The 72,089-nt window shown below is 40.2% G+C and overlaps 2 protein-coding genes across 11 annotated transcripts; both read left to right on the top strand.

Moving 5' to 3' along the window:
• Nucleotides 1-26,899: 26,899 nt before the first annotated feature.
• On the top strand, nt 26,900-52,587 carry BDKRB2 (bradykinin receptor B2). Of its 10 annotated transcripts, none has more exons than XM_065685467.1 (5): nt 26,900-27,230; nt 29,420-29,514; nt 31,171-31,276; nt 33,773-33,843; nt 49,762-52,587. In XM_065685467.1, exon 5 carries the CDS (start codon nt 49,764-49,766, stop codon nt 50,904-50,906), a length of 1,143 nt encoding a protein of 380 aa, XP_065541539.1. In that variant the 5' UTR covers nt 26,900-27,230; nt 29,420-29,514; nt 31,171-31,276; nt 33,773-33,843; nt 49,762-49,763; the 3' UTR covers nt 50,907-52,587. The 10 variants fall into 10 exon arrangements, 9 of the variants coding, with proteins under 9 accessions (XP_065541539.1, XP_065541535.1, XP_065541536.1 ...); XM_065685463.1 differs by lacking the exon at nt 33,773-33,843 and adding an exon at nt 31,485-31,727; XR_010613886.1 differs by lacking the exon at nt 49,762-52,587 and having other exon boundaries at nt 33,773-34,506.
• A 9,222-nt stretch (nt 52,588-61,809) lies between these two features.
• On the top strand, nt 61,810-62,972 carry BDKRB1 (bradykinin receptor B1). The gene is given in 6 exon segments (XM_065685789.1): nt 61,810-62,036; nt 62,039-62,162; nt 62,164-62,599; nt 62,601-62,739; nt 62,742-62,934; nt 62,936-62,972. Coding segments are annotated over 6 exon segments (1,131 nt in total). The 5' UTR covers nt 61,810-61,834.
• The last annotated feature ends 9,117 nt before the right edge of the window (nt 62,973-72,089 follow it).

Genomic DNA, 72,089 nt, shown 5'->3' with positions numbered 1-72,089 from the left:
GGTAACTCTCCAGATGCTTCCTGAAACAGTTGTATTTTTACTAGTCTTACTAATTTCCTAAGTTGTATTAAGTGACACTTAGAAAAATATCACAGACAGTTTAAATGTTATTCAACTGCTATTTATTTATGCATCTTCTTTGGACAGTACAAAAATAGCTGAGAAATTAAGTACACTAATTTAACATTTGTTCTGAAATCTCATTTCTTGTAGTCAGGGCATTTATCTATCTTGATCACTAAGCAACAAGAGTTTCTAGGTCTTGTGGTTGTCCAAATGTGTGGGGAGTGAAGGCAATAAGATTTGCATAGAAAAGAGTTTGGGAATGAGCTCTGAGGCCTTGCTGCTTGACAAGCCCTGGGATGATGAGTTGGAACATAGAAGGACAGGGAAGGTAAACAAAGCAAGCTTTGGGAGGATGGGCCAGGATGTAGTTGGTGGGAATCTCAGTTGGAGGTCAGAGTATGTGGGGGTTGTAAGAGGGTCTGCAACATTGTGATTGGACTATTTACCTGGAGAGTTTCACAGTGGCCAATGAGATTGAACGTTCTATGTATGTGTCGGTTGGAAAAGTACCGAACAAGGGGATAAAAAGGGCGTGGTTGTAATAAATGAGGATTTGAGTCCCTGCATCAACTTGAGTACTTGTTGTGAAATGCCACACAAATGGAAGTGTGAAGTTTGTAGGAACTTACAGAACTGGGAGGCAGAGATGCCTGTTAACCCACTCTTACAAAAATAAGATCAATCCTCTCAAAGCAGTGATTAAGAATCTGATAAAAATCATCATATCACATGAGTTGCTTTACCCCAAATAGGATGTACCATCTTGCATTCAGAGACAGCACATGGATACAGAAACCCTTGCTTAACCTTCTTGTTGAGAGTGACTGTAGGAATGTGTTTACAGCCATGGCTAGGGAAAGAAAACTTTTCTTTAGAGTTTTCACAGCGAGTGGAGAAATTGACTCACACTGACACTTCAAGTGCCAATTCGGGAGACAGGCTAAGAGTAATTTCGTGGTTGCTAGAAAACATGGGGACTTGAAACAATTGTTTCCATTTTGTTATGGTCCTCAAGACGGAAGACAACTTCTCAGCCAAATGCTTTCCATGGGTGAGTTTTGCAGCATTCAACTATTTTCCCAAGAATTTTTTATTTCCAGGCTTTTCTGAAGTTATGTCCATTCTGTACAGTCAACCTTTTCTAAACAGTACTTCCAACGAGGCCAATTTTTTTTTTCATAACCATTATGTTACCTGTTCAGGATTCAAATGTGAAGGTTCCACCTCATTCACTTCCTCCCTGCACATTAAAGACTATATTCCACCACGATCCCCATAGTTTCTTATTTGTTGTTCTGTGTGTCCTGGGTTCAGCAGTAGCAGTCAATTTTTTGCCTTCTTAGTAGCTGGTGCAATGCTGTGTTTTGACTTCAGCCTGGGAACAGAGGAAAGAAGGAGGGGGGTGGAGAGTAGAAACTGTGTGGCTGACTGGGCTGTAATGATGACACTGTGTAAGAATTCAAGGTGATGTGCCTTCTACCAGGCCAGGAGCTATTGCATTACACCTTAGGGATTCATTTGCCGTTACTCCTGCGGTACGCCTGAAGTACAATGCTCTCTGCTAATACAAACTACTGTAATGGAAATGTTATGTATAAATAAGACAAGTCATTAACTGGAAAAAACACATGGAGATCCATTAATACCAATCTCTTGTTTTGTGTTCTCCACAGCATTTTCAAACCAGTCTGTCTGTTTGCTGTATTCCCCCTTGGCCAAGGCCCATGTGCAAAAGCATTGGGACGATGTGTTGTCTTTCATATTGGCAAAGTGGAAAGCTTTTGATATTCTCTCATATTTACATGGCAAATGGATTTCCATTTTGCTTTCAGCAGACAAGTTGCTTCCCTAATAGTCACACTGTGTTTAGCTGTCAAAGGGAGAAACAGTCTATCATGACAACACACTGGTGTGTGAACAGTTTTGTCAACTAATGAACCTTCCTTTAAAGAGCCTGTAGGCTGATGGAATGCAAGTGTTGCAGGAGGAAGAAGAGGAATGAAAGATCAAGACTCTCAAATTCTTTAGTTTATTAATATTTATGATGCCTGCAAAGCCAGACTGGTGCTTTTCAGGTAAAGTACAGTCTTAACTCATTTCTTCACCTTCCTAATGAATTCAGCATCAGTAGATTAAGCCAACTGCATCTTTGCAGAAGGAAATGTTCCAATGTGTTTTGTGTCTGAACAGATTATTAACACCAGGCTCATGCTTTTTGACCAAGGACTTTAGAACACGCTTTGTTCGAAGTCTGAAACCAGTTTCCCTGAAGTGCCTCTTTCACTCTTCACGAGAGAGAGCAGAGAAATAACCTTGTAATAAATCTTAACACACACGCACAGTCTAGCTCTGTATGTAAATAAATGTGTTTTTCTAGTATATGACCATGTGATTTCAACTGTTATTTACCAGAACTTTAAACACAAGTCCAGAAAAGAGACAGACACACAAGAGCAGTCTTTAAGTTACTCACTGCAGGAAAAGCTTGAGTCAAGACAGCATATGTCTTTCTTAGTCAGAACTCCCAAATGCAGACTTTTAAACTATAGTTACAAATAGTAAGTAACAAGTATCATTGAGCAGTCCTGGGTACAAGGAAATTTTAGATTTATTTCTTAAGTCTGTTATGAAATGGTTCTACCTCATGCTTCAAACAAGTGATCTGGTATGTCAGATCCAAAAAAAAAAGAAAGAAAGGAAAAAATCTAGAACAAAACGAAAAGAAAACCAACCAACCAACCAAGGAGAAAACCCACCCATCCCTAACACACACACAATTCACAATCTTACAGTCTTTCCTCTCATGGCCTCTTGAAAGTAGCTTCAAGAAAAACAGTCTCTTACCTTCACTCCCTATCTTGCACTCATAATCCCCAAAATTAGTAAAGTGGGGTATAGCATAGATCCACTCCTCATCTCAGGAGTACACAGAACAAAAGTGGAATTTACTGCTACTTGAGCCTACAGGTCCTATCAGTGCTTGTACAATACTTCACTCATTGCAATTCCTTGAGCTGTGTAGGATGGGAATTGTGTCAGTCCCCATTCGATCACCCAGGCACCCTTCTTGTGACCCTGCCTTTGGCAGTTCTGTGATTAATGAGGTTGCTTTCCCACAAAGTAGTGTGCCACACATACTAGACTTACAATCCTTTCAGATTTAAGGACAAAGGATCCCCAGAGCTGCCTGTAACATCAAATCTGCTTAGTGCTGAAGGGATGATGTCTGAAGAAATAAAGGTAGAGGTCAACATAATTTGAACAGCTGTCTGATCTGACACTTGACAACAAATATGTACTTCATTCAGTCCAAGTTGCTTGGTTTTTCCTTCTGCAGTGCTATTCACAAATTGACCCTATCAGTTATTTGGAACCCACACCATCGCTGTAACTCATAATTTCCCAAAGAAAACTTCTCACCAGCTCTAACAGAGCACTTTGTTTCCTCAGACTCCTTCATCATTTGTACTATCTATGACACTCACTGCAGTTTTCATTTCAACTCTAACTGCTCTCGGAATTTTACCCGCTTCAAACTACCATGTCACCAACTACCTCTGATCAACATCATCAGCATTTTTTTGACAATCTACCAACTCTTTTTGTAATTCAAGGTTCCCCAAGTTGAGCAAAGTAACACATCAATAGCTGAGTTTTTAAGACCTGGAGCCCCAAAGGAATGCTGGCACAAGCATCACTCGGCTCGTTTCTTTCTTTAACCAGAAATCTGCCTCAAAGCAACAGCCATTTCTTCCAATCCCCTATCTTTCTCTGGACAAATACGTTTTGCAATATTACTTCCCCTTAAATGTAATGCTCTAAAAGCTGATGCCTACTGCATACTGCAGGCGGTAGCTGTTTTCCTGTGGATGAAAGATTGTGAACATTTCCCTTGACAGAAAAAAAATAAGTTAAGTAGCACTGGCGAAGGCTGCATGATCCACTCCTTTTATCCATTTGCCAGTTGACCCTGTCAGACTGTGGCATGATCGGAAAAGCAGTTTTGTGCTATGGATATTTGGGTATAGCTTGCTTCCTTCATTTATTTAAACTGTTGAAGTTTGTAAGCACCGAATAAAACAGTATGTTTCTCAGCAAATGCCAGTCAACGCTGTAGCTTAGAAACAGTGGCAATTTGCATGAAGTTGAAACACGTAGAGGGAACTGATGATACTCAGTGAGCGCCAAACAGAGACTTTCCCTCTTTATCTAACTCAGTTCATTCTACAATTAGATAAATGTTTGCAACTTACTGTCCATCCTGATCCTCCATACCATTACACTGGCTGTGGATGCAGCTCCACAGAATTAGGGAGTTTTAACACATCCTGTTTGAAAACACTGGAGAGAGTTAAGCAGCTTTAAAATAAATGCGTTTTGGAGGGTTTTTTTGACAGTCGTCACTTCAAGTTGCAGCTCAGAAAATGAGCAGGAAGGAGTAGGAGCCAAACGAGGGCCACAGATATGATCAGAGACCTGGAGCACCTCTCTTGTGAAGACAGACAGAGTTGGAGTTGTTCAGTCTGGAGAAGGGAAGGTTCTGGGGAGATCTTAGAGCAGCCTATAAGGGGTCCTATAAGAAATCTGGAGAGGGACTTTTTACAAGGCATGTAGTGACAGGACAAATGGGAATGGCTTCAAGATGACAGAGGAGAGATTTTTTAGATATAAAAAAGAAATTCTTCATTGTGAGGGGTGGTGAGGCACTGACACAGGTTGCCCACAGAAGCTGTGGATGTCCCATCTCTGGAGATGTTCAAGGCCAGGCTGGACAGGGCTTTGAGCAACCTGGCCTAGTGGAAGGTGTCCCTGCCCATGGCGGGGGGGCTGGAAGTAGGTGATCTTTAAGGTCCTTTCCAACCCAAACTATTCTATGATTCTAAGAACCTCAGCAATCCTAGCACAGCAGCACTCTCTCCAACATTCAGTACTGTTTCTTCTACTGACACACAAGGGACTATCATCGTAAATCAAGGCTTGGGAGGCCTTAAAGTTGTGATTCCACCAAGACATTAGATACTGGGTTCAGAAACTCTGATCTTTCAACAACCACACTGGGTTTGAAGCAGACACACATTCATAACTGTGAAAATATTCTTTTGCATCCCAATATATCCGTGAAGGAAAGTCAACAAAAGTATTCGCTGTAAAAGTGGCTTTCAAATCACTATAAGTCCAATGATAGCTATTAATTTATTTTACTTCCATGATGCTACTTTCTACACTTCTTGCTCTATAATTTAAAATATCTCACCTCCACCCCTTGATCAGACATCAGAACATTATCCTTTTACAAAAACTGAGTTTAGTCTCTAAGGATTTATTCACCTGCCTTCCTCCACTTAGTTATTCTCAATGACTGTTCATCTAATGATTATGCCTTTATGCTCTCAGAGAGGCATTCAATTTTTCCTCTTCCCCTTAAAAAAGTAGCAGCAAAAGTCAAGACACTATGTAAACTTTTAGTCTCTGAGTTTCCCATGCTAGGTCTTACGTTCAAATGAATGCCAAGGAAAACTGAATAGTTAGCTAGTCTAATTAAACTCACTTTGGTCTCATTAACTTCAATTATATTCCACAGTTGCTCTGTGCTCTCTGTTAACCTCCATTTTTAGTCCCGTATCTCTGCTCAGTGTGATGAGAATTTCACTCCACTGATTCCATTAGAAGCAGCTCTCTCTTACCCCCTAGGCTTAATACTATTCATTGCCCTTTCAAATTTGACTAGCTCAACTGCAATAATTTTTCTTCCTTTTCCCTAAGTAATACTAACCTCTTATCTTTTGCCCATTTCAGCATTTTCAACTGCAGCACTTGTAATGTGATCGGACATGTGAAGCTTGCCTTATTTAACAACTAGTTATCACACAAGGAGGAAAACAGGCAAATGAAGAGAGGCAAGAATGTACCTTCACACTTCAGCTGGCTCTCCCTGGGCACAGAAGCTGCCCAGTGACTTTTCTCTTCAGAGGGAATTGAGCTAAGGAAACAACACAGCACAGCTGACAGCCACATTTACAGCCTTTCTGGTTAAAATAATCTTACGACATTACCATTTGTGACTGCTAAGGGTTCATCTAGGAGCCCTGTTAAAGACTTCATGATTTTCACAGCTGGTATTAGCAATTAAGTAACTACTGTATCTTAATGCAGCAATGCAGTTATGTATTAATGAGTATTTAACAGATCTTGAAAGCTTAATATTGAGTTTTTGGCTTGACCTCTATTTTTAATCTTGGTCACCCTAGTCTTGATAAAATTCATAAGCTCACTCACAAAGCCACTGTCCTCAGCTGACACAAAACCAGGCTCCCATTTTTACCATCATAGAGACACTGTCAACAAATATAAATAACTCAGTCCCTTTATCCACTGGAAAATCAGCATACATATCTGAAAGTAATTCAATTACAGGCTGCAAGAGACTCTAGATTGGCTGTAGATGGTCAACACAAGTCCCATGGGCTACAGCTGGCACAAAAGACAGCTCAGCAGCCTTCAAGAGCAGAAAACAGGAGGCTTGCTGCTTAGTCTGGTATGCACAGATGGAAGAGGGGAACAGAGAAGTCATGCTAACTGCAGAAAATTAGCTTTACAAAGTCTCTTAACCATATTATGGAATCAAAGCAGCAAAATGGTCCTGCAGCATGGTTTTGCCATCTCTTTAATTTAGACAAATATGATCCCAAAGAACTTGGTAACAAATCTCAGATGTCTTCCAGATCCAGCATCATATCAACTGAGGGGTTTGTGATTAGATTTTTGCTTTTGGTGGGTAAATATAATTAATTAACATTGTGTTCAGTGCTTATAGCAGTAGCCTTCTTTAAAGCTCAAAGATCTATGGAGAAATCTGAAATTTCTGTGGCAGAAAGAAGATTTAACACAAGTTCTGCGTTCCATTCCTACTGGCGTTCTTTCTCATTTCTTACTTTCTTATTTAACTTTTCATCTGGCAAATAAGAAAAGATATTAACACTAACTGCTTAAACAGCCTCCCTTTTTACTACAGGGAATAAAAGATGTGTAAAACTACAGACAGAACATATATTATGATGACAAAATAAAGCAATTTATTTGGATATGTATATTTATTGCCTTAGCCAGCTCAGGGTAACTATCTTCCCATCAGATGTTCAAAGGAAAAAGGATGTATTCAAACTATTTTCCTGGCACTATAAGAGATCAGAGATAAGAGGCATTTGAGGCGTGAAAGACATTTACACAGCTGTCTATTTCAACACATGCACATATATTAGCCATTGTGCTTGATCTGAGCAGAGTTTTGAGAGCCAGAGTATTACATGTAGGTTCTGTCAGTGACTGCTGCTGTGATCTAATGTTAATCTGGACCTTAATTTCACAGATAATCTGCAAACACCAAAACAGTCTCTCTACACCCACTGGTGCTGACAGTATAGCTGAAGTTCCAGGTGAGCACCATTGATCCCTCAGCCATCAGCAGCCAGAGCTAAGAGAAAGCATCTATGTTTCTGAGAAACAAACTCATCTTTTCTTTTTACTGTTCTAGGGCGAAGATTTCCTGCTTGCAGCACTAGTACGTTTTCTGTTTTACATTGAATTTATGAGTAAGTTAAAAATTTAAAAACAGTAGCGATTCTGGAAATATTTTCCCTTTATCAAAGTGACTGCTGTAGACACCAACTACAATGCATGGTCGTGCTCTCACTTCTTGGTTTCATAAATCTGGTATTTAGGAAACTGTCTTTCAAAGTAAGGACTACAAGTGCCTGCAAATACTGATGTTTGGGAAAGGCTCACAGGAAGAGGAAGATAAGGCTTTTAATTTTTAAGTGGGAGAACAACATTTTGGAAGCCAGCTCATTTCCTAGGGAAGTACTTTAGAAGCAAGTCCTTTTTTAAAACTCCCTTTTATCCTTCTGGTAGCATTATTTTAAGAATAAAAGTGACTCAGTTGTATTTTGTCAGGAGTCTTTAGGCTGGGAGGATGTGAAAATACCCGAAGAAAGCCTACAAGGTCAGGCTCTGCAATGGCAACTCCTAGGCAGGATTTACCACTTCCATTGTTAAATTTCAGTTGGGTTCGACAGGAGAAAGGCATTCAGTTTTTCAGGCTGGGCCACATCTGCTTATGGAAAGGCTGATGGGTCAACTAATGACAACCTCTGCAAGCTCTCAGATGTCTCCTGTGAAAGGCAATGTCTAACAACAAGCAGAATACTTGCCTTCAATGTGCAAATTTTGCCTATGTCATGATCTCAGCCTCTATGCTGTTTCTTTCCCCACGTACTTTCCATAATGTTCACTTCTGCTGCTTCAGAGCAGTTCCAAATCAAGTACTTGTCAATTAAAACCACGTATGTGAATCTTCATTCTCCTGTCGTAGGAAGGCTGCTTACCAACACAATAAATCTCAGATTTGGTCCTTCTACAGTGTATATCTAAAATGCCCATGTGATTCTTCTACTTTACAATTGGTTTAGATGTTCCTCAATTGCTCTTTCTCACTGTTTATGTCTTTTGAATAAATTGTCTAGAACTGTGTTATATTTGGCTGCTGTATAGCTAAATTATCTACAGTCAGTTTTTCTTCCAGGCTAGTGAGTCCTTCCAGACCCCATGACTGCTTTTCCAGGACTCCTTGTAACTTTATTTGCAGTCTAGACTCACAATAACTTACAGTACAGAGACCTGTCGTTCATCATTGACCTGATATACTAACAGATGGCAGGGGCAAGAAAGCAAATGAAAACTGATATGAAGGAAATTCCTGGCAGAAGTTCTAGTCATATGTGAAGCCAATGAACAGATCATCAGCATTCCTCTTTCATTTCTGTTTTATTTCTAGTGGCTGTGACCAGCATGGACAATCTGAATTCTAACACTTGCATCTTTGCTCCACTCATCTCCTTCCACTGCCCTCATTCCTGAGCAGTCTCAAAAAACTAGGTCAGTAGTACAAAAACAGAGTATGAAACAAGTAAAGGTAATAATAATTGGAGTTCTACCTCCGCATCTGCTAGTGGGTAAATCTGTACGCTCATTTCATTCATTACCTTCCACATGTTTACAGGAGCTGAGATCCTACTTTTCCAATGCACAATCAGAGATGGCTTGGCTTGAACCCCAGCAAATTTCGTTGAAACAGTGTTTAAGAGAGGAAGGGAAACATCTAAATTATCTGATCATAATTGAAATGGAGGTAAAATATTACACTTTCCAGTTCTAATCTCAGAAGGCAGAGTGAATTCGGCTCCCATGTCCCCTGGCTTTTGCCAGGCTGAGCATAAGCCAGCTCAGACCATTTGGGTAAAATCATGTACCAGTGGAAGAGAATGGGGTCTCTCCTCTTGGTCTCCAGGAGTTCAAAATTTCATCCACTTCTTTTGCTAAGGTAAAGTGGATTAGTTCTGTGGGGAAAGTTCCTTGCTTAAAAAAAAAAAAAAAAAGACATTTCTTCAAGGCCTGAAACTATGGCACTAATAGTGGAAAACAGAGATTTCCCCTCCCTGCTTTTGCTAGTAAACTATGTATTTGAGATTCTTGTTAGAACTTAGGGTCCCCTCTTCCAAACTTGCATCTAGCTTGAAGCTTGTGCAGCCATTGTAGTGAGAAATAATGGGCTGCACTATTAAACAACTTTAGGCTGATGGAAGTAATTTTGACCTCTCTGAAAGAAATTTGCTCATTCCTTAGGTTTACTTTTCCCAAGTTCACCTAAACAATATTAAGATGGCATTAAGGATCTAGTTTATATGCTGTGTTTTAGTCATCCCATCACTACAATTGCACTAACTATGAAGCAATACACAGATTCAAGAAATCCAAGCCTGGCTCTTGCTCATTTTAACTAGCTTTTCTGTTAATGTCTTTTTGCTTTACGTTTTTTTTTATTTTTGGGGAAAAGTGTTGGGTTCTTCTTATATTTGTACAGACTGTTGTATCAACTACAATCTTAGGCTCATGGCAGCTTTAACAGACAGGAAAATAATGGAAAAGAGAAGCCTAAATAAGGAAGTGGATGTGGTTCACCAATATGACCACAGACAAATCCAACATGAGGGGAAAAAACAGTAAAAATTCAGCTGGGTTGTTTATGCATGATAAACTGAGCAGGGGATTCCATTTTCCCCCTCCCTAAGGGTCTGAGTGAGTCATTTCGAGCAACTTACCATGAAGCAGGATGACATTTTATATCATTCGAGATCTGGGGTTTTTTTTTTCCAGTTCAAAGCTTTCTGTTAGCTTGCATGAATATAAGGCTAACTTTGTGCTTCCGAGACATGCTGAGCAATTTCTGCCTTGATATCCCAATCCTCAGAGCAGCTGTGGTACTAACTCACTTTACCAAGACTTACTTGAAAGAGCTACTGCACTAAATCCACAGTACTGACGAACTAATTCGTTCCGAGTTCATTAGTTAGCAGGACATGCTTATGGCAGCATGTCCTGACTGCTACTTAAGGCTTTCCACTGGGACTGATGCCCAGCCTGACCAGAGCAGCAATCAGATTCTTCTGGGTAACTCCCCCAGCTTATATACTGGGCATGACATGCTGCAGTGTGGAATACCCCTTTGAGTAGTTTGGGTCAGGTGTCCCGTCTCTGCTCCCTCCTGGCCTCTTGTGCTCCTCCTCACTGGCAGAGCATGAGAGACTGAAAAGTCCTTGACTAACGTAAGCACTAGTTAGCAGCAACTAAAACCTTGGTGGGTTTTCAACGCTGTTCTCAGACTAAAGCCAAAACACAGCACTGCACCAGCTACTGGGAAGAAAATAAACTCTAACCCAGCTGAAAACAGGACACATAGCCTCATTTAAAAATGGTGTTATCAAATCCAAGTGTCATACATCTGTCTTGAAATAAATAGCTACATCTTTTCTGTTTGTCTCCAGGTTTGTCACCTTTGAAGTTAAAGTTGTAAAATATGGCCTAGATATAAACTGTCTCAATGAGAGCTAGATGTTTTCTTCCCTATAAAATTTGAGGTTTGCATGTTTTCCTCTTATTTCTGGGACCTGAGGCTTTCAGGAAAACAGTAGTAATCATGAAACTAGGGAAAGAGTTTTCAACACCACAACAGTTTTGTATTTCTCCATCTCTGTCAGGTTAATTCTATCCATATGCCACCTTGGACAACTACTTTGCATCCTTCCATCCTTTGAATTTGCAAAACAGAAAAAGCTAATTCAACCTTACATTGAACTGTTTTGTTATTTGTTGTACTTTATGTAGAAATCCACTTTTGTACACATGTGTTTGTACTAATTGCACAAGAAGTAGATGTTAAGTGAAAGAACAAAGAAATACCTTAGATTCTTTGGGATGGAGACATCAAATGTTCCAGGTGCTGTGGTACTTAAATGGCCCTCAAGAACAAGACATTACTACAGATACACTATGAGGATAACCAAGAAGTGACTGAAGTCTGTTGATCTCCATCCCAAGGAGGCCAGTGGAAAGAATTTGCCAGCAGGCGGACAGCACTAACCAGCTGCTAAAGAGGCCACAAATTCTGCTCTCAGTTGAAGAGAGACTTCAGGGTGCAGGTCTTATTTCTAAAGTAATGATGAATTTTGTCAAGAAAACCTTGATAACTGGGCAGGCAAAATGACCCAAGACAGAAAATAACAAAACCTCGCTTATACAACAACATTAGGAAAAATAAAGTAAATTTATAAATGGATTTTTATTTTTTTTTTCCTGGTGGAACATTTTTAGCTTGTGTAAAATACTTGCCTCCAGGTGGAACTGGAAAACAGAATTAGTCCAGAAATGTCACTAAAAATTTTGCTTTAGTCCCTTTACATTTATGGGGAAGTTTAATGCAAGTTGGTTTTCCTTTCCTCTGGCAGAAACAGAACTTGTGGAAGACAGCATATGTGTGCTATAAGAACAGATAATAAAATACAAATACATAGAATAGAATCATAGAATCATAGACTAGTTAGGGTTGGAAAGGACCTCAAGATCATCTACTTCCACCCCCCCTGCCGTGGGCAGGGACACCTCACACTAAACCATCCCACCCACATCCCACATATTTATACTAAGTAATTCTTGCTCCCCCATTTCACTATTACTATTTGATACAGATTCTCTTTAAGCTGTTTTCCCGTCACTTCCCTCAGCAAGTAAACCAGAAGGACCTCAGCACCTGGCTTGCATTTGCCAGCCATGCAATTCCACCTCCTCTAGTGAGAGCATCTACTGTTAAAATATACACATTGAAAATGGGAGCAATACCCAAGACAAGAATGGCAAGAGAGTACCCTATGGGGACAAGAAAAACATGCAAACAAACCCCAGTAGTTGTATTCATTTAAAAGGAAGTGGCAGTGAGACTCCTGTTTTCTCTGTAGAACCACATAGGAGAGAGTTAAAAATTGCCTGCCGTTTGAACTACTAAAATCTAACTGCAAACAGGGAGAAAACTGAAGCAGCTGAACCTGCAGCAACAGAGCACTCATTAGTTTAAATGCAGTTTCACCTCTCCCCTTTTCCTTGGCTTACTAAGCAGTTTCCTCAAGGACCTGCCTTGAGAGAGACATCTACCAGGTAGGAGACAGAGCTATAAGGGCAAGGCAGCCATTCACGGCCCTTGAGCTGTCATTGCCATTGCCTTTGCATTGCTTCAGCACAAGCACAACTGTCCCAAGGCAGCAATCACATCTAACTGTTGCTATGTTTATTTATTGAATGAGAAGGTATTACTGCTGCATTGCTTTAGCTTTAAATCTTCAGATACTTTTTATTTGTTAGATAATTTCTACTTTTACCTGTATCCATTCGCTGACATGTCAGATAATCACATTCAACTCTAAGCTGTGTCACAGATGGCTTTGATAGACTTGGGCAGATTTCCTAATTGAAGTTTCCCCCCCAGCCCCTTACCTGTAAAACCCAGACAATAGGAGTTTTCTACCAACTTTTGCCTGCCCTGTTTGTGTGGATTATAAACCCTCTGAACATGTATCATAAAAAAATGAACATACTTATGATAAAATTCTTCTAAATTCTACTGTCTCTAAATGCTACTAGAGTGAAATAAGAATATTACAAGTCTTATTCCTGATATGGGAACGTTAGCAAAATGACGTAGCGTCTTAAACTCATGTTTTTTCTATAGCAACCACTATTCTATGCATTAGAAATCCAAGGTAAGCTTTAGTGCCTACTTGTGGGCTCACACATTTCATTACTATACACTGCCAATATATCTCCAAAGACAGGAATTTATACATTAGTGTTTTTAACTGCCTACAGGTGCATGACCCAGTATGCACTTCTACTTGTGACACAGCTGTAAGTACACAAACTGTTTCAGTCATGAAGGAGCTAATTACATCCCCTTACAACCCATCTATCTTGTGTTTATCCTATAATACACAAATAATAATTTCTGAGATAAATGTTTTGGTACAACTGAGTGCCTCAGAGTTTTAGTCTGGGAAGCCACAGCTGTGGGACAGAGTTTACTGCTTTGGCTTGTTAGAGTTTGCAATTAGCATGGAGGTCAGATGGAAAAACCCAAATGATGAAAGCCATGTTTGAAGAGCACAGAACACAAGCAATTAACATGGGTACTATCGCAGATTTCATTTGCAATTTTAATTAAGAACACATCACTGGATTACATTCCAGCCTGTATTACATATGCTTGTGTTGAATATGTCTCATTCTACAGGGACAGGACCACCCTTTGTTTTCTCATGATCCCTTTCATTTTCTTCAGCGCAATATGTCCACATCAGTCCAGTTTTTCCCAAATGTAAAACTGGCAGGTATATTAGCTCCTTAGCTGAAGACGTATACAGTGCAAATTTTAAGTGAGACCATAAAAATGAGTATCTGAAAAAATTATTCACCAAAACAAAAGAAGATGCAATAATTTAATGGACTTCCAATAATCATGTTTTATACTTTGAGACCCTAAACTGCTTTTCATAAAGGTAAAGATGCAAGTGAATTGATAAAAAGCTCTTTTCCTACTATCATGGTTCAGGCCTTTGATGAGCATAACAATTACTGTAGCAGAGCACTCCCAGCAAGGCCGTCATTGGTTTACTAATATCCAGTTCCTCAATTGGAACTGAGAGAAGTCATGACACTTCTGCCAAGAACATACAAGAGAAACTGGGCTAAAATTGTCCAAAATATATATCATGTGGAGGCTGCTTATTCCATTCAAAACATGGATGATCTTATTAGTATTAATGTTGTTACAACTGTCACATCTGGTATTTGAGACTGCATCAACAGTAGAGCTGTGTAAGAAGTCATCACCTGTTTTCCTTTTGGTGTGCTCATCAGTGGGTGTCAGAATGCTGTTGTCTGCCTCTATCTTCCTAAAAATTGGAAAAGCTAAAGTTAAATATGCATCTGACCACAGTGAATTATCCAGTAGTCAATACATTATTAATATATTTTTTTTTTACTGACAGCTTTAAGAGGGTTACCAGTAACTAACAACTTCTCTCTTTCCAGCTATTGAAGCAAAAGATTTAAAGAGGGAGAGAACTACAGAAAATTGTATCATCTGGATATCAAAAGCAATGCACCCTTCAAATAATACGTGCAGAGACAACATGCAAGACTAGCACATAAACCCGTCTTGCAAGATTTCTAGCAGAAAGTCAGAGAGCAGCCACGAATAGCACCATCTGACTCACCCCATTTCTACAGCGTCCTCCGGCCCATAAATTTGTCTCTCTACATGGAAGATTGATGCATAACAAAGTAACTTCAATTAGCAAAAGAACTCTTAATGACATATTTAATTCCTTTCAATAATTGATTATACTTTATTGGTTTGGGTTTGGATTTTTTTTTTTTAAGTGGATTTTCATATCACTAAGCAGATTTCTGTCCTCCTTTCTGGGACACAGATCACAATAGCTCAGCCGTAAACTGCAATATCTTACAGATTTGATATTATAATTCTCTCAGCTGTAAGCACCCTTACTTACGAGTAATTAGTTGTTTGTCCTGTAATACACATGTAATAATTTCAGAACTCTTTTCTCTTGCAACTGTTGTGTTGTTTTTTTAATATGTATATTAAAAAAAAGGGGGGGGGGGGACACGGACGACAACCCATATAAATCCATTTCCATTCCTGTAAATCAGAACAGAAAAACCCAAGTTGCACTGCTGAAATAAAGATGACAAGACATTCTGAAATATTGACATGACATCACCTAGGCTTACAATGTCAAGAATACCAAAAGATTATTAACTTAGCATTTTGTTATCCTAAATTCAAAGGATCTATGATCTCTTATCCTGAAGCAGAACATGCCATTATTTTGCCAAGGAGAAATATATCTAAAACACTAAGTTAAAATTTAACTTAATAATAATAGCTGAGGTAAAATATTCTACACAATGTTTTCCACAGGAATTTTGATTCAAATCAAAATAGAGCTGTCTCAAGAATATGTTTAACAGACACATTCAAGTCACTTTGAAGATGCCCACCCTGAGACTTCTCTGATATTGGTGCTTTGTGAATTCATGCCCATTATTATCTTTTTCACCAAATATTTTGTAACAGCAATTCACATCACTGAACTGCTCCTTAGGTCAAATATGTGCATAACTTATCTGTATTAACAGGGAAGGAAACAATTTGGGAAAATTAACAAGGTTACTGCATTAGCTCTCTGCCTGTGCTGCACACCTATGAGCTGATCAGTTATCAGACACTCAGCCTTTATAGCCCCAGGTTGCCAGGCAAAGCCATCACTGATATTATTTTGCTTACCTCTGGAGCTGTAAGCTGCAGCAGTTCCAGCTTGGGTACCCATATCCAACTAATACAGCTGTTCTTATTTGGAAGAGGAACTGATGCCTATTACTTTCAAATTCACCATGGCCTTACCTAAGGCAAAGTCTACCAATTGTTGTGAAGACCTAGAACGAACAATTTTGTGCAAACTATCTGGGGGAAAGAGTAAACCAAGAAGATCAACTGGGTAAATTCATTCAATCCCACCTTTCTCTTGCTAAAGAAGAGGACACAACCATCTCTCTCACATGCACACACAGAATCATGAATTTCAAATGAAGTTCAGCTAAGTTGCTATTTCTCTAGACTTGTTTCCTTTCAAACAGCTTTTCAAAACAAATAATGAAATTATTTCACATATGTGTATGCATCAGCTATTGCACTGTTTTGCTGTTGAATTATTATATCCATCTTAAAATACATTTTTCTCTCAAGATTCAAAAGCATCTGTGCAACAGTGAGAAAGGCACACTTTTCAATCTCATGGGAAAGGTACAGCAGAGCAGAGGGTACAAGCACCTTGTGATGGACGGATAAATACAAGTCTGCTCAGCCCTGTATGTCTTCAGTTAAAAGTAAGTTATATAACAGTGCTTTCTTTCATGATGAGGTTGCTGGGGCAAGGCGGGAGGAAGGAGGCATCCTTATGAAGCACCCATGTAATGACCTGTATTTTATTTGTCACTAAGCAGAAGTTATTTGTCTCCCGCTAATTAACATTCAAAAGTAGGAGGGTAAGTTAACTGTGCCAGAAGTGATTGCTACAGATATTTTCATTTGAACTGCAGCCACCTTTTGAACATCTGAGTCATAGCAGATGTTAATCTGAAATGTGTTTCGGACCAGTTGGCTGTAGCCTACAGCTGATGTATACTTGTAAACTAGCTTTCTGTCCCTTATTAATCATTCCCCCAAAGATATCTGGGCACATAATTGACTATTTTTGCATATTCAGTAGAGTTTTCTTTGCCATTGCCAGTAGGCGTTTATGTTACCAGCAAAGCCAAGCCTACAGCTTCTGTCGCTCTTTATGCGTTTAAGGGACATCTCTAAACTAATTCACAACTTTTTACCTGTGTTAAATCCACAATCTTTTTAGAAACCGCAGCAACATTTAGAATGTTACAGCAGGGAGGGAAAAAAAAAAAAAAAACCAAGAAGAAACACCAAAATGTAAGAGATTTAATGAATGTCTTGTAAAACCTGTAGTAGATTCAGAGAAGGTCCCAGATTATCAGTGCAGTGCTTTAGCTACAAAAAAGCCTTCTTTCTGGGAGGTATTGTCCCTTTCTCTTGAATAATGGTGCTGTGGTTAGAAGAAATAAAAGAGGAGCAAGGGTGTTTCCCCTGCGCTTGTGAGGAGCCCATGCATTTGAGAACCTTCTGGGCAACCTCAGCACGATCATCAATGATGCAGCTCTTTCATGACTGACAGCAGCACGCATGGTCTCAGAGAAGACTTTTAAAGTTCTCCATGGTTGCCAAAGCAACCTGGGGATCCTAAGGTTCAAGTGAATGCAGAGGGAGAATCATAATATTGTTCAGACAAATATCTTCATCTAGAAAATGAACTACTGTACACTCTGTTTTCAGAACACTCTCCGTTGCTGTTCAGTTTCACCTGTCTTGCACAGCAGAAGACACAAAAGCTATCAGCAACATATGAAAACCTTTATTAAAAAATAGGTGTATGATGATAATCATTATGGCGGAAAAAAAAAACACCCAAGATCACAGATACCGAAGCAGTGGGTGCAACCTAAGAGAGCCCTACTAGTCCCTACAGGAAACAAGCTTCCTTTAACAATGCAGGATCAGGCTTGTGCAGCGCACTTGCAGCAGCAAGTCCACCTCCCAGAGCTGATTTTTGCTTGATTTTGCAGTTTATTTCTTTGCAGGGATTCTTACATCTTCTAAGAATATGAGTGATTCCTGGAAAGAAGTCAGATCTCCAATATTAGTAGGAAAGAGTCCTTATTTCTTAAATAAGTGGAAAAAAAAAATAGACATCCAGAGAAATGACATCAGTGTTCTAGGAAAGAATGGTGATACTTTAAAACATTACTTCTAAAGGCTTTTCTTATCTCTACTGAAATGCTGATAATCTGATTAACATCTACCACTCATATTCAGGTCCTTTTCATGGCTTCCAAAAAGGCTTCCAGATACCCCTCCTATACATTTTTGTCTAAATGCTTGTGTTTCCCTCAATACCTGGTACAAGTTATATTTTATTTTTGTCTTATAGAGAAATCGTTGTGCAAGATGACAAAATCTGAGTAGTTAGAGGAGATACTCATATTTTAATGATACCGAAAGATCCTTGAAAAAGAGAATATTGCAGCCTTAGCAATTGTCAGACTACATCTCTCAGTCATAGCTCCTAGCTTGCTAGAACAGACACGAGCTAAAGTGGGAAATGCAGTATCTCAGAATAAACTTATTTTCTACTTGAAAAAGAATGCTGAAAAATTCACTTATAATATTTTTTAGTCTTCATATTATAACAGAAATATGGATTTTTTTTTTTAATTATTATCATTTTTTGTTTGGTTGGTTTTTGTTTTAAACCAAGAGTGCAATTCAGCTAGTGAGCACTCCACACGTTCCTCCCGGCATCTCAAACAATTAAATACATGCTTTATTACCACTGCCCTTAATTCCAGCATCATAAGCTAATAGAGGCACACAACTCTAGGATCAGCTAAAAGTGTTTATAGGATGATTCCTGATTTTAGGTCAAATGGACCTACATCCTCTTCATTATTACAAAATTGAAAACATACCAAATGCCTTTGAAAGAGTCATGAATGCAGGATTACAGGGGACATCCAAAGACCATCTAGGTCATCTTCATTCCTCACAACCAACAACACATAGCTTTTCCTAAAAAGATGAAGACTTCCTATGAAAAATACATCAGTGTTTCACTCTCCTTAGTATTATGATTTTTATAGTATTCGGTCTGGATTTTCCTTGTCACAATCTCCATCCATGATTTACTGATAGCTTGAAACTGGGAGAATCTCCCATGCCTTTTTGTAACACCCTTTACATACCTAAGAGGCTTCTTTTCCTGGAACTGAAGAACTCAATTTCTTTCACTTCTCCTGTATAGGCCATTTCTTGTGGAACCCTCATCCCTATGCTTGCCAGTCATTCATTTGATCCACATTTTTCTGGAAATGGAGCACCCAAAGCTTAACGCTACTCTGGGTTAAGCATTACCACTCCATGAATGATGAATAATTCTTTGGTACTCGTCTTGCTAGATACTTTTTCCTTAACGAAAATATCCCAGGATATTCATGTGTTTTCATGCAATGTGGCTGTCATGTTTCTCTTGTAAACCACTATACTCTCTGCCTTCTATTTTTTCACATGGAGCTGGTTAGCTGGATGGGCATAGTTGGCTGACCAGCTGTAGCTCCCTATTCTTGTCCTTGCTGAAGTGAAAAGGTGTGCTGCAATTCAGTTTTCATAAGATGACTTTCTCCTTTCTTCCAACATACTGAGGGGCCCTTCCCTGTTCTGAAGCACTTTTTTTTTTTTGTTGTTTTGCTTGGATTTAGTTGGGTGGTTTTTTTTTTAAGGAAAATCCCATCCTCCACAGAGATGCCATATAGCATTGCACTCAGTGCTTTAGTAGCAGTTACATGTAGTAGTCCTGTATCCACTTACAATCTACTCCTTCAGAGCTGAAGTCCCTTTACTATCAGAGGAAAGAAAAAGGAATAAACGCATACCCTGCCCTCATACAGACATGAAGCAAAGCAGGGAAGGAGTATACATATTAGCATGCAGCAGGACCAACCTGAGAGAGACTCCAACTGGCATACTTATTCCTTCTAAGGGTACATTTCATACTACAGTCAAAAGGCCTCAAATTTTGAGCTCTATAAAAATCCTAGAAGAGATTACATCAAACAGCTTGGGCAGTTTTTGTTCCAATGAGATTTGTAAAGGAAAAGTACAAAAAGATAAACTCATCTTCCTATTCATAGCCTTCAAAATATCAGCAACATAGTTCTGCAGTCACCTGGTCTATACAGCTTGGTTGCAATTTTCCTGCACACATTTCTGTTTGCACGTATTTGTCTCTTTGTAACTGTACAAAGATAATATGTCTTATTTCTTAAATCAGGGAGGAGTGATCAGAAAGAAACTGGTGGAAGTAATGCGAAGTTGATAATCAATTTTTTAAAAGTGAAAAAAGTAAGCTTGATTTTTAAAAATACCAAATTTTTCACTTAGCTATTCTTGTGGATTAAATCCTGAGCAAAGGAGAGCTTTATTTTTAAAACACAAGTACATGTTTTCCAAGGATGTGTTTGTATTTCTTCTTCCAGCGCATTTCCACTTAAAAATCTAATTTGGCAGAAAGTATGTAACATTTCAGTTTACACAGAATGAATGCTGCTTAATACCGAATTTACTGCTGCATACTGCCTTGTGTAAATATCAGAATTCTTGCCATAGCTCTCAAAAAGTCACTGTTTGATTGTAAAGGATGCCGTAGAGCTAAGCTGGGAAAGAGGAGAAAATGCTAGGATAGGACAGAAAAAGAGGCTGTGGGTACTTTTCCCTCTGAACTTTAGAACATTCTATCTGTTTTGGCTTGTGTCAACATTCTCAAAGAAGTGTAGAGTGCTCTGTGTCCTCTGTTCAAGTCTGTCTTGGAAAGAAAATGGCAGCTTTTACCAACAGGATTTCCAGCTCATCAGCATGGAAGAGCCTGCCCAAAAATAATGAAAGACCTAATTTTCACTGATAATCTTTATCAGCACAGGTTTATGGAAAATGGATTTTTCTAAAAGAAGAGGCTTGGGAGGGATGGTGCAAGTTTAGTTTCTTGAAGGAACCCAAAAGCAAAGTTCTAGAAACTATTTAACCTGAGCAAGAACAGAGCAAGGATTAAGCATGACATGAAACAACAGACAGGACAAAATTAACAGTCATAAAACCAGTAAACACTGAAGAATGCATTGCTCATACCAAGATTATGGCAGAGATGACTCACTAGTTGAAGGTTTATGCTCTGGCAGCAAGGGGGGTCTCAACAAGTTTATAACCCAGTGCCTATCCTCTTCCTGCTGTTCAAATAAGAATACACTCTGTAGTCAGAAGCTGACCAAAACAAGAAAACAAAACAGGTGGACACTTCCACTGAGATTTATGAAGGGTAAAGCAACAGAACCCAAAGTAAAAGGTCATTCACCACAGCTGTTGACTGTTACAGGTATAAAAACACAAGTTCAAAAAAACCCAGATTATCACGGTCAGTTAGAAGGAACCTGGATGATGTAGCAGAGGCTTAGTATCCAGCATTCATCGTCCCGCATGTCACACACAAGTAACCCTAATCAGACTACCCTAGGAGCTCAAGAACATGAAAGTGTCACCTTACCCAGAAATAAAAATAACTTTCCCCTTCTCTGTTCTCACACAGTTTTGTTACAACCCAGCGGTCTTGTGTCCCTTTCCCGACCCTCAGCCAGAAGACAATAAATGCTTAGAATGAAATCAGCCACGCTATTACAGGGACTATTACTGCACACTGAGAAATCACTGGCATTCAGAAAAAGGAGAAATGACTCACATATATTTCCAGTTGTAGCAGGAATTAGTCTGTGCCAGTAACTTGTCTCTGTAAAAAGGTTAGAAAAAATTACAGAGTTCTCATATTTGAACTCTAGAGCTGGCTGGAGCTGCTATTGAATGGTTATTATGATCATCAAATCTTTGCTTTTCATGTCTTTAGAATGAGATTATTTGGATTTTGCTAAATTATGGTGGCCATATCTGTTTAATTTTCATTGCATTACTAACACATTGACCCAGAAAAGGTCTAAAGCATTTGTTCCTTTGTTCCCTGCCTACCACATCAGCTTGTGGTTCAAGCTCTTGAGCCACTTGTCACCACCTTGCTGCCAAAAGCAAACTCCCTTTTCACTTTTCTGGTTAAAAAAAAGTGCCCAGTCAAAGCTTCCATTTTCTACACTTGATTTCTGCACAAACCAGCAACATACTTGCAGGAGAGCACTTCTGAATCCATTTTTAAATCCTCTACTGAATTGAAAGTGTTATGAAAGTCAAACCCATCCCTCCCCCTATAATTTGTGGTTTGTATTAATACTTAGTGGGTGTGTGGATAAGCTCAACATAATCAGCATGCATCACCTTGTGGGAAGTTGCATGGGGGAGAACCCCTATAGCACATTTGGTTCGTACCAGTACAGGTTGGGGGTTGACCTGCTGGAAAGTAGCGAAGGAGAAAGGGACCTGGGGGTCCTGGTGGATAGGAGGATGACCATGAGCCAGCAATGTGCTCTTGTGGCCAAGAAGGCAAATGGCATCTTAGGGTGCATTAGAAAGGGAGTGGTTAGTAGGTCAAGAGAGGTTCTCCTCCCCCTCTACTCAGCCTTGGTGAGGCCGCATCTGGAATATTGCGTCCAGTTCTGGGCCCCTCTGTTCAAGAAGGACAGGGAATTGCTTGAAGGAGTCCAGCGCAGAGCCACAAAGATGATTAAGGGAGTGGAACATCTCCCTTATGAGGAGAGGCTGAGGGAGCTGGGTCTCTTTAGCTTGGAGAAGAGGAGACTGAGGGGTGACCTCATCAATGTTTACAAATATGTAAAGGGTGGGTGTCAGGATGATGGAGCTAGGCTTTTTTCAGTGATATCCAGTGATAGGACAAGGGGCAATGGGTGTAAACTGGAGCATAGGAAGTTCCACGTTAACATCAGGAAGAACTTCTTTACTGTAAGAGTGACAGAGCACTGGAACAGGTTGCCCAGGGGGGTTGTGGAGTCTCCTACACTGGAGATATTCAAGGCCCGCCTGGACAAGTTCCTGTGTGATGTACTGTAGGTTACCCTGCTCTTGCAGGGGGGTTGGACTAGATGATCTTTTGAGGTCCCTTCCAACCCTTGGGATTCTGTGATTCTGTGATTCTGTAAATTCTCTCCATAAGGAAAAGTGTCTCCTTTTATAAAAGGAAGTTGATAGGGTCATGAGTTATCATTTTCCCAATAAGAGACAACATGCTTTTTAAAGTAATATTAAAATAGAAAAGTAAGTAGTTCACGCTCAAAATCCCAAAGAAACTCAGAGGCTAACAATAATATTTCCTGTGTGTAGTCAGTTTGTCTGGAACTGTAGCATTACTTAACATTTCAGCTTTTGACTGTGTCATTTAGATGCAGCTCTTAAGAAAGAGACAGTAAGAAAGAGGAGCTGCGTCCTTTCATCTCCTGATAGATCAGTGCATGGCACTGCAGAGAAGTTCAGTAGATTGCACTGATCATGAGTCAAATAGCATTACATTGCCCACTTGTCAGCTTTCAGCATGACTTCTAAGCCTCAGGAAAGAAGAAATACTTTACTGCTAGGTAGCATTTCCTCTTCCTCCAGAGGAAACATTAAATAGTTAAAAGCATTAACTATTGCGTTTTGTAGCAATATAATGTAGTATTTAATTCTATGTAGTTGCAACAATTTCTGCTGATTGATAGAAAATATGCTACCAGGAAAGTGGCAGAAAAATGCTAGAAGGAGACAACAGTACATGCATACTGACCAGAGCAAAACAAAACCATCACAATAAAGACGTGGAAAGTTTTACAAAAGCAAGTTGCCAGCTATTTCACAGCGTATGCTACAAACCTATGGACAGCCATCAAAGTGCAGATAAACTTTTGCTGTCATATTTGTACCTAAACCTTAATTTCCCTTAAGTAAAGCATATATGGACCAGAATATCTATAAAGACTGTCTTGGGCATTCGCATAATCTTACTAAGCTATAGTTCACCATATCTAAGTGAGTAGGGTTTTTGTATAAATGATACAAGACCAAGACTTAAAGAGAATATATTGATCCCTGATGTATATGGCTGATTTTCACTGAAAATCCATTAGGTTTTTAAAATAAAAATAATCAAATGCGTAGAGTCCAATCACCACAGCATCCCAGCTGAAATCACAGCAGTCTGTTTTGGCAGATTTTCACAGAAAACAGAAGGGAGTTTGAGTTTGGGCAGGACTTGATCCACACTGACATTAAGGCATATGAAAAAAAGACTCATCCTGCTACCTGAAGGGAAGTCAGGCTACAAGACTCATAGGGGATGCAACTCTCTTCTCATGCTTCCCCTACAAAATAACCAAATTAATGATGCTCTCTCCTGTGCCATTTTACTTCACTGTCACCCCAGTAATAGCCCAGCAAAGAGCAGATCACACAGCTACCCTTTCTAGCTTTGTATAGCACATAATAATCAGTGCTATTGTCACAGCCATTCTCACAGGTACAACCTTCATCAGCTACATTAAATGGCTACTGTTGCACTTCATACTTGTGCATTGAACAGACCATAGTTCCTGCGTTTGTTTAATTATGTAATTAAGATGTAATGCATTTGCATTACATCTCTTTTAGTAGAAATTAATGAATTAGTAAAAAAAGAGCTGAAAAATTAACCAACTGGCAAAATTTCACCTGATAAACTCAGGAAGAGAACAGAATGCACTGGCAATTTTCAGCAAAACTCAGTGCAACTGAGGCACATGAAGATTAAAAATCTTAATCTCCAATTGAAAGTTATATAGTGTTGAACTACAACAGTTAATTTGGTGGTGTTCAAACCAAAGGATATTATAAAAAGGAAAAATGCTTAGCTGATACAACATACATCTTAAGTTGTACACTTGCAGAGTTGGATACAGACAGCAGCGCACATCCTTTGTGAAGTTCTCACAGCATACAGAGGAACTCATAAATCTTAGCACTTCCAATAAGAGCAAAAAAAAGAATCTGATTATTTCAATGAGGAGCAAAACCAAGTTTCCTTCCTGAATGGAGGAACTTAATTTGAGGCACATCTGTAGCACTATTTACAGGAAAAATTCAGTAACTGTGAAGATATGAGCACTATCCAGTGCAGTTTGGGGTTTTTTATTTGGATTTGGATTTTGTTTCATTTGGGGTTTTTTAATCTTTTCCCTGATGCCAGGTACTTACAATCTATTCCATCTAATGTCTACCAAGGGAAAAGGGAAAAAGTTTTATGCAAAACAGCAGAAAAGTAATAACCTAAACCATAACAGACTGCAGCACTGTATGTCAGAGCAGACAGTGGCACCCTCATCAGAGGCTTGGTCAGATAGAGCCGTTTGAGAAGGAGGAAAGGCATGCATTCCTAATACTGTTTGGAAATGCAGTGAAAAGCTGTAGAGTTGCCACTAAGTAGCAGAGATATGCCAAGCGTTACCATGTGGATAAATCTAAATAGGATTACACTGCCAGCTCCTTGTGGAGGTTATAATCCCCTTCTTGGAGGTGTGGCCATATTGTGATTAAAGCTAGAGAAAGAAGGACCAAGAGCTGCAGTCACAGTCCCTCCAGTACTTCTGGAAGCACAGATAAAAGTCACTACTTCTCCATTATACAGATTAACATTTTTTCATCCCAACAACATTGCCTGCTACAGCATGAGCTGACCTGTTAAAGGTACAGAAAAGCAGAGTCCCTTGCTTGCTTTGTTCATTCCTTGGTCAGTAATCAGTGTCATGTCATCCAGTGTCATTCCCTTAGTCTCATCCAGTACATACTCAACTTCCAGCTACTCAGTTGGTGATAGTTTTACTGTTAAAAGAGCATCACAGTATCCATTGCTCACTGTGGTTTTCTGTATGTGCTTGCAAAGAGATAGCTTGAGATTCACTCTGCTACTTCCAAAGATGAACCCTGCCTGTTTCACAAAACTGAAGGAGTTTGATTCTGACTGTGTACCCATATGATGCCATGCATAGAGGATCCAGTTTTCAAACAGAAGGGGTTTTCCTCTGCTAAGTAAGCTGCAAATATTTCCATCAGCACTGTCTTTGCTTCTGTGTTGTTGTTCTGTGCATCTGTAGTCAACATCTACTCCTTAAAAGCCCTTTCAGGACTAAACCCATTATACAGTCCTTCAGTAGCTCATACACATTCTAAATTCTGATTAATTCAATACCCCCTTGCAATAAGAAAAAGAAAATACTAACATTATTTAGTTGTAGGAAGGAAAACACGTCTTTATGAATTAGAGAAATAAGATTTTAAAATAAATGCAATGGATTTTGTTTTGAATGGCCAGAAACATGTGGAAGAAAAAAGGCTTTCTCATTCCAGAAAAATTCTGACCAAAATTGATAGTCGTTTAAACCAAAATACATACCAAGCAGCTGAAGCTCAGTGATGATACAAAAAGCTCACAGCTGATAGAGAATTGTCCACATACAATTTATTTAGGAGGATCAGACTCAGTAGAGAGCAAGGAAAAGGAAAATAATTAGCATCCTAGATAAAGTATCCCAATTTCTTCAGTCACTGAATGTAATCAGTGAACCTTAGGAAAACACTGAGTTTCCAGGGGGAGTAGACTTAGCTGCAAGAAAAGCTTTTTTTAGGAGCCTGACCAGCATGCACATACAAACAGACATACTTTTAACAGTTGCTCTTCATCTGAGTATAGCTGCTTTCAGTTGCATGACCAATAGTCTAATCCACCCATTCACACAGGGACTCCTACTCAAACACTAACACTCAAAATTCTAGACCACTGTCAAAAAGCCAAGAACTACTACCCTCTTCCAAACCTGGAAATACAAAGACAGCTTTAGCTTTGCCACTAGGGTGGGAAAGGGCAAGAAATTCTTGGAAAAGGTCAGCAATTTATCAGTAAAATCATGGGGTAAGATTTTTTTTCCCCCAGAAAGTGCTAGCAACAACCCTGAGCAACTACCAAGGCAATGAATTATCCCATTATATTTAATTTCTACTCACCATCTGTTGTCTTGAATTAATAGAGTCCAATATTTAGCTATATTCTCTTTATTTCCTAGAGCAGGAATGCTCTCATGTAACCCAGTTCAAAGTGATTAAAGCTTTCACAATTACAGGTAATGACTCTCAGCTGCAGGATCTTGCAGCCATCCAGACATGGTGAGATTATTGCCCTAAAACTATAAATGAAGAACCGACAGAGAGCAAGAGCCAAATGTTTTCCATGCTCATGAGCAATCCTGGAAGCTGTTGTGTAAACACATGTCTGTTTCATACACATAGTGTGGCACATCAATATTTTAACTGGGTTTGCGTTGTTTACCTCCCATATTCAAGTATCAGCAGTCTCAATACTGCATACGGTAGAAAAACGTTGCTTTTGAAATATAGTATGGGAGAAAATCCAGGAGCATGATGTCATCAACAGAGGGATGAGTCTGTTCTGTTCAGGGAGGGGCAGAAAACCAGAAGTTAGACTCATTCATACAACAGAAGGAGCTTGGCTGTTCCTGGAGACGTGTTGCACTGCACTTACTTGTATCTGCTCAGTGGTGAATTTGCATTCAAGGTATGTTTCTGCTTCTCTTTACTATGAAAAGATCTCATTATTTAAATTCAGTATGGTTTGTTGCTTCTTGGAAACCACTTCTTGAATTCTTAACATTTCTGGTTCAGTGACAAAAGAGCTGATGTTGTTAGTGTTCCAGGGACACAGAGGAGGAAAATAATTACTGCTAATGGGATTTTGTAACTTGCCAGGTTTTGCGGAGCAGTAGCATTTACAAAAGAGTGCTTTATTTCAAAGTTCCCAACATATCAAAGCCACAGATGCTATCTGGTGTAGGGACTACTGAAAGGTAATGATTCCTTCTGTTCAGAAGACATTTTGTGGGCACACATTCTATCAGCTCTTAAGAAAATACAGAAAGTGGAAGCCGCTAACTTTGTTTTCAGCTGAGAAATTACCTATGAAATGATGATAAGAAAACAGAGACAATACTTTTTTGTACATACTGATAAGTTTCTCTCTGTTTATTATTTTGATTATAAACTTTGTGGGGCAGGAAGTGTGTATGTATGTGTACCTTGCACTGCTTACCTGTTCGGTCTGAGCTGATTGAGTGACAAAGAATAAACATTTGAAGCTTTTTCTTATGTTACAAAAAAGAAAAGTTTTGGGTGACTTTTAAACAATATTATCAGTTCCTTTCTAACACTTGTATCCAAACAAAAAAATGCAGGAGGAGCATGATATATATAGAATGCTGATAAAAACAAAGAAAACCTTAGAACTGAGGTTGTAATTAGGATCATACAACAAAAAGAACAAAGGTTGAAATGTATGCTATAGTTTTATCTATTCCTATTCCATTACTCAAGATCCTAAGCAGCCATCTTAATGTAAAATAACAAAATAGCCGTAAAGCTGAAAAAGTTCAAATAGCTTTCCATTAGCATCTTAGTTTTAATACACTGTACAGACGCTTACTGATACTCTTAAGATACCTGTATGCTTTCATCTTGAACAGCTGTATATATTTTCTTAAGGAAGCTAGAAGACAGCTAGGAAAAAAATTTTTACAGCAAAGTCTTTAAGACTGAAGTATCAGGATATTGGGTAATATCAGTCATACATTTTTTATCTTGTCTGCTGTTCTTTGAGAATGTGCAATCATTAAGAAGATAATAAAGAGAAGCATCTTTGCACCTCAGAATCATTCACAGACTTCTTATTTTCCCTGTAAATAGTGAAAACACAAGGAGAAGGGGTAAATGTACCCAATTTAATAAGGATTTCAGAATAGTCAGAGCAGAGACACCTCCAGAAAATCTTTGTCAGGTTTTCCACTGGGTCCCATACATGCTAGAACAAGATTGAGTTACTCAGAGTTACCTGAACATTTTGTACTGACAATCCAACAAAAAAACTGCCTTTCCTGCTTATTAGAGCTTCCTGAAATAAGTATCTCATTACTGCACTGGAACACAGCTTGAAGAAATTCTCACATCTATGTCATATTTTATATCTTTTCTCAGACAGAAAACAAGAGGAATTTGGGGGAATTTTAGCACATTCATTATGAAGACCTTAAAATTCATTGCTTAAGAATAGCCAGTGTTGGATAGTCTGCTTTTTATGGAAAGAAGGGAGCTAAAGCTTTTGGAAACCTAAATCCCACTGTTTTGAAAGTCACAGTAGGAAAAAAATCATATTGCAAGTCCCAGATAACTCATCAGAGAACAGAGATTTGCTTTCAAATCAAATTCCTTCCCAGTAACTGTGTCAACAGCAAAGGCACACCTGCACTCATTAGCAATGCTAATCAATATGAAGTTAAAAACACCCCAACCCTGAGAATAAATGCCATTCAGCTAAAACCTCTGCTTTTCTTTAACAGTCACATAAGCCAGTCTTATTCTATTTTTACTCACGGTTTTTTTTAACTATCTCTCAGAACTCCATGTACTTGAGTTTCCCCTAGCTTATCTAAAGGTTTCTTTTCCTTCCTTCTTTCATTTAGCATACTTCATGCATCCAGATATCTTTGTGCCTCTGCCTGGCCGACATGCAGCTGTAAAAAAACATAGTACTTTAAAGTGGAGGCAAAAGCTCTCAGCCAGTCCTCTATAACTGGGGTAACTCTGGGTGAATAGGTAGCTACTAAAGAATAACACCCTTTGGGAGCACCCTCTGGGTGCTGACTCACAAGCCTAGCCACTGGCAGGCAGGTGGCTGAGCCAGCTTCTCCCCTCTAGGTGCCCCTGACCAGGGATGGAGGCAGGAGAGAACACCCCTGTACCATGACAGCCCTGAGGAAGGCAGGCTCAACTGCACTGGGAAAGAACAGAGGGTGAGAGCTCCACAGCAACATCAAATTTGGACTCTGCAGACTGCTGTCTTCATCTTCACACAAAGTTGCACATCCTAGTGATCGCCACAGTGGTGATAACTTAAAAGAGATGCTAGTGCCCTGCGACTGAGGAACCCTGGTCAAGGTCTAATAGCCCACTAAGTTAAATACTGGATAACAGGCACAAATTGGATACAGACCACTAAAAAACACAAGGACCAAAGTTGTCTGCTGAAAGCATGCTCACTTCAGTCTGATGATGATGAAGTCCAAAGCATTCAGACATTGTGGCAAAGCTTCTACATCAAACTTCAACAAAATGCCTCAGGACTCTTGATGCTCCCTGAAGGGGTGGATTTGGCTTACTTTTGCTGCTGTTTTATATTTACCTCCTCTACATGTTAACTCCTCAATTCAGCAAGGTTGGGCTGGTTTTTGTGATCACTGCAAACAAATCTGATCATCCAGGTATGCAGATCTGGCATACTGAGGTATGCCAGAGTGATGACTGTTACAAAAAAAGGCACACTTCAGACTATGGCCAATTTGCATAGAAAGGAGCTGTCAAAATGCAGAAATCTGCCTCTCCCACTCATTATCTGAGATTACAGGTAAACTCCACAGAAAAAGAAAGTGAGCTATGGTTAGAGGTCCAGGTCTTTTTAATATTAACAGGATTTATACGTGTGCCTAAAGGCAGAATTGGCCATAGAAGATATTTCCCCCTTCAGTGGTCCTTCTTTGGCAGAAGGGAGTATGCTGCAGGCATTCTCTTTGGGAGCTGCACCCCTGTGTCTCCAGAGGTGCTTAGCCCCTTTGCCATGGTTATATGATTTCCTATCAGCTGTCTGACTGAAAGACAGCTACTATGGAGTACGAAGCAAGGGCAGCAGGTTCCCCTCAAGAAGGGTGATGTGAGCCCTCTGCCCACACACACAGAGCAAAGCAGTAACCCAGGCCACTATTCTGATGAGAAGGGTAAATGACCTGCAGATAGTGGGCAGGCCAGTAGACTGGAAGTGCTCCATCAGGTCACTTGAGTGTTTTCACAAAAAGCAACTGTAAAATCTTCCTATTTCGATGGTGGGACCTGATCCTTGAACAAGTAAGTAAGAAGACAGAAATACTGCAGTATATGTCACTAGGTTTTATGTTCACTAGATTTTATGTCACTAGGTTTAGTGCATCTCTCATCTCCTTCTCCAGCAGTCTTTCCATATAACAAGCTATATTCTACATTCTCTGTATTATATTTGGCTTCTGCTTAGATTATAAGATCCTCAAGGCAAAGCTAGTCCCTGTGCTTGCACGGCTATTGCACACTGATTATCATCGAAGCCTCCAGTCATAAGTATTACACAGACAGCATGGCAATGTCAGCAAAGCCGTGCTCTGAGTCCTGCCTGCTAGACCAGGACAAACAGCACACGAAGTAAACAAGCAGATAAAGAGACATAAAAAGTGATACAATTAAGCACACAGACTAGATCCTCAGCTGTATTGAATGCTCACAGTGCCATCCCCATCAGCAGAGTAATGACAGTTTATAGCAAATGATGATAGATCTGTTAGCAGAGATGAGTGATTTCTGCACCGGTAACCTGCTTAATAAACATGATAGCATAGCCACATCCTTTTTCTGGCTTCTTTTCCCAGAAGGAAAGATTTGTGAAAGGCCTGTTTTACTAGCTGTGAAATCAGGAGACAAGAAGAGAAAAGAGAAGAAACGATGCAGTGGGTGTTCCCCTAACTACCACAACAGGTAAACTTTGCTATAGGACACAAAATATGTTCCAAGTCAAATTTCAGTCTTTGTAATTGTGCAGCTTGAGCTCAACGCTGAACTTCAGCCAGCGCATCTTACAACCAGTCTCGTGTCATCAGGTTATTTATTACAATGGTTTCATCTCAGCCTGTGGTATCTCAGCTTAAGGATAGATTTCTTATTTCTTTATTCTTTATTTCTTTAGACTGAGCCATCTAAACCAAACCTCCCAGACACTGTTTGCACTCTGCAGAGCCCACCCACATGCTCCTCGTGCAGGATCTCGCTTTACCTGCCCAAGACCAGCTCACAGATGGCTGTTCTCCTTGGCATCACCCAGAAAGGTTTGCTGTGCCTGGTCCTCCCAGCACTGGGGGCTGGAAACACGCAAACCACTTTCTCCAAGAGAAAAGAGCAAAACAGCAGGCAAATATTTGTGGCACTAAAGGTGACTAGGATATGTTTGCTTTGTGGAAATTCTGTCTCCTCTGTATACAACACGTAGACATATGTGTAGACGCACACCTATATACACCTACATATAGACAAACATAGAGATTCAGTATCACCTTGTCAGAGAAATAAATGTTCCTCTGCAAAATCATGTTATCCATGTCCTACCCTTTCCTAGGGAACAATCCTACAAGGAACCACTGCCACTTTCTTCCTCATTCACGGATTTTTACTTTGTACAAAATGATCAACAAATATTTTAATCAGACATTTCTGATGTGTCCATCTGTTAGGATCAAGACCGTTACGTTTATTTGTTTCATTTCCTTTGCTTGGACAAAGATCTTTTGGGTTTCTCTGGTTAATGCTAAAATTCCTAGGTCACAGTGATCTGGAACCATCCCTCATAGGCAGATTAAACAAGCAAAAGCAGTTACCTTCTCACAAGCTTTCATTCTGTGTAGACATTTACAGTAGGTAACAAAGTCAAATAATGAAGAAGATGGGCTACCTTTTTACAAGAACGAGGGCACTTAATTTGAAACTGAAGAGCTTTCTCAAGAGCTCTGCTGTTTTTTATTTACCTCTGTGAGCTGCAAGTTAATTTTCAAAGTGATACTATTCCAACCTGGTTAAAGCAGTCATAATGAGTCAGACATTAATGCAACTCATGAATGGCTGGGATATTGTTCACAGAAATTTCAATTTATGTCATACTTCTTTAAGAACACCATATACAGGCACGTCAGATAAGACAGGTGTGGGATCTCACCTTCTTGCTTACACCATTCCTCTAAGAAACATCATTATCTTTTTTTATTAAGAGTCACCTTAGCCAAGAAATTCTAGCCAGCTGGCTCAGCCAAAGAGGCATTTCCCAGAAGCAGGAAGTAGAAGTAATAAAGCAGAGTTGGTTCCGTGTAGGTGTTTCCAGCAACATTTTGGAAACGTTAGTCTTGTTTGGAAATATAAGAAGACAGCAATTTTTTTCCTTCCAGAATAGATGTAGTCTACAAATTGACATTTGAATCATGATTACAGCTCATAATTGTACAGCATGAGACATCTGGAATTTCATTCTGCTACACTCTGCATCATGCATCACTATAGACAGATTTACTGTGTAAATAGTTTCCACTGCACATTTGTATGGTGTTTTAAAAAGGGTTAAATGGAACATATTAATAAGGTTTGACTTAGATAAATGGACTCTGGTCAAACAACTTTAAAAAATCAAAGAAAAAATTGACTTTAAATACAAGAATCAAACAATTCCAAAATTTTGGACTATTTTACAGATAGGTAAAATCAGAATCCAGACTGTGTAAACTACCTAGGTTTTATTAGATTTTCAAATGAAAATCCCAGACAAAACTCCCTTAACTTTAGTATATAACTGACTCAGACTGCAATCTTTATTCGTTGTCTGGTTTGGAAACCTTTTCCCTCTTGGGAAATTAAATCTCAAGTTTTAAACAATCCCCAAGATTAAATCCTTTTCTCCTTCCCTCCGTCCCTCCCTCCCTTTGGTCCTCTGTCCTTCCTTCCTTCCTTCCTTCCCAGCAGCATCATTTCTCCTCTGCCTGTTTTCTATAACACCATTATGTGCTCTCCCAGAACTCATATCTGCTAATTTCCTCCTCACTTGTTCCTGCCCTGACATCCTGCCACGAGACTTGCTGCCTGCTGCAGAAAACTGTCGTGTGCAATTCTACACAATACTTCATGTTCTGCAGCGGTTGCAAAAGTGATGGTATACAAATTCAAATATGACATGATTAACTTAAATCAGAACATTTTTCAAAATTAACAAAGCTGGTCAGAATACAAAATTTATGTTTCACAGAAAAATTGTGAAGGACAGAAGGAAGAAGTGAAAATCCCATCTAGAATTAACGAATCTTGGCATTTTTATCAGAACCAAAGCACTGGGAATGGTTAGCATGGATTAGGGATTTTGAACAAGGCATGGACCTTCTTGAGCAAGTGCCTGGGGGATAAAATGAGTTAATTCACCTCTTTCACTGTCTCTTTTTCTAGAGCTGCTCCATTTTGTGAAGATAATAAAATCTAGTTGGCCAGACAGAGCAATGGTGAACCTCGGTCTCCTTGTAAGCTGTTAGCAGTCAGTATGTCTCCTACTTCGTTCAAGATGAGAAATGGCACCTTTAAAATATTTTATGTTAACTTCCCCAAATATGCTGTGAAAATTTTTTCTTTTAAAATCAGTTTCTCTAAAAACTGTCTGGTTTGACAGTCACTTTAATAGGAAAAGATAGTTCCCTTCCTCAAACATTTATTGCATAGCTATAGCAGTACATGAGTGTGAGGTGCCAGAAAGTGTGATCCATTAACTGTTGCCACTGCCCAGGCAGAAAAACTTCTCCAAATTTGTGTTGTGCAGAGCCACCCTGTGACAACCCAACACCATGTGACTGCTCAATCTGTGAAGGATATTGGGGCTTGTTAGGTTTAGGTACAATAGTTCTTTGAAGGAGCTGTGGAATCTGCTAAGATTCCATTAAGTGAATTTGTCTTTCTAATTAAATTCTCATCATCTATGTTTTTGTCAGCTCTGACATTCTGAAGAGAGCAGATAGACATATCTTCTTGGTAACCATGAGTGCCCAAACCCCATGTATACAGACTGAAAAACAAATTGTCTGCACCAGATTCCAGCGAGGCTCTGACATCTCCTGTTGCCATCAAAGGGATGACAATGAGTTGATACACAGTTTAATTCCAGAACACTGGCAAAGCACGAAAAAACCAAACCCAAACCCAAAAAACTGTAATCCAAACACTGACTGTTGTAAATCAGTGCTGCAAATCACAGAGCTTCTCAGCCTGTGGAATGTCCTGAACCTTATAGACCTCTTAGTGTTGAAAGCCACAGGCACGCTTGTACAGTTTAATCACCACGTTGCTATCAACATATCTTTTCAAGGCCAGGTTGGATGAAGCCTTGGGTGAGATGGTTTAGTGTGAGGTGTCCCTGCCCATGGCAGGGGGGCTGGAACTAGATGATCTTAAGATCCTTTCCAACCCTAGCTATTATGATTCTATGATTCTATGTATTTGAATACTTCTTTCTTGTAAGAGAAATGCAGTGTACTCCCACTTAAGAATTGTTATTAGAGTTTCCCTGGGTTTTCAGCAGAAAATCTGACATTTGGATGTATATCAAATTTTTATCTGCTGTGATGACTGAGGTAATTGCAATACAGTCCATAATTCACTATATTCTCTCACACACACCATTACCAATATGTACATGTGGTTTTGAGCTTTTCTCTGTAATATACAGGCTGTGACGATTTTTAATCATGATATCTGAAAACTGACCTCTTTTCAATTACAAATGCTTTGTGTAATGGCTGTGTCGGGAGTAGATGCATGAAAATAATATGAAATGATTGTCCCAGCTGCTCAAGCAGCAGCCTAGCAGGACATGTTTGACCTAGGAAGGACAAGGCAAAATGGTTTTCTGACGTTTATCATATAAGAAGTGAATCATGTTCCAGGCTAGACTTCTCCTTGAGAGGGGAACTCAGCAGTGCTTGCACTGCTGCACTCTGTTTTTAGGAGTTAAAAGAGTATGGGGAAAACAAAACAAAGTAAAACAAAACAAAATAAACAAATCAAAACAAAACACAAACCCTACCTATTCTTTTAGTAAATGCAACCTGCCATTTAGTCAGTGCATATCATGTCATGCTTGTATTGCCCTCCATGACAAAAATCAGTGATGCTGGGGATCCTTCACTGGGATGGTCCATAAGAAAAGTTTTTCAGAATGTTGAAATCTAAGTTTATGTTTTAATGTAGATTTTGGGGTATGTCTGCAGCTGTTATCAGAGGTTTTAAATTAAAGGGAGGCCTTAAGAAGGCCACATGATAGAGACGCTAACTTGAACAACCTGAAGAAATATCATACCCTCTGTGTTCTACCTGCTTGAAATTAAAGTTGTAATTTCATTTGAACATTATACAGTTAATCAAACTTTCTAGCCCATTATGTTTTCAGAGCCCAACATGCTGTTTACTTAGCGAAGCCACCTCTGGTGGCATTAAGGGAACACAAGGCACACTATATAAAGGACAGATTCTGCTTGCAATGTCCTCTGTGCTAAGGACTCCTCTGCTTGCACAGTTACCAGTGTATGGCTCAGCCACAGGAAAAGTAGTAGTGACTGAAACATTTCCAGCTGTTTGTGGGGATGATTTTGTAGTTGCAGATGTGTTTTGAAGACATAATATGACATTTTAGAGCATCTACATTTTTGCAAAATGCAACAGAATTCAATTAACTCCAGAGTAAAATATTCAGTTACCTGTATGATAAGAAATGAAGCAAGCAGCAGCTGTCAAAGAAATAGTTATTGCACTTTGGGACAGGAACCTTCTAATCTTTGCTATCAGAGACAGGCTTTTCTCAAAGGCTGTACTTGTGAAAAACTGACGAAATGTGCAAGAAATGCTGCATTATTGCAAATATCCTTCACAACACTGTAAGCACGATAGAGATTGGAGGCACTGGAGGCGGCAAATCTCTGTCTTTTTTTCAAACGGCTGTTGCAATGTTCTTAAGGTGCTAAAAGCAAAGTGCTTTCAGGGCACAGAGCCAGTTCATCTGAAAGGCAAATCTCTCTATTAAGTATTTAGCGCACAAAGGGAGCAATATCTACAAATATTTGGCCATTAGACCTTTGCATTTTGCCTGGTCATCAGAACTTAGAGGAGCTACGCAGGGAAAACATCATTTCTTTTTCAAAACAGCATTTTGGAAAAAAAGCTTTTTTTTTCAAAAGAGAGAAAATTTACCTATTTCTTTTCCAGCTTTGCTGTTTTTGGCATGGTACTTGCAGTAGTGTTGATCTCTCTGTGTTTGAGGACAGTTTGTTTTCTAAAGCAGGAAATTCTTACTTTAACAAAGAAATATAATCTAGCTGTTCAAACTGCTCTTGATGAACTCAGTAGCATTTTAGTTCATCATCACTGGATACAGGTTACCTTTGCTATTTACTGGGCTCAAGGTTCATCTGCAACTTCATAGATGCATTTTACTGTTAGATACCATCAGACCTGCCGTTTCACATGACATCCCACTCCTGCAATGGTTATTAAATTGGTTTCACAACATTAGTGCATTAAGGTCTTTGAATTTTGTAGTGGTGATGGGGTACAGCAATCTCCTACATAAAACAGAGAATTCCTGTGGTGCCTGCAGTGCTCAAAGGAGGGGATACAATCCCTTTGACCTTATTACAACCTGATAAATTTACATGTCGTATCATAAAACTCAGGAAGTTTATAGTCTCCTATTTGTCTTCATACTTCAGTGAAACTGCACAAGTTGAGATTATTCGGTTTTTTACACAAACACCATGCGTACAGGAGGGTTAAGGGCCATGCAAGTTTTCAGCCCTGGGACAAGGATTAGGCTTTCTCAAGCAGCCACTCTCACCTGACAGGGAACGCAGTGTGGTTCCTGGTGCCAAAGCGTGTTACTCACGTTTCAAACAGCACCTTTGCTGTTTCTCTCCCTGTACAAATGTGCAGTTCAGTTTGCTCCCATCCATTACTATTTACAACAGGGAAAATAATATCAAGTTAGACAGTGAGCCAGCTGGGAACAGGGGTAAATTATGCTAATAGACAGTCATTTTCCTGGCAACAGTTCCAGTGCTAAGTGCAAACTCTGCGAAGAAAAATGTGAGAAAAACATGATCTGATCATTGTCCCTGTTGGCAGGAGGCCCTCAGCTAGTGATAGAAACCAGTGAGTTTTGTGAGTCTAAGCAAATCAGACCAAGTTCTGGGTTTATTTCACCCATACTACAAACCAAGTGTATCGCCCTTCTTTACTTACTTCTACCTAGCAATAACCAGGGCTCCAGACAGCACTGTCTCCATCAGGCACATTTCCCTTCCCTTCCACCTGTGTGTCTTGCAAATTTGTAAGAGCCTCTGGCCTACATCTGCCACCTTCATCTCTCTATTTTCCTCAGCATCTCCTCTGCCTGTACCTTTGAGAAATGGAGCCACTCAGCCTGAAAGCTGAACTAAGTGAGAATCTTAAACCAGTGCATTTGGGGATGCGTTATTCAAAATGCCTGCCTAGTGAAGTAGCAGAATTCCTGCTGATGTTATTCCTGTAAGCTAGTGCTTGCCCTCAAAGGCACCAAAGAGCTTGAGAGAAGAAAGGGAAAATTTGATGCTACATGCAAAGTTTAAACCTGTACCCCTACCTTACTAAGAACGAAATGCAAAACATCATTTTGCACACTGAGGGAACCTAAACAGGGGAAGTTTCGATTGGATATAAGGAGGAAGTTCTTTACTGTAAGGGTGGTGAGGCACTGGAATGGGTTGCCCAGGAAAGTTGTGAATGCTCCATCCCTGGCAGTGTTCAAGGCCAGGTTGGACAGAGCCTTGGGTGAGATGGTTTAGTGTGAGGTGTCCCTGCCCTTGGCAGGGACGATGGAACTAGATGATCTTGAGGTCCTTTCTAACCCTAACTATTCTATGATTTTAGACCAATATGACGATCAAATAAACAAAACCCAAAAGAATGAAAGTCAGACATGGCAGCATATGGACCCTAAGCTCAATACACTCGTAGCTTTCTGAAAGAAAATGCTGTCAACAAAGCTTAAGACACCAATGTGCAAAACTAGGCTGACCCAGTATCTCATACATTGTAAAACAAAGAGCATGGTATGACAGTGTCAGATGTGTGAGAAATATGTGTATGGGCATGATAAGGCTTACCCTGTCTCTGAAAAAATAGGCTTAGTCTTTGAGCGTCTCAGCCCAAACCCTAGGCATGGGCTGTCTGGGACCATGGTAACCAGACATAATTCTCATTAAAATTGTCTCAAGGAAGAATTAATTTGGGTGACTGTTCTTCACTTCTGCAGTATTTTTGCAGTCCCACTCTTATTGAGGCTCCTACATTTTTCTCTCCTGACCTGAGCCTAAATGCTTCTTGGTGACTGAGCTTTTCAAATGAGCAGTCATGGTTAACCTTACCTGTTCTTATATGGAGAATGCCAAAAAAAAACCCAGAACAAAATACCCTGCCAGCCTTGCAGAGTGAGCTTGTGGTCACTTTTCTCCTGTTTAAATATTTTCTTCTCAGTTGTCAGAACATTTTGAGCAAACATGTTAAAATACACACGGAAAAAGTATAGATTCAGCTGTGACTTGAGTGCATTGTGTAATGGCAATGTGTCTTGCTGTAAGAGAATTAGAAAATTATCATTTTGGTTCAAAGAGACATAAAGCAGGACTCCCGACACCAGGCTCTGGAGCAGAGTCACATTAAGTCTAAGGGGCAGGAGTGGTGGGTGCATGATGATTAAGATCCTGGAGAGTTAAAGAAGATTGAAGAGACTTTAGAATGGCAGCAAGTAATTCAGTATTTACTAGGAGAGAGAAGAGTTGTGAAACTGATATTATAAACCTCAGATTTTGTGATATTTTCCTAAGGTGAAAGAATAAGATTCATGTCCCTGCTTCAACAGTTATTTAAGTATTTCGACTCATCTGAAATAGCTTCATAAAAAAAAAAAAGTGTTATTCATAGAATCATAGAATCATAGAATAGTTAGGGTTGGAAAGGACCTCAAGATCATCTAGTTCCAACCCCCATCCCATGGGCAGGGACACCTCATGCTAAACCATCTCACCCAAGGCTTCATCCAACCTGGCCTTGAACACCGCCAGGGGTGAAGCATTCGTAGCTTCCCTCAGCAACCCATTCCAGTGCCTCACCACCCTCACAGTAAAAAATTTCTTCCTTATATCCAGTCTAAACTTCCCCTGTTTAAGTTTTAACCCATTATCCTTTGTCCTGTCACTACAGTCATAGAATCATAGAATCATAGAATAGTTAGGGTTGGAAAGGACCTCAAGATCATCTAGTTCCAACCCCCTTGCCATGGGCAGGGACACCTCACACTAAACCATGCCATCCAAGGCTTCATCCAACCTGGCCTTGAACACCACCAGGAATGGAGCACTCACAACCTCCCTGGGCAACCCATTCCAGTGCCTCACCACCCTAACAGGAAAGAATTTCCTCCTTATATCCAATCTAAACTTCCCCTGTTTAAGTTTTAACCCGTTACCCCTTGTCCTGTCACTACAGTCCCTGAAAAAGAGACCCTCCCCAGCATCCCTATAGGCCCCCTTCAGATACTGGAAGGCTGCTATGAGGTCCCCACGCAGCCTTCTCTTCTCCAGGCTGAACAGCCCCAACTTCCTCAGCCTGTCTTCATACGGGAGGTGCTCCAGTCCCCTGATCATCCTCGTGGCCCTCCTCTGGACTTGTTCCAACAGTTCCATGTCCTTTTTATGTTGAGGACACCAGAACTGCACACAATACTCCAGGTGAGGTCTCACAAGAGCAGAGTAGAGGGGCAGGATCACCTCCTTCGACCTGCTGGTCACACTCCTTTTGATGCAGCCCAGGATATGGTTGGCTTTCTGGGCTGCGAACGCACACTGCCGGCTCATGTTCATTTTCTCATTGACCAGCACCCCCAAGTCCTTCTCCGCAGGGCCGCTCTGAATCTCTTCTTTGCCCAATCTGTAGCTGTGCCTGGGATTGCTCCGACCCAGGTGTAGGACCTTGCACTTGTCATGGTTGAACTTCATAAGGTTGGCATCAGCCCACCTCACAAGCATGTCAAGGTCCCTCTGGATGGCATCCCTTCCCTCCAGCATATCAACCGGACCACACAGCTTGGTGTCATCGGCAAACTTGCTGAGGGCGCACTCAATCCCACTGTCCATGTCAGTGACAAAGATGTTGAACGAGGCCGGCCCCAACACTGATCCCTGAGGGACACCACTTGTTACTGGTCTCCAGCTGGACATTGAGCCATCGATCACAGCTCTTTGCATGCAGCCATCCAGCCAGTTCTTTATCCACCAAGTGGTCCATCCATCAAATTGATGTCTCCCCAATTTAGAGACAAGGATGTTGTGTGGGACATGTGTCGAACGCTTTGCACAAGTCAATTCAATAAGCTTGTGGCCTCTTAGTATACAGACAAGTGTATCACATGAGTTCTAGCTTTTGTTCCAAGTTAAACAGAATGGAGACTTGAAAATAGGTTTCATCTGTCCAATGACTAGAGACAAACAAATTGAATTATGCTTGGTCAACACTTAGATTTTAAGAGCATCATATACTTCATTTCTTTGTAGACATGTTCTAAAAGCTGGGGATGAAGAAAAGAATAACTCAGTAAATCAGAACAATTTGAAATTTCTCAGAAGTGTTTAAACAGCAGAAGTTGAAGTGTGTACTGAGAAGGGGAGAAAGGCATTGTTAGTCTCCATTTTCAGAGTAGTTTGATAGTTTTTTAAATTCATCTCCTTTCTCCTCTTGTGAAATATAATGGTAAAAGTTGGTGAATAGGCACAGAAGTTTCTACTGTGTTTACCAATCCATTTTGTAGAAAAGGGAAGGGAAAAGCTGCAGAGCATTAACATAGTAAAAATCTCCAGGAAAACAAAAAGTTAAACCAGTCATTCAAGTTTGAATTTAACTTAGAGAATGATTGCTGTGAGCCATCGCTATGTACAGGTCTTGCATGCGTAAAATTTTCAGTTCTTGATGGCCACACAGTTGCAGACGTCATTTATTGCCAAACTCCTTCAAATATTGGCAGAAAGTTTATTGTGAAAAAAAAAAAAACCCAGCTGAGAAATTTACCCTCATATTTCATTCCTTTGTCTAAACTGCACATTGCTATGATATGTCACAAAACAACCCTAGAACGGTATTCATGGAATTTGGCATTTCCCATTACTTATTTGTTTATATCTTTCCCCTTTTAATTTATTGAAGCTGATGAAGCCTGTCTCTGCAAGAGGAATGTTGTCACCCAGTGTATCACCAATGTCAGTGCTTTTCTGGGACACATTCTGAAATCCAGTATCTATGAAAGGATTCTGTACAAAACAAATTACACAGGTTACATACCATGGTCTCTAGTCCAACCTCTTGTGCAAAGCTGGATCAGCAATGAAATCAAATCATGCAACTCTGGGCTATATCCAGCTGGGCCTTCAATATTTCTGAGGCTGGCAAAGTTGAAATTGAATAATTCACTGGGTGGAGAAACTTGAAGATCCTATTGTTTTGATCCTGAAACAGCCTTCAATGTTAAAACAATTATTTCTTGTTTCAGATTAAATAGAATTATTGTAATAAACCTGCTATTTCAGAATTGTTGCAACATCAAGATGTGGTGACGTACGCAACATTTTGAAAAGCACTGCTAGTAGAAAAGTTTCTAAAATATTGACAGCATGAAGTCAGAGGTCAAACATGGACAGTGACTCAAATACCATCACCAAATCTGGACTAAATCAAAACTGTGTTCATAATGAGATTGGACCTTTTCCATATACAAATGTCCTGTGTTCAGTACTTCTCTCTGAAGCAGTTCAAATTTTCCTCCTAATGACAGTTCTTACAGCATTCCAGCCATTCTGTTCTTCTCCAATTCAGTTATAATCATTATACACACGGATAATACATTTTGTCAGAATCGTCACAGTCACCAAATAGGGTACAGCACTGAAAAAATGACATTTCAAGTTATTTGCAGTTAAAAAGTGTGAGATTTTTCAGGAAAAGTATAGCACTGGAGAATCTAAAGTGAGTACATTCAGGATTTACCCCTGGAAAAAAACGTGTTACGAAAAGTGCTTCATTGCACTTGATTGGGCTTGTGCTCTTTCCACACCTTCCTTTAGTTGACTGTGATAGACAATATCGGAATTGAGTGGCTTCACCTCCCACTCTGGGGGGGGAGATTAATAGCCTCTTCTCACTTTAGACTCCTTGTTATTGAAATAATTATTTTAGCAGAACAAGGTTGAGTTTTTTATTTTCCATTTTTCTTAACATAATTGGTGTAAATATCTTTAACAACAACTGCAGAGCAATGGCTGTCCTGCTGTGTGCTTCAAGTTTACATGCCAAAGGGTCTCTAAAAATTCACTTTTTGGAGGGAGCTCCTCTGTATCTTTCCTTTATTGCCTTCAGTTTCTGAATTTTACTTCCGTCAAGTTCCTCAATCTGGCTTAACTCGAAGCCTCATGAACTGCAGGGGCAGCCGTACCATGGAAAGGGACAGTGAAGGGTGAATAAAGAACAGGAAATGTTTAAGCTAATATTGCCATGAAAAGCTTCCACTGATCTGCAGCCTCAAATGTTCTAAAGCCCATTACCATTTCATTATGCGAAGATTGAAAATTAAAAATTCAAGTCACAGGGTCAGTAAAAGCAGAATATTTTTGGAATGTTTCTGACACTTCCTCTATCTCTTCAAAACAGCAAATGCCTCCTCAGTAAAACAGAATTAAAGCATATGCTGTGTAACTTCCTGGTCACATTTCAGAGGTGCCACAAGAACTGCATAATGCTACCCTTTGATATTCAGTCAGTCAAAGATGCAAATCAAACCTTTTCTAAGGTCAAAGAAAGGGGTACAAGCAGTCAAAATGGACTTGGATTAGATGGAAACAAGAGACTCCATGAAGTCGGGATAGATGACAAAGATGGTTTTTTGCAGTAGTACAGGTTTAAAGAAATGCAGGTTGAGATAGAAGATTTGAAAATAAGCCTTATAGATGAGATACAGAATTTATAAGGAGGAGGTCTTGACTGCATTTATGTAGGTAAGAGTTCATCACAGAAGATGACTTCAATCTCCCAGCACACCTTTGGGCTATTGCTGAGCAATGCATCTGCTTATGCTACCCCATATGTGCTTCAGGCCTGGTAGACCTATAGATGTGGAGCTAAATGAGTAGAAATTTGAAAGCCTTTTAACAGCGTTTACACTCCAGGCTTCTGAGAAAGCCGTAGCAGTACTTACGTAGATTTAGCAGGACACAAGCTTCCTTGCATGCACCTCACGGTGGAGGACCGCCCTTTCCTGTGGCAGCTTTTAAACTCCTGATAATTCTCATTTCAGTCACAGCAGATCTGTCAGGCAGGTACCTTTTTACTTCTCACGGCTCTGACAGCTCCTCTGTTGCACTTGCTGTAACTCTTGCACTAGCATGAAGCAGTAAGGCTGCCAGACCAACAGGCACCAACAGGGGAGACTTGGCTGCCCAGATTGGACTCAGGAATGATCAGGAGGACAAACGAACACAAAAAATACATAGCATCAAAGCAGGCTTGGCTCTGACAGGAATAGCGGTTTGGAAGAGAGGATGTAGCAGACCTTGGGTGTTTTGCTGTTTCTTGCTGTGGCTGACCTGCCTTCTAAAAAAGGACCCTGTCAGAAGTGAGCCAGTGCCCTTCTCAGTTTGCAGCCACTCACTCAGAACTGTGTTTGTCCTCCCAGCTTTTCCACCCCTCTGTGCCATTGAGACCTGGGTGTATATGTATGACATGTTGTATGCTTGTATGCATGTATGTCTGTATGGTAAGCCAGCTATATGTATCTCACGAAACTTTTGGCCATTAGTAACACTTAAAACCAGGTATTTCTAAAATACTCTTAAGGATGCTATAGACTGGGTGTCATACCCATCCTTCACAAGGTGCATCCCTTGTTAAGAAATTCCTGAAATAAATAGAAAACTAAGCAGCTCTCTAGGCAGCCTTCATCATGAATGATCATAGGTCACAGAAACCCCTCCATTTGGAGTAGAAAACTAGGGAGGGCTCGGATCTGCTCTCCTTTATCCTTGCAGATTAGACTGTACAGGTTAACATCGTGACTGTGTACCTACATTTTTAAAAATTTCACTGCTTGCTCCACCAAACCACATTATAGGGGTTAACATTATAACAGCCTGAACACTTGTTTCTTATAGGCTCCACCTCTTGTACCTGAGGACTAAATAGCAAGGTTAACACTATGACAGCCTCAGTATATACTATTTACAGATTTCACACCTTGTTTCTGCATATAACCAAACATATAGCCAGAGTCACAACAGCTTAAGATATGGATTAAAAAGTCCCTCCGTTGCTCCCAGAGAGAAGACTGCGAGAGTTAACATTGCAATAATGTGAATACTTACTACACATTTCAGGCCTTGTCCTTGGAAAACACCTAACTGAGACCATCATAACAGTTTAAGTTATCCACTACATCTAAGCATACAAGCAAATGTTTAGCATAGTATGAGCCAAGATTAACACCACTAGTGATGATACTAATAGAGCCATGATTCCAGTAGCTGTAGGTGTTCATCCAGATTCAAAATGGGTTGTGAAAAAAGTTCACTTGATGCAGCATGGGCATTTCCCCATTTGGAAATTAAAGCAATGAATGCATCAAATGGTTTAGCTGTCCTGGAACTAGCTCACATCCATTAGCAGCATTAACTGAGCTGTGAGCTGGCTTTTTCCTCTGCTCTTCTATTCCTTAGCTCACAGCTCTGGATCCTTTAAGGGGTTTTTGCCCCACTTCATCGTATATAAGAAACAAGTTCTTTACTATGAGGGTGGTGAGGCACTGGAACAGGCTGCCCAAAAAAGTGGTGAATGCTCCATCCCTGGCTATATCCAAGGCCAGGTTGGATGGACTCTTAGGTGGCATGGTTTAGTGTGTGGGGTCCCTGCCCACGGCAGGGGTGTTGGAGCTAGGTGATCTTAAAGTCTTTTCCAACCCAAACCATTCTAAGATTCTACAATACCCTGCTTCATTTCTTCCAAGACAATTCATAGGCCACAGCAAGTATGGCTGTTGCACAGAGATTTTCCCTCCACACGACACTTATTCCAAGATTAACTACACCCCTGGACTCTAGGCATTATCTTCTGCTTGCTGATAATCTCACACCTATTTTAAGGCACCCTGTAGCCTCCCACTCTCTAAGCCTTGCCATTTGTGCCCAATGCTATTAGCAAAAAGTATTCTGGAACAACATGAGACAATGGCTGACAATGTTTTTAGTGACTGTCAAGGAGGAGGTAACTGACAGTAGGAGGCAAACTCCAGCAGGGACAAGTTCAGCCCCTACAGGAGTCCCTCATAATCAGTAATGATAGATAGCTTCAGCTGGACAGTGTTTCAATCAAAACTGTCAGAAAAAAGTTTTTTGAAAGTCGTAGTTGAGAGATTAGGCCTGTCTTGCATCGCACAGAAAGTATTTGTAGACAGTGTATGAAGATGTCACATTTATTTTCACTGAACTGTGATAAGCAAATGGCAAATCATACCCTTTTCAAAACTATGGCTGTGTCAATCATAATTTATTCAATAAGCACATACTTTTAATGAGTTTCCTGTGCTATAGAAAATAGTAGCAAGCACATCATTTTAATTGGGTTTGTAAATAGACCATTAGCACATTTCACCTTATCCACTCTCACATTTCTACTAATGCTTTATGGAAGGGCTTGGACCAAGAGATAAGGCCGAAGAAGGCAGGTCGGCAGAAGCCTCATGTCATGGACTTGGTCACATCCTTTGCACACTGTTCCTAGACAATAGTAATGTGATGTAACTTATTTATTTTGAAGTATTATAGAGTTTTCTATCAGAGAATAGCTGTAGGAGAAATACTATAAATCAGTAAGAAGGTTTTGAGCTATTTGCTATAAACTAATTCATGTTTATTGTTTTTCTATTAGACATATAATGAGGTAAAGGCACTGAAATTGCCAACATAGCCTTTATGACCACTTTCTGAATTACTCAGGAATATCTTTTTAAATATGTTCATACATGAAGCCTCAGAGCATAAAATAATACGCTTAGAATTCCTTTTGCTGGTTCACAGCCTGCTACCAGCAGAAGAAACAGCTTCCGCTAGTTGCGTCACGCAAAAGAGCTTCCCTGTTCTCAGATGACCTTTTGTTGATCATCATTAGTATTTCAGTTCCCATGTATTTTTATAGGGTAAAATGCCAGCATATGCAGAAAGGGAGACTTGAAACTGCTGTTTGCAATGTATTAGTGGCACCTTGCACAGCCACAAAAGTTGGGCTTTGGAGATATTTAAGTGTTCATGAATACCAGCCCCGTGATGACAGGCTTCACTATAGGAAGATTAATTACATAACAGTATGGCTATCTAAGGTATCATTCAAGAACTCAGAACATCAAAAATACCAAAAATATTAGGACAAAAATTATTTGCAGTTAATAGGGGACATAAGCAACACAAAATGTATCTATAAATACATCAAATGTAAAAGGATAATGGAGGAAAGTTTGTGCCTGTTACCAAAAGGAAAATGGAACCAGTAACTCAGAGAATGATGAAAAGTTCAATGAAGACTCTGTTTTAGTGCTCTCAGAAATAAAGATCATGAGCTGATATTTAAGATGATTGAAGAGAACAATTGGATTTCTGTGAATTAAGAAATAAAAAAATTAAAAAATATATACAAAGTGGCTGGATTGTATATAACCCACCCTGTCATGGTTCAGGAATTTGGGGAGGAAATCTATCAGTTTTTATGTCTGTGAAACCACGAATGGGGATATTTTAGAAGCCCAGAGAGGTAAAAATGCAATACCTATCTTTAAAAGGCACAACTAGCAGCAATTTATGAACCTGCCACTCTCATTTAAATACGTAGAAAGCATTACAGCAAAACAGTAAATAATCAATATATCCACATATGGAGAACAAAAAATAATAATGAAAAGGAATTGCCAGTGTAAACTTACCAAGAATAAAATTGTGTTGCATTAATCCAATCTGGCCTAATGGATAAAGCACAAGCCATAGATCAAGCACATCTTGATTTCAGTGAGGCTTTTGGTATTGTCCTATATTCCATTGTGCCGAAATATGAATAAAGTCACAGAAAAATGCACTATAGATGCAGGTGCTCTGCTATGTCAGGAAGGGCTCGAACAAAAATAAGATTTCTAACCAAAGCATTTGCAACCTACAGTAGTTGCTTGCAGCTGGAGGATTAAAAGAGGACATAATTGAATATTAGTAATGTTTCATAGCATGTGCTGCAGATGGTGTTTACTTTCAGTACAGAATAAATAAATCCATATCCACTACACATAAAAGCTCCAGATAGCCATTGTCATCAAAAGCATGGGTCACTGGATGGTTGTCTGCTACATGTAATGCTAAATAATAAAGAGGCTCCACCAACCCATTCTCCAAATGCTGGTTGAAAACAATCAGAAATCAGAAGGATACATGTGACTTAAGATCAAGGTGGTTCTAACAATGATGAGGCTAACAAAGAGTCAGGATAGAGGATGGAGATATGTTCCTGCAGTTAGATATGGGCTTGAAAAGTTGAGGGTTTGGAAGGATGAACTTGGAGGATGAGAATTTTTATGTTTTTACCCAGTTTCTGTAAATACTGTCCTTTGCTCAAGTTATGAAGGACTGGAGGATTAGAAATATGTGTTGCTGACATTTTGTTTGTTCCCATTAGTCCAGTTTAGGTTGCCTGTCTTCCAAGGTTCCCAGTGCCACTTGCCTGTTTTATTCAGTCAGCCTGTCCTGCATGATGCCCCTGTTACAAGTTTTACAGTACAGTGAGAGTCTCCTCTGTTACTGTCTCTATAAAAATATAGTCATCTCTTTGCTCTTGGTTCTTAAGTACTACAGTGCTTAATTAAAAGTACATATACAAAATATGACCACCATTTTTCCCATTTTTCAGTAACTTTGCATCCAACAGCCAAATGTCTATATGCATATTAAGCACTGACACTTAACAACAAACAAATCTACTAACCAGAGCACAGGTGAGAATCTCATCCTTTCAGGAATTACAATTGTGTCCCCTTTTTACTTCCAAGTTACCAGCTGAATCAGACAAATGTCTTAATGAAAAATACATCTGAAAATCTTCCAGTCAACCCAAATATAAACAGTGATATTTTAAAGACCTGGAAAAAGACAAACAGTATTTCTGTCACCCAGTCCAGAGAATTACATATACAGCTCTGGGAAGCCAGTCTTGCATTTGAATACCTCAGCATTCATTATCTGAGTACACAACAATAAAATCATAGTTAACATTTTAACAGTACTGAGCAGATGCTGCATGCTCAACTTCCATTTGGTTTCAGTAACATTTAAACACACATCTGATATTTATGCCCTTCCCTACAGGAAGCTATATTTAGTAGCTTCCTGTAATACCCCGAGCTTTTTGTCCTGTAGAATATTTACAGTACAGCATTTGGCTTTCAGACTGTTGTCTTGGACCCAGATTGGCTCAGTGCAGCCTGATGGCAGGCAGCTCCTGGCTTACATGATGACCACCATCTTTGCCAAACTGCAGACCTATTAAAATTAAGGTCTCTCACAAAAGTGGTGCCATTTTTCTCTTCTGTGACTTGCTTGCAGAAAGAATGTATCACAGAGACATGAGTACGTGGGTGAATCCAGTGCGAAGTTGCGAAAGGCACAGTGCTTGCAAACACTGATCTTGCTCCTCGAGCTTTCAAAGTGCAAACTAAAGCTGCAAACTAAATGTGTGCTGTGACAGTTGGGAAAAAACATTTGGGAAAAAAAATATGGTGTTGTCTGGGGAAGAAACACCATTGAATTCCACCTAATTCTTGCTTTACAGGAGAGGGTGTAAAATGTTGAGGGACATGCCACGGAACTAGCAGCTTAACAGTGAGCAATATGAGATTCACGAGGGACATCTGTCCTGTTGGAGACTATGGCTATCCATACCCAAAGATAAGAAGAGAAAGTAATGCTGAACCTACCCAAAGAGTTAAAAAAGACTTGCTACAGCTTGGTTCTAGTGAATAAAGGCTGGCAAATGTTCTTTTCAGTTAAAATGTTGGTTACAATGTATGCTGTTGGTTTATCAGCTCTGGTTCACTCAAAATTTGTCCACAGTCTATAGCAGTTTAGTCTGTGAGACCCTCTGCAAGCGTGTATGAGAAAGCTACCCAGGGAACTGCAAGCCTGTTCAAAGCCATGCTTTTTAGGACAGTAATGAAAGCAGCATCAGCTTTACTTACTGTGTCTTTTCCAGCAATGAGCTAGGTACAGCAATCTCATGTCACATTTTTCTCTTTCTCTGCACAGAAATGGTTTCCATCACAACTGAAAACACTACGGAACTTTACAACATCGTGGCCACTCAGGAGCTCACAGTCAGTCCAACAGATTGCAACAATAGTTCAGGAGCTCATCAGCTGAACGAATACAAATGTATTAATTCATATGTATGGCAATGGCTACAGGATTTTCAGCCTGGCTTCCTCTGGTTTATATTTATTTTTGGAGCATTGGAAAATTCCTTTGTCCTCATCGTCCTGTGTTTCCACAAGAGTCGCTGCACAGTGGCTGAAATTTACCTAGCAAACATGGCACTTGCTGACCTAATGTTGGTCTGTGCTTTACCTTTCTGGGCCATTAATATTTCTAATGGGTTTCAATGGCCTTTTGGCCTGTTCCTCTGTAAAGCTGTCAATGTAATGAGTAGCATGAACTTCTACTCTAGCATTTATTTCCTGACACTTGTGAGCATCGACCGCTACCTAGCCTTGGTGAAAACCATGTCTCTTGGACGGATGCGACGAACTGTCTGTGCCAAATGGAATAGCTTTGTCATCTGGACATGTGCATTGCTCATATGTTCACCTACAGTGGTGTTCCGAAATATGCACTATTATGTAGAATACAACATCACAGCCTGCACTCTTGTTTACCCAGCCAGCTACTGGGAGCCTGTAAACAACTGCTTGTTGAATACTGTGGGCTTTGTGATCCCACTCTGTGTAATTGCCTACTGTACAATGCAAATCATCAAAGCTTTACGAAGTAATGAGCTACAAAAAATTAAGTTAGTCCAGACAGAGAGGAGAGCCACCATACTGGTGCTTGCTGTGCTTTTGCTGTTCATCATTTGCTGGCTTCCATTCCAAGTCAGCACATTCATTGACACAATCCGTTACTTTGCACCCACTCTTAAATGCCTGGAAGAAATCAATGACATAGTGACCCAGATAGGTACATACTGTGCCTTTTGCAACAGCTGCCTGAACCCAATCTTGTACGTAATTGTAGGGAAACACTTCCAGAAGAAGGTTGTGGAATTCTACAAGGACTTGTTCCCAAAGAGGTGCAGAAAATCACAGTCTGTGAAGATGGAAAACTATATGGACACTTTAAGAACTTCCATTTCAAATGAATATCCAAGGAAAAAGTCTGTTTTCCCGTCACCGTGACAGCACAATTTGTCCATTACAGAAAAAAAAGCCTTCTAACTTATCAGTCTCCACTAATATCCATCTACTACTAGTCAACAAAATAAATGCAGTAGTGTTCATCATTGGTGAGAAAGCAAGGGTTTGATGTTGATGGAAACTCCATACAGAGACCTGCTTCTAATGCTATTGAATACTTTTCATTATCAAATCCTCCTTTGTAGCATACTCACGTATTCATGGCTGAATAATATTTGATGCATGTAATGTTTGCATTTCTAAGGTGTACATACATGTACAGACAGTACATACATGTACAGACAGTTGCATGAATAGAGGCCCCAGTTCTGCCAGGATTGTGCAACTCCTTATGGTACCTATACAGTTTGTTGAACTAGAGTTTTGATAGAAGGGGCCTGTAGTTGAGTAATTTCTGGTAAATGAATCCTGTAGGATTATTATTCAAATGGATTTTTAGGTGCAGCCGGGTTTTTTTTTCCATGTTCAGTCATCCAAAACTATTTTGATTATTTGATCGACAAGCTGTGCCTTTTTGCAACTGCTCTGCCCCTGCTAGTTACAGGTTTACATTAGCAAGTATGTATGGAAAGTAGGTCTAAAAAAAAGACAAAGCAGTACTGGAAGGAAGGCTGTAGCCAGCTGCATGAAGCTAGCTGAGTTTTCTTTGTAGCAGGAGATTTTTTTACCCCTTCTGCACTGGGTAAAGCCATTCACTTACGCCTTTTGAATGAGTGAATATTATTCATACCTACAGTTCAGCTCAGAGACTTAGTTTTCAATATTCACAAAGGATAATTAATATTGGTAACGTTATTTAATAGAAACATAAAAGTTCAGCAGCATAAATGATGAAGTGGAAGAAACTGGGAACATGAAGGAGAACATTGCCTAACAGCCTTAGAAATCTAACTAAAGCTAACAGGAGTCTAGAAAGTTCAGAATATTCAGGAATGGCCTTTTCAGAGTCTAACAGTACCTACATTTTATTTGTAGAGATAATCTGAGAGATATTAACATGAGGTATCTTTTCCCTAACTGGACTCAATTAACTAAAGGAGGGAGAAACCAGGCTGGGCATGAGGAAAAAGTTGTTTACAATGAGGGTGGTAAAATACCAGAACAGGTTGCTCAAAGAGGTGGTGGATGTGCCATCTCTGGAGGCATTATATTCTTTGGAGCTTGAATGGCACTATAAAATTTCATTTAAGATGAGAAATTTGTATTAAACCTTCAAATAATTAAACCCAAAAGTGCTCTAAAAGTGTGTGGATGTACTGTAAAAACTGTAGGATTTAGATCACCTTAGCTGATTTATAGACAATTTCCATAGGTTTTCCTTAACAATCCAATATAATCCTGTCACAAATATTTCTATTGTTCATTCTTTATACTGACCAAGACACCTATGAGGAAATACTTCAAGGCTTTCTCATATTTCCAATGTTGCCAATACTGTCTTATTCACGAGCATGCTGTTCACACAGTCATTAAACAAAAGGAAGACCATACTGAGATTATTCAGGCGATAGAGGAGATTTCTGAGTATTTGGTACTGAGAAGTAAAATATAAAAATGTTATTATATTAATAAGACATTAATTTAAATCATGTAAATATATAGATATTATTTTGCCATGCAGTAAGCATGTACAACAGAAAATAAACTACTTTAAGAAAGAAGATTTGTTGGTATTTTCTTCTCTAGCCCTTATCCTGTTAGTCAGGAATGACTTATCAGAAGTGCAACTGTTGTAGGTACTTTCTTTCACTTCCCATTTTACCAAAGGAAAATGAGCTAAAACTGCAAAATTATAGCTGCTTTCAAAACTTTGGGTTAGCTTTCTTTTCAGGGCTCATTGCTGAGTGGTGCTGACCACCCTTGGACCCTTTGGAAGCTAAAATATGAATTAAGGCAGCCAAGGATACTGAAATCTTTTCAGTACTTTTTCTCTGCCAAGGAAACTGCAGATACTACTTTCCTTTGTGAGGGCCTAGGGTATGCAAGAGCCTACAGGTGAGGTTTGCAGGATGGACCTTCGGCCTAAAGCTTTTACTCTTCTCTCAAAGTACACAAACACTAGCAGCAATGGAAAGCACCTGCAGAAGCCTCTGCAGATTGCACAATGTCAGCTCACAGACATTTGTGTTCTTGCCCACTTTCCAGCGCAGTCACACATTACGCAGTACTTGCATGTACCACTTGTTCCAATAACCAAACTCCTCAAAAGATAAAGTGCTGTGTCCAAGTCTTGCATACTAGCAGTTTACAGTAACAGTCAGGTGATTGGCTCTGACCTAACAGAAACAAGTCAAAGTTATAGACAGATAGGAACAGCCTCACGCTTGCAGGCCCTTGTTCTCATGGGGAACTTCAACCACCCTGATATCTGTTGGAGGGACGGTACAGCCTGGCACAAGCAATCCAGGAGGTTCCTCGATTGTGTGGAAGACAACTTCCTTCTGCAAGTAATAGAGGAGCCAACAAGGAGAGGTGCCATGCTTGACCTTGTGCTCACCAACAGGGAAGGGCTCGTTGGAAATGTGACACTCCAGGGCAGCCTTGGTTGCAGTGATCATGAGATGGTTGAATTCGAGATCCCCAGGACACTGAGAAGAGCGTGCAGCAAGCTCGCTGCCCTGGAATTCAAGAGAGCAGACTTTGGCCTCTTCAAGAACCTGCTTAGTAAGGTTCCATGGGATATAGCCCTGGAGGGCAGGGGGGCGCAAGACTGTTGGTTGTTATTCAAGGATCACCTGCTACAAGCTCAGGAGTGTTGCATCCCAACTAGAAGGAAGTGCAGCAGGAGGGCCAGGAGACCTCCTTGGATGGATAGGGAGCTGCTGAGGAAAATTCGAGGGGAAAAAAGAGTCTTATAAAAGGTGGTAGCAAGGACTGGTGGCCTGGGAAGAGTACAGGGATGTTGTCTGGGTAGCTAAGTACCATCTTAGGAAAGCTAAGGCCCAGTTAGAATTAAACTTGGTGAGGGATGTTAAGGATAACAGGAAAGGATTCTATAGGTACATTGCAAATAAAAGACAGACTAGGGACAACGTAGGACCCCTCTGGAAGCTATCAGGACAACTGGCTACCCTGGATTTGGAGAAGGCTGAGGTTCTGAATGACTTCTTTGCCTTGGTCTTCACTGGCAAAGGCTCTGACCGCACCACCCAAGCCTTAGAAAGCAGACACAGCAACTGTGAGAATGAAGACCTTGGGCCCACTGTAGGAAAGGATCTGGTTCGGGACCATCTTAAGAACGTGAACGTGCACAAAGTCCATGGGACCTGACGAAATCCGTCTGCGGGTCCTGAAGGAGCTGGCGAATGAAGTTGCTAAGCCACTGGCCATCATATTTGAAAAATCATGGCAGTCAGGTGAAGTTCCCGACAACTGGAAAAAGGGAAATATAACCCCCATTTTCAAGAAGGGGAAAATGGATGACCCCGGGAATTACAGACCAGTCAGTCTCACCTCTGTGCCTGGCAAAATCCGGGAGCAGATTCTCCTGGAAGGCATGCTAAGGCACATGAAAAACAACAAGGTGCTTGGTGACAGCCAGCATGGCTTCATTAAGGGAAAATCCTGCCTGACCAATTTGGTGGCCTTCTCTGATGGGGCTACGGAACTTATGGACAGGGGTAGAGCAGTTGATGTCATCTACCTGGACTTGTGCAAAGCGTTTGACACTGTCCCACACGACATCCTTGTCTCTAAATTGGAGAGACATCAATTTGATAGGTGGACCACTCAGTGGATAAAGAACTGGCTGGATGGCTGCAGGGAAGGAGTTGTGGTCAATGGATCAATGTCCAGCTGGAGACCAGTAACAAGTGGTGTCCCTCAGGGATTGGTGTTGGGACTGGTCTTGTTCAACATCTTTGTTGGTGACATGGACAGTGGGATTGAGTGTGCCCTCAGCAAGTTTGCCAATGACACCAAGCTGTGTGGTTCAGTTGATACGCATATAAAGGACATGGAACTGTTAGAACAAGTCCAGAGGAGGGCCACGAGGATGATCAGGGGACTGGAGCACCTCCCGTGTGAAGACAGGCTGAGAAAGTTGGGGCTGTTCAGCCTGCAGAAGAGAAAGCTGTGTGGAGACCTCATAAAAGCCTTCCAGTATCTGAAGGGGGCCTATAGGGATGCTGGGGAGGGACTATTTGTTAGGTGCTGTAGTGGTAAGACAAGGGGTAGCGGGTTAAAACTTAAACAGGGGATGTTTAGATTGGATATAAGGAGGAAATTCTTTCCTGTTAGGGTGGTGAGGCACTGGACTGGGCTGCCCAGGGAAGTTGTGAATGCTCCACCCATGGTGGTGTTCAAAGCCAGGTTGGACAGAGACTTGGGTGGCATGGTTTAGTGTGAGGTGCCCCTGCCTATGGCAGGGGGCTTAGAACTAGATGACCTTAAGGTCCTTTCCAACCCTAACTATTCCATGATTCTATGAGAAGGGTTCTTGGTAAAATGAAGGGAGACTTTATCCTGAGCATCACAGAGCTGCAGATGTCAAACTGTAATCACAACACCTTTTTCTTCCTCTTTACCCCTCCCTTTTTCCCTTTTACTGAAGGCTGACACTTCTTTCATAGAGGCTTCGGCCATGGAAATCTTGGACCTTGCATTCAGTCAGATGGGATGATCTGGTCCCATCTGACCATGGTCCATAGGGACCATCACCAAAGGAACCATCGTCAGAGGAATGGCGAAGATATCAACAGCCAGTTGATATTTCTGGCCTGCAAGTAGGTACCGTCAGGAATAATTCTCATCTTTTCACTGTCTGGGTTTTTTTTATGTTGATTATTGGCTTCACCTGAAGTACAAAACTAATGATCTTGATAGCTTTTAGCAAAAACAGCTGGCGTTTCTTGTGCAGTGGACAAAGTTGTTTTTTTGTAGGCAGGGTTTATGTGGAGAAGTCAGGATCTCAGTTCAGGTCTTCAAAACCCCCAAACAGTACTTTGGCCATTGAATCATCCTTTGACTCCACTCTTCCATGAGTGCTTTGTGGGGTTTCAGCCTATATTGGATTGTGCTGTTTCAGCCACTACAAACTGCAGTTAGTAGGGCTTGATTATTACTGCACTATGATGCTACCAGTATCACTTCTTAAGAACTGTAAAGCACTGAATGAGAGTTTAAGCTCTCCTTAGTAATCACTGTCTATAGTATAGGTGATTGAGTAAAGAAATCAAGCCAAGCTGAATGAGGAATTTTACATCACAAGGTGTCCTGGGTTCAGCAGTAACAGTCATTTTTTTCTCCTTCTTAGTAGCTGGCGCAGTGCTGTGTTTTTGACTTTTGGCCTGGGAGCAGCACTGATAACACCGATGATTTTAGTTACTGCTCAAATGTTTGGTCTGACCAAGGACTTTCTGAGTCTCATGCTCTGCCAGGGAGGAGGGGAAGCTGGGAGGAAGCAGAGACAGGACACCTGACCCAAACTGACCAAAGAAGTATTTCATACCACAGCATGTCATGCCCGGGATATAACGGAGAGTTACCTGGAAGGGCTAGTTGACTGCGGGTTGGACTAAGTATCGGTTGGTGCTCAGTTGGCCTGGGTATTATCGGTCAGCAGGTGGTATTGTATTCTCTTCCCTTGTTATTTCCTTTATCATTATTATTATTGGTAGTAGCAGTAGTGATTTGTGTTATACCTTAGTTACTAAACTGTTCTCGTCTCAACCTGTGGGAGTTACATTCTTTTGATTCTCCTTCCCATCCCTCCGGGAGCAGGGGGAAGAAAAGAGGGGGGAGTGAGAGAGAGACTGCGTGGCTGACTGGGTTTTAAACCACAACACAAGGTCACATCAAAAACATTTCTCCTGCTCCAGAATAGATGAACAGCGACAGCAGATAACTGTGTTGATTTGCAAACCATTTCAATAAAGAAAATCAAACTCATAAATCATACTGTTTCAAAAACTTAATTTGTTCAGATCATTAAATGCTCCAGCTACGTTAAAAGGAAGATTTTTAATGGCTGAACTCTGGCCATAACTCTGGAGACCTTTTGGATTTCTCCCATTTGTCTACCACATAATTTGTGCAATAATTGAGAGGTCTCACCCCTGCCTTCATCAAGATACCTGTTTAATCTTTCTGATCAGAGCGGCCCAGTTAGCATTCATAAATTCCTATGCAGTTCTAGAGAATGCGTACTTTTTGCAGGAAAGTCAACATAGAGTGGCTGAATATCATAACGTAAACTAATGTGCTGTGAGCATCCCAAGTGGAAGACACCAGCAGACAGTTATGTTTTAATTATGTATACACTGCAAAAACCTTTGAACTGTTGACTCCTATATAAGTTGGTTTTAACTGACCCTTCAAATTCCTTTGATTTGTGGTGCATTACATCTGTGCAAACTGTAAAATGTTATGCTTTCTACAGGTTGAAATGAAGACCCTAGTTGCAAAGAAATAATAAATTAAATCCCTTTTTGTATAAAGTTATAGCTTCTTATGTGGAGTTGTTCTAAGTGGTTTAGGGGCTGGAGCTACAGCAGTGCCTATTCTTTTCACTATTTGCACCAAATACATAGACTCCCAATTCTGAATCTCCCTCCACTGCTAAAAAAAGTTTTGAAGATGACAGTGAAAAACAACTGAAAATAAGAAACTAAGTTTACAAAGAGAAGCTGGATTTGCAAATCAATATTTTGATCCCATTTTGAAGTGATGAGTTTTGTAAGACTAAATTTGAGATGCAGCTGCAGTTTTCATTCAGAGATCTGAGTAAATGTGGATGTTGGCAGCTCCTAGAGACTGATGTCCAAGCAAGGATGATTTCCAGACTCCTTGTTATTGCTCAAATGTTCTTCTTTATGGAAAAAATAATTTAAACTCAGAAACGCACTGGCGTAAGCAAAGAGGAAGTTTTGGAAAGTGTTTGACGAAGATCTCCTGTTGCATTGCACTTACCTTAATGAGTCAGCATGGGATACGTTGTTTCAAGACTGATCTCCTATAGGTTATTAGGGTTCCCTAGGCAGCACGTAATTCAAAAGATGTTGTCTTTCAGGTCTTCACCAAAATAAAAGTTTGGATAAAGATGTTAAAAAATATCATTTTGTCAAAAGTGAAGCAGATAGCTTAATTTGAGAGGTGGTTTTTTATAATATTACAGCTCTTTAATAAAATATGTAAATGCTTAAGTAGGATGCTGTTCAACAAAAAGTTATTTACTCATTTCAAGTTTTAAAATTAAATGTTGGATTCTTTAGAATTTTCTCCAGTGTGCTGGTGTTAAACAGAACAGCTTTTTGAATTTGTCAGTTTTACCAGAGTTTGCATAGCTCTTTGTATCTCTTTAACAAATAAAAAGTTAGAATAAAAGCATTTATCATGATGATAGGGGAGTTCATATTAAGATATCACTGTCCAGCCTCATATGGTTTTTCATTTTAATTCACTTATCAAACAAGAAAAGACACAGTTGAATAAGGGTTCATAGAGATGGTGCATGTGTTCAGTTGGTAGCCAACAGGAAGAATGTTTTCATATAAGTAAATGGCATTCCATTCCCTAGCTAATTTGTCACTGTTATTTTAAAAGAAGTTGAAAACCCCACTGTTCACACAGATATACTGGAGAGATTTGTATTTAAAAAGAGATGCATCAGATGTGAATTTTTTCAAAAAATTGCTCTAATCAGAAGACAGTCAAAATGAAAAAGATAAAAATAATTTATAAACAGCCAGTCTTAGCCTACCAGGTCCCAGCAGGGACTCAGATAAAAAGATTATTTATGCGTGCAAGCCTGAGAAAATACAGCAGTTATCATGTGCTACTGAGAAGTGATGTTCACAGAGATTCATGCCCTAGACACCTACAGTGGGGTGCAAAAGACATTGCTTTTCAGAAACAATGGAAACAGGATGTAGTGGGTCCATGTTTCAGCAGCCCTTCCCATATACCTGTTGTGCTCTAACCCCAGCTCCTCGGCATGGTGCTCCTCGAGGCTGGCAGAGAAAGGAGCTCCACTGCAACAAAAACCTAGCTCAAAGTCTGTCTGTGTGTGCATTGGCGCTGAGAGAGCTGTTCATGAGATTGTTTTTATTACAGACATAGTTAATCATACAAAGGAACTTTTAACTGACAAGGACTTGTACTTGAGAACCCATTTAGTGGTCACAGGAGGACAAGCATCGCAGTATATGGCTTTTAAGATTTCACAATGAGAATAATATTTCATGTCTTGAAAATTACTACAGCCAACATTAGGAGAAGTGAAAAAGAAATATACCCTGGAGCTTTCTTCCAAAATGTAACATCACACTGTACATGGCCAACAAGCCACACAGGGTGCACTCGGTCGTGCCTCAGGATGGATCTTTGAATTCTCTCAGTAACCTCTGCACTGCTCTTTACTAACTGTTCCTCAATTTAAAACTTTACCTAAATCGCCAGGAAGCACAAGAATTAGGTGTGCCTATCTGGTTTTTATCTTACATTTATTACAATAATTTCATATGCTTTTTATATATATAAAAAAATCTTTCATGCTCTCAGTTCTGATCTGTGCAGTCTACTAAGAGTTTCCCTTCCTTTTTCACTGAAAAACTAACTCTGAGAGTCAGGACTAGTTCTCTTTAGACGTAAAAACACGATCCATTTTATAAAATTTCCAGCCAAACAGGCTTAGCTGTTTATGGGATTTTCACTTTCAGTGTAATCTACACTTAAGATTGTTCCCTAAGCTCAAGTTGTATTTATTTAGTGTTTCCAGAACACATGATTCTGACTGGTTAATATGCATTAGTAGTAATAATTGTCATAGATTCACTGTATATTGAAATTAATCAGAAATATGTTCAAAGCAGTAAAAATACATCATTATTTGAATAAAAGGTGACTGAAATGTGTTAAGTACATAAATTAGGAATTGTTCATGTGGTTAATTGCCCGTTAGCACTACATACTTAAAAATACCTACAGAAGAAAATTCCCTTTGAAGAGGAAATGAAATTATACAACTGAATATGAATTGCGTTTTCTTCTAAGAGGACATCTGGACCTCCAAGTTTATAGAAGGCTTGTGGTAGTGCTCAGACACTAGCTAGAAGGCTCTGGAGAAATTTTTCCAATGACTAACTCTACAGACAGTTCATATGCAATTGCTAGCTGACCAGGAGATCATAGTTAGCTGCAGCTAAAATCTAAGATGCACTGTAAAGTAAATGTTCCTGAGGTTTTTTAGTTTAGCTCATCATGAATGAATCCGTGGCTCCAGCCCAGAGATCATAAGCAAGGAAAATAAACCCTTCTTTTTCCTCTGTATTTAGTAAAAGTAATGATTCTGTTTACAAAAGGAAATATTTAACTGTTATATATCTTCTCCATTATTTTTTACATAGAATATTACAGATTTTCTTCCATTACTCTTGTATCTTAGCCAGACACCTGCTACAAAAGGGTTAGATTCCTGCTGTCTTTTTAGTTTTAGATCCTCTCAAGTTATCTTAGTTTGCATGAGACTGTCAGTGGAAGAGATAACGTTCAGACTGTTGTGAGGGAAGATTTTCAAAGCCAGAGAGCTGTGTTAACTTGAGTTGTAGCCCAGTTCCCTGACAAGACTGCCAGCTTGAGTGAGTTTATGAACTCAGATAAAACTTTGCTGCTCTCTTAATTCCACAATGATAGAAAATATTCTGTGCATTAAGTACCAAATTGTGTGATGTGGAATATTTGTACTTAACCGATAGCTAGAGGCATCACAGACAGAAATATTGCAAATGGCTGAGGTACAGACATCACTAAGATTGTACATATATGTAAGAGGTGAATGATGCATTCCTCAGAAACTCCATCCTTAGTTATCTTCTGGGTGTGAAAACACAGAAACTCAAAGAGCAGAGTGAAATAGCTGTAGCAGAAAATTAACATTCAGGATGACTGATTGAAAAATATTGATTTTTTTTAATACATTCTTCTTTATGACTGACATGCTCCACTTAAACATGAAATACTGAAATGTTTGATGTTATCATAGTCTCAGCAATGTCTTGTCTGCCATAATGACTCTAAGACTGAATGCCTGCAAAAAAACAAGATGCAGGCACTGTTATCAAGCACAATACCACCAGGAGAATAGTCACCAGAGGAGGCAGCTCTGGCAACCCAGCAGATTTTCAAGGGAAAACAATGTTTTACCTATGTTCTCATTCCTGCACTACCTCACACAGCATTATCAGAGAGAAATAAAGGCACTGCTAAAGCTACAAAAGCCTAAATGCTTTGGAGGCTGGGGCTGCCTACCACTGCACTCAAATGAAATTTTGAACTGGAGAGGAGTGTTGTGAATTTGGACCTGTAGAGACCCTCTCTCCAGCCAAGATCTTCATCATAAGATATTGGAGGAGTCAATGCTTTATTATTACAATTGCTGACATGAGGGCAGTAAGCTGTCTAATCTAACAGCAATGTTGTTAACCCAAAGCTCAGGATGGGAGGAACTGAGAGGGAGCAAAAGAATGAAAAGTTGAACAAAAGAGTGATGAACACACAGAGTAGGTAGCATTCCTGATGCTGGGGAAATGGGCATCATCCTGCTAAATTTATACATAATATGGAAAATAAGAGTGAGAAAAAGGTCAGGGAAGGGTGCACAGCTAGCTTTGTGTCACCAGCAGGATTCCTGCTACTCTCAGGGAGCTGGAATTTGACTATGTGTTTCTGCCATCAGTCTGGAGGAGACACAGAAATACTTCCACTAAATTGGCACTTTCCTTCCTTTGTGCCACTTTAAACAATGGCAGGAAAGAGAGGAAATTTCATAGGATACAGAGAAAGTTCAAAGCTTGCCAATATGCAAACATTTCTCACCATTGCACATACGAAGCATGGATTGATCTAACCTGTAAGTGCCAGTGGGCACTTCCAGAAGTTAAATGTTTGTTATACCACTGATGGATGACCTTTAAATGTTATGGTTCAATTTTGCAGTCCCTTCCTCTCATTTCAAAGACATCTCCTGTTCACTTCAGATTTTTTTTAAAATGTCTGAAACTCCTCTACTGAGTGTTCCCTCCTCAAACCAGAATGCAACCAAGAGCAACCCAACTATTTGCCTGGACTTGAATGACTTGTGGGAAATAGTGTACTATATAGTACCCAAATATATCCACACTGTGTTATTGGAATGCTTGGAAATGCATTTGTTCTATTCGCTTATTCACTGCACAAGGGTCCCCTGAAAATAGCTGAAATCTACCTTATGAACCTAGCTGCTGCTGATCTTATCTTCCTCACGTCTCCCTTTCTGGGCAGAGAACATCAGGAATGAATTTAACTGGCCATTTGGCAGTTTCCTTTGCTGCAGCACCAGCACATCCATCAGCCTGAACATGTACACCAGCATCTACTTGCTGGTGGCAGTCAGCGTGGATTGCTATTAGACTTCTGTTCACACCTTGGGCAACAGAGTGATAGTGAGCAAAACTACAGCCAAAGGGATCTGCTTGCTTGCCTGGTTCTATGGCAGCCTTCTCAGCATCCCAACCTTTATGTTTCAGAGTGTGAAACACTTTCCCCTGTGGAATATTTCAGCATGCACTTTAGACTTCCCCACCTCATTGTGGGTAACAGCTGAAAGGCTGGTATTCAACACAGTGGGGTTTGTGCTGCCATCTACATCCGTTATCTTCCTTAATTTTTCTACCATACGCTTCCTGAAAAAAAAAAGCAACAGAATGCAGAGCACTCAGAACAAAGAGTTGCAAGGAACACTAAGGCACAAATGCTACCAGGCTGATCTTCACAGTGGTACTGATGTTTCTTCTGTGCTGGACTCCTTACCATATTTTTGTATTCCTTGATATATTATACAGACAGAAGTGATAAAAGGGTGCTTCTGGGGGAAACTGCTCAACTTTGGTGAGCAGTTTGGTTACACTCTGGCTATCACCAACAGTTGCATTAACCCTGTGATTTATGTCTTTGCTGGGAAATACTTCAGGCAAAAAGCTTCAGAAGTTTTTTCACAGTTTATTCCTTGCAGATTTCCTTTGAGCTGGGTATCATTCAAAGTCTTCATATTTCAACGTTTCCAATCAGGTGTAATTTAACCTAATGGTTGTCAGTTTCATTTTCATTTTGCTATTGCAACTTATTTCAAGTGGTATTAAAAATTATTATGAATTGCACTGATCTGGCATTTACAGAGTAAGCAAATTTTTTATTAAAGTAAATCACTTGGCTGCTTATTTGTCCTCAGTTTGCTTTTCTTTTTCTATGGTATCCATCCAAATGTATAACATTGTACAACTGGAATTTTATACCAAATGATCTGTCATCAGTTTTCAGTGACCTGAAAAAAACCTCTTTGACAGATATTAGAACTCTCATTTCTTTACAGAAAGCCACAAGCTAGCTAAATATTTTACTTCATTGATCTGTGATGACAAATACAATCCCACCACTAATACTATACATAAAATTATAATGTGCATTAAATAGAAAATATGAGTTTAACCTTCAGCTGATAGCTGCATTTGAGCAATTATAGAATAACTCCAATTATTTTTAACTATTTTTAAGAGGTTTACACTTTCAAAGTAGCATATGGAAAATTGTAACAATTTTGTGCTTTTCAAATATATTCAGTACATAAATATTGTACAAGACAATGTACCACAAAGAAAATTTACATAAGCGGAAAAAAAAGGAAAGCAACCCGGCATCCCCTTTAAAATCTGACTTTTTCTTGATCCAGAAAATGTTACATAATTACTCATGAAATACCTAAAGATTCTTTTTATCTTTTATATGTGTAAATACCAGTGGTGGCCATTAATACTGTATTATTTTGGAATATCTCTCATCTGAGACAAATCCTTGGCTATATATTTATATTTTTATGAAATGAAATGAATAAACTGCATAACATCTGATTTTACACCACCCTCTTGTTCTTTCCTATATTTATTTTGTCTCTTTCCATGTTCCTTTGCGGAAGAGAAGAACTGTAATTAAAAATCAGAATATAAACTCTGGTGGCAGCAGGAGTAATAATAATAGTGACATGAAAAGAATACACCAGACAGGAGATAAGAAAAAGGAAACTTCTTTTCCATCATGGCCACGACTTCAGAATAGACTCAAAACAGCTGAGATATCTATTCCCCTAACACTAAAGGTATGCGTATGTACAGACGTGGAAAAAAACAGGAGATATACTTGTAGTGCAGCCTCTTCAGCCAGAAATATGTTGAGTGCAGAAAGGGGCATATAAGCACATCACTTGTATAACAGTTTATTTAATTTGTTATTATAAAGGCTGCTTGATCTTGTACTCATTGTAACAGTACAGCATTTTCTGCAGTTCTTTTTAGGGTCACCATTTGAATATGGAATTCATCTCTTATTAATCACAGAAATCTGTCCTCTCATCTTCATTGCAATCATTTTAGAGTTAATTTTTAATGATTCCCCCAAACCTTTTGATTCTGTACAGTGGAAGAATTCTGAAGAGTTAAAAGTCTATCTTCCTGCAGTAATGGTTTAAGAATTAAGGGTGGATTAAAGGATGAGGGAGGAAGAATCATTCAGAGGTTTATTAGTTTCACCCCTTTAGGCTTTTTTTAAATAAATGTCAGGGTTAGACATTAGCAGTAACAACAGAATGGGAAGTCCACTGACTCACCCAAGATCAAAAAACTTCATTCCAGTCTATTGTAAACTGTTGCATACTGCTTTTATTTAGCACATCCCCTTTTGAATCCTTCAAAAAATTACGAGCAGAGGTATTTTCTGGGAAGAAAAGAAAGCTGAAATAATGAAAACATTTCTCACTATAAAGGGGGGACATTAAAAGGGGAAAAATATCGTCTTCTCTGACTAATGCTTGTCCATGTTATGCAATGTACACAAATAAAGAGAAAAACACTTCTTGAGCACTGTCCCATTTTTAGGATATGAGCTAATAGATTTAAAATGAGGCTTTAATCTGAAATCAGTGTAAAGCCTCACATTTACTTCAATGGGCAAGTGATAAAGGCTTTCCTGAAAATGCTGCTTCTATTTTATATGTGCACAGTTGTTGGGAAAAGCATCTGTAGCTTAAATACTACTTTAAACCACTTAACAGGGTCATGCAAATCAATGGATTACTCCCCAATGCGTATGTATGTAAATAAAAGTATTTTTTATCCATTAAGTAAAAATTATCAGCTTCTCTCATTACTGATTCTGTGAGAAAAAGATGGAGAATAAATGCAATCTACTCCATAGCAAATGCAAAATTCTGTATGTAATCAGATATAATCCAATGCACAGATATAGGGTGTAGAGTGAGAGGCTAACAGCAGTTCAGTAGACAAGGATTTATAGATTAAAAGCTGAACATGACCTGGAAGTCTCATGCTGGTTTTGCCTTTACAGAATCACAGAATCACAGAATCCCAAGGGTTGGAAGGGACCTCAAAAGATCATCTAGTCCAACCCCCCTGCAAGAGCAGGGTAACCTACAGTACATCACACAGGAACTTGTCCAGGCGGGCCTTGAATATCTCCAGTGTAGGAGACTCCACAACCCCCCTGGGCAACCTGTTCCAGTGCTCTGTCACTCTTACAGTAAAGAAGTTCTTCCTGATGTTAACGTGAAACTTCCTATGTTCCAGTTTACACCCATTGCCCCTTGTCCTATCACTGGATATCACTGAAAAAAGCCTAGCTCCATCATCCTGACACCTACCCTTCACATATTTGTAAACATTGATGAGGTCACCCCTCAGTCTCCTCTTCTCCAAGCTAAAGAGACCCAGCTCCCTCAGCCTCTCCTCATAAGGGAGATGTTCCACTCCCTTAATCATCTTTGTGGCTCTGCGCTGGACTCCTTCAAGCAATTCCCTGTCCTTCTTGAACAGAGGGGCCCAGAACTGGACGCAATATTCCAGATGCGGCCTCACCAAGGCTGAGTAGAGGGGGAGGAGAACCTCTCTTGACCTACTAACCACTCCCTTTCTAATGCACCCTAAGATGCCATTTGCCTTCTTGGCCACAAGAGCACATTGCTGGCTCATGGTCATCCTCCTATCCACCAGGACCCCCAGGTCCCTTTCCCCTTCACTACTTTCCAGCAGGTCAACCCCCAACCTGTACTGGTACATGGGGTTGTTCTTCCCCAGATGCAAGACTCTACACTTGCCCTTGTTAAATTTCATCAAGTTTCTCCCCGCCCAACTCTCCAGCATGTCCAGGTCTCGCTGAATGGCAGCACAGTCCTCTGGTGTGTCAGCCACTCCTCCCAGTTTTGTGTCATCAGCAAACTTGCTGAGGGTGCACTCAGTTCCCTCATCCAGGTCATTGATGAAAATATTAAACAGCACCGGTCCCAGCACCGACCCCTGAGGAACTCCACTAGTCACAGACCTCCAGCTAGATTCTGCGCCATTGACCACAACTCTCTGCCTTCTTCCTTTCAACCAGTTCTCGATCCACCTCACTACTTGATCGTCAAGCCCACACTTCCTTAGCTTATCTATGAGGATGCTGTGGGAGACAGTATCAAATGCCTTACTGAAATCAAGAAAAACTACATCTACCGCTCTACCATCATCCCTCCACCTAGTCACTTCCTCATAGAAGGCTATAAGGTTGGTCATACATGACTTCCCCCTCATAAAACCATGTTGGCTGTTCTTAATGACCCCCTCATCCTTGATATGCCTAGTGATGGAGTCAAGAATAAGTTGTTCCATCATCTTTCCAGGGATGGAGGTAAGGCTGACCGGTCTATAATTACCCGGGTCCTCCTTCTTGCCCTTCTTATAGATTGGTGTGACCTTTGCCATCCGCCAATCCTCAGGCACCTCGCCCGTTTCCCACGACTTACCAAAGATGATGGAAAGTGGCCTAGCAATGACCTCCGCCAGCTCCCTCAGCACCCGTGGGTGCATTCCATCCAGACCCATCGATTTACAGATGTCCAGTTTGCATAGCTGATCCCTAACCCAATCCTCATCTACCAAAGCAAACTCCTCCTTTGTCCTGACTCCTTCTGGGGCTATAGAAATCCGGGGCCCTCGGGGAGAGTCTGCAGGAGTAAAGACAGAGGCAAAGAAGGCATTCAGCACCTCTGCCTTCTTTATATCCTCTGTCTCCAGGGTACCCACTTCGTTCAGCAGTGGGCCTATATTGCCTCTTGTTTTAGTTTTATTTGCTATGTATTTGAAGAAGCCCTTTCTATTGTCTTTAACCCGACTAGCAAGATTGAGTTCCAAGGAGGCCTTAGCTGTCCTAATTGCCTCCCTACATCCTCTAACAACTGTCTGATATTCCTCCCAAGCGGCCAGCCCCTCCTTCCATAATCCATAGATTCTCCTTTTCCACTTGAGTTTGCCCAGCAGCTCCTTGTTTAACCACGCCGGTCTCCTAGATCCCTTACTTGACTTCCTACTCATTGGGACGCTCCGATCCTGAGCTTGGAAGAAGCGGTCCTTGAATGCTAACCAACTATCTTGAGCCCCTTTACCGCCTAGTACACTTTCCCATGAGACTTCCCTTAGCAGTTGACTGAAGAGGCCAAAGTTGGCCCTTCGGAAATCCAGAACTGTGGCTTTGCTAGGTATTCTATTCCTCCCACACAGGATCCCAAACTCCACCATCTCATGGTCACTGCAGCCAAGGCTGCCATTGACCGTCACCACTTCGACCAAACCCTCCCTGTTGGCAAGCACCAAATCCAGCAGCGCTGCTCCCCCAGTTGGCACGTCCACCATTTGCATCAAGAAATTATCATCAATGCACTCGAGGAACCTCCTAGACTGCGAATGACCAGCTGTGTGAGTCCTCCAGCAAATATCGGGGTAATCAAAGTCCCCCACGACGACCAAGGCATGCAGCCGCGAGGCTACCTCCAGCCGCCTGCAGAAAGCCCCATCAACTCCCTCGTCCTGACCAGGAGGTCTGCAATAGACCCCCACAACTATATCACCCATGCCAGTCAGCCTTGAAGGTGTATATGACAGCAGGTAATGAACTTAAACCGTAGCAGGGGAGGCTCAGAATAATCATTAATAGAAACCTTTTACTGGTAAAGCTTGTGATAGGTTGCTTTGGAAACAGCAATGGAAGCCTCTGAGACTACTTTGGACAGCTGCTGTTGGGAATGATACATGCGTAGTCAGTTCCGCCCCTGCACAACAGGGCATTTTTGATGATGTACATCCCTCCACTGGTTCTTTCTGTTGTGGTCAATAAGTAGTTTCCTTGTTTGCACTTTCAGGGCTTTTCACGTGTCACCTTTCAATCAATACTAAACTCATAGAATACCAAGTTGGAAGGGACTTCAAGGTTCATCTGGTCCAACCTTTATGTCAGTTCTGACTGATAGACACAACAAATACTGCCTGACTCCACTGCCCATGGGTTATTCTTTTGAATAAGCACCCCTTTTACCTTCTTCACATTACTTCTCATACTCCAATAAACAATGCAAGGGTTACTTATTAAAAAACTTCTGTGCTTCAATACCAGTCTTTTATAGGCAAGATCTTAGCAGCCTAAGAGCTTGCAAGTATAATTGAACTTGTTCTCCCTATCCATCTATATTGAATTAGTATATTTTATATTTTAATCATAATTTCTCTAGGGCAAGGACTATCTGCTCTCTGCTCAGGCCATGTTTCTTGCCCAGTTTAGTCTTAGTTTAAATTACAGCCTGATAGCACTACTGCAATGAAGTGACATTTAGGATTCACTGAAACCCATCTCAAGGAATACAGCTGATTCATTTCTGAAACTGAAGCTAGAAGAAAAGACATGGGTCACTGAAAATAGAGGCAGAAGCATTTTCAGAGATCAATGGCCACATGGGCCTCTAGCCTGTCAGAAGTAATGATCTTCCTAGGAAGAAAGCTGTTAGTTATACCTGTGGAAATCATACCAAATCAAGTAAATATGTTGACTCTTCCACAGAAGAAAGCTGCATGCACATAGTACAGATGTGCTGTAACTTTTAGCAGCCAGATCCTATTCACACAGAGATGCTTAAGGCCTACACAGTTGCCTGTGACAGGGTTTCACAAGACCTGATGACAGAGCAACAGGACCCACTTCACTGCCCGTCGGTAGCTGTGGGCCAAGGGTGGAGGACATGAAGGAAGTTGCTTTCTCATGGCCCTAGTGAGCTTGTCTGTGCACTCCCAGCAGAAAAAAAGGAACAAGAAACAAAAGCTCTGCCAGACCACAGAACCAGAATCACCCTGGGGAAACAGGGCTCTGTCTGGAGGTTAACAGTGAACAGAGGCATATCTGACCAGAGACTGGGAGTCAAGAAACAGAAGATCAGACTAAGGAGAAAGAAGAAAGCAACTACCAGTGTCTATGTCAACCACTTCCCTATGCAGGGGTATGTGGAGGAGCAGGTAGCTCACACCGGCTAAAAGAAGGCGTTGAGGGAGGAGATGAGACAGGAACTGTCTGTACTAGGAGACATGGCAGGAATCAGTATGCCCATGAACGGGAAATGGCTACGACAAGGAACTGGGAAAGAGCTGGGACCAGCTAGACCAAGAGGCCAGAGCAAAATATAAAACAGGGAAGAAGAGGCAGATGCCAAAAAAAAAACAAAAAAAATCATTCAATCCAACAAACAAATAAAACACCAACCAAATATCCTGTCAAAATTAAAAACATTAGAAGAACATTGAGTTTACGAAATCAGGAATTCAGGGGCCAGGAAACATTTGACCTAAGACTGCCCCTGGAATTTCAGCGTGGCCTCTTTCAGTGTACAAGTTCTAATACAGTCCTACATGACTAAGCTTTGAATTTCCAACATTGCAACTTAACCACTCCTGATTTAGCTTTGTGTCACCCTGCCTTATGTGGGATAGAAACACACATATAAACCAAACAGTGTCCTCAAGAAACTAAATCATCCATCCTGTGTATTAAAGAAAACCAGCAGTACTGATAATACACATCCTGCCTTGAATTTTACAGAAAGAAATCTTTGAAACAACATATAATTAAACTGAAAAAAATTGCTGCAGTGAGATGGTATAAAGACAAATGAGTCTAATGATCATATATAATAATAACTTAAAAGATCAGAAGAAATTCTAAAAGAAGAGCAATTAGAATACTGTCATCCGCACAGATGTAGGAGGGAACATCCCCTGTTTATTGCAGCACAGTAGGATTCCTGACAAGCAATACACATCACCCTTGGTCACTGGAAAGAAGGAGTGAAAACAACTTTATTACAGAAGAGTAAACAGGGTTTTGGGTCCAGCAAGAGGGCAGGAGGAGGGCAGAACTGCGGATTCAAAAAAATCTTGTTAACCCAGGGAACACAGACATTAGCTGGAAACACAGATCCCCTGGGCTAGACCATGCAAGTGTAGCCCTACTTTAATTCTCCAGAACACACTGCATTGCAAATACCCGTAATGCTGAGCAAGAGAAAGTATTAGCAAAGCTCTTCCCCAAAGGGTAAGTGAACACCTTCTCCTCTCTTTCCTTTTTTGTTGCTGTTTCAAAAACCAGACAATCTTGCTGGATAAGTACACTCTGCAGGTACTCACAAAGAACCAGGATTAGACCCATTCTCAAGTTTCATGTTGGTTATTAAGCATGGCTTGAAAAGATCCAACTGCCTCTCAGGATCAGTCCATGGGCAGCAGCACACTACCTTGTGTGAATAAGGAATAAGCCTGCTTTAGCACTGGGCTTCTCAGTTTCTGTCTGGAGAACCTTGTCCCCACAACTTACTTTGGCCATGCTGTTACCACAAGTACAATAACTCTCTTATGCCATCAAGCACTGGTTATGGAGAGTTATTAAATTACATGACACAGTAAAAAGTGATCAATGAATTCCAGACTTCCCACTTTTAAAGCATATGTGTGGCTCGTTGCAGTGGATTCTACAGGAAAACATCTTAGGAAGAAAGATCTCTTCTGCCATTTTAATCTTGTACTCTGCAGGTTTGTTCCAGCAAAATCTTCACTGTCTGCTAGTGATATTTTCTTTCAGGAGCCAAAACTTATTCTCCATCATAATTCTAATCTACAGCTATAGCTGGGAAAGAGCTTCTCCTCTGCAAAGTAATTCACATACAGAAAATTTCACATTTTGGTTCCTGCATTGCTATTTATCTATTCCAATTGAACAGCAAATCCTCAGCCACACATTAGGAATAAAAACAGGCACCATCATTTCCCACAGGAAGAGGTGGAGTAAGTCTCACATCCATCACACAAGACTAACTCAACAGATAACCTGCAAGGTCCAAATCCTAGAAAAACTTTTTAAATTGTACCTTTATGATGTATGGGCTAAAGTACACGGCAGGTAACTATGGAGTGAGAAATGCTCATCATTCAGCACTGGGAGGGGAATAAGTAGAAATATTTTATCTGCATCCTCAAGCACTCCTTATCTAAGCAACAGAACTTTCAATGAATAACAAGTTAGAGCCCAAAACCTCACTTCACCTACTCCACAGTAGACTGAAAATAGTGGAGCTGTACCTATTTGTACCAGCCAAAGGGCTAGTGCTGAACAGAGATAGTGACTTTGCTTGCTTACTGTTACACCATTTTAAAATTCCTGTAATTTTTTCAAAGTTAAAAGAATTATACCAGTGTGAAAAGCAAGAGTCTCCTCTATTTTTCTCTAAGCTACGCTTCTTACCTATAAAGTTTCTGATAAAAGAATCTTTCATGTGACAAAACTGCTGGTGTGTACTGTGGAAGTTATTGGGGGATAGTGGGGATTTGCCCTTTTTGCAGGACAAATCATGAAGAGACATAAGCTTCGATCAACCTCTAATGACAAAGTGAAACTCTCATTAAGCTCAGTTTTGAGAAAGGTAAACTACAAAATAATGCCAAGACTTGATACTAAATTTAATAAATAAAAACACAGTTAAAACATTTTCAGAAAGAAAAAAAAAAACCACTAGAAAATTTAAGGATCAGGCTGACTATTCTGCAAAACTTTAGTCAGTCTCTCAAGAATCACAACAAGCACTGAGCCTCTGAGTGAGGCTTCTTGCCAATATTGCTTAACCCTTATCTGCTGTTTACATGCCAGCTTCCTGGAGTGGATGCCAGTAATTCATAAGGAAAATCACACACAGCCAGAACACAAAGTCTCTCTGACGTGGCAAGTGGTAGTCAGACAATGGGTGACTGTATGTCTGATGGGATTTAATGCCCTATAAATATC

The sequence above is a fragment of the Lathamus discolor genome, chromosome 6, assembly GCF_037157495.1.
Source record: "Lathamus discolor isolate bLatDis1 chromosome 6, bLatDis1.hap1, whole genome shotgun sequence".
NCBI classification, from domain to species: domain Eukaryota; kingdom Metazoa; phylum Chordata; class Aves; order Psittaciformes; family Psittacidae; genus Lathamus; species Lathamus discolor.
Note: the sequence above shows the minus strand (reverse complement) of the source record. Positions and strands in the feature narration are given on the sequence as shown.

Bases quoted from the DNA above. Each gene is read 5' to 3' on its own strand.
- BDKRB2 (XM_065685465.1), top strand. From the start codon at position 31,544: ATGCTCCTCGTGCAGGATCTCGCTTTACCTGCCCAAGACCAGCTCACA. The intron at 31,728-49,761 runs GTGACTAGGATA...TTCTCTGCACAG, and splicing joins AAATATTTGTGGCACTAAAG to AAATGGTTTCCATCACAACT.